The 70,779-nt window shown below is 48.6% G+C and overlaps 2 protein-coding genes and 1 long non-coding RNA gene across 3 annotated transcripts; 2 read left to right on the forward strand and 1 right to left on the reverse strand.

The window, feature by feature from the left end:
* Nucleotides 1-24,565: 24,565 nt before the first annotated feature.
* On the forward strand, nt 24,566-25,681 carry Foxe3 (forkhead box E3). The gene has a single exon (XM_085686439.2). The coding sequence runs from the start codon at nt 24,731-24,733 to the stop codon at nt 25,595-25,597; it is 867 nt and encodes a 288-aa protein (XP_085542565.2). The 5' UTR covers nt 24,566-24,730; the 3' UTR covers nt 25,598-25,681.
* A 3,160-nt stretch (nt 25,682-28,841) lies between these two features.
* Nucleotides 28,842-43,850, reverse strand: LOC148122722 (uncharacterized). The gene is made up of 2 exons (XR_015737526.1): nt 43,459-43,850; nt 28,842-33,279 (listed from the first exon to the last, which is right to left on the reverse strand). It is a non-coding gene; the product is annotated as an uncharacterized LOC148122722 (long non-coding RNA).
* A 14-nt stretch (nt 43,851-43,864) lies between these two features.
* On the forward strand, nt 43,865-46,799 carry Foxd2 (forkhead box D2). Its single transcript, XM_085686438.2, has one exon. The coding sequence runs from the start codon at nt 44,257-44,259 to the stop codon at nt 45,733-45,735; it is 1,479 nt and encodes a 492-aa protein (XP_085542564.1). The 5' UTR covers nt 43,865-44,256; the 3' UTR covers nt 45,736-46,799.
* The last annotated feature ends 23,980 nt before the right edge of the window (nt 46,800-70,779 follow it).

Genomic DNA, 70,779 nt, shown 5'->3' on the forward strand with positions numbered 1-70,779 from the left:
TAAGCTTTTGTGTAGTTGGAAGAGGAAAGTGTCCTCAAGGCTGTCCAGACGGTTGGAACCAGAGCTAGGCTGAGAACAGTGTTCTCCTGTCTGCTGGTTCTTCCTCCAGCGCCAGCACACTTTTTCCACCACCTTCCAGTGAAGGACTTGGAAAGGCGAAGCAGTCATCCCATGATGCTCCGGAACTGCTGTTACTGTGTAACGGGACTTCATGAACATTTATTGAATTTATGTATTTTAAATCATGTTTAAAACAAAGCCCAATGCCTCAGGCTCCACCTCCAGGAAATCTAATTTAATTTTAAAGGCTCCTTGGATGAGTCCAACCAGTGGTTCTCAAACAGGATATTTGTGAGGGCTGTTAAACCCAGAATATGTCCCACAATGTCTGAGTCAATCTAGTGTATGATCAAGAATCTCTCTCTCTCTGTCTCTGTCTCTGTCTCTCTCTCTCTCTCTCTCTCTCTCTCTGTGTGTGTGTGTGTGTGTGTGTGTGTGTGTGTGTGTGAAGGACAAAGGACAGGCATCATTCCTCAGGTGCTGTCTACCTTGGTTTTTAAGAGAGGTTGCTCATTGGCTAGGAATTCACCAAACAGGCTAGACTAGCTGCCAGTGAGCCCAGGGACCCACTAGTCTCCTTCTCCCCAGCACTGGGATTATTGGCACATTAGAATTGGTATTTCTTACAAACTTTTGGCTGAAGTTAGTACTCTGAGAATCTCTATCCTAAAGATAACCAGGACAGATGCAGCCCTGTGGGCAAGGGGCCAAGTCTACCCACAGTGCCCAGGGCAGAGGAGGTTCTCAGTGTGTGTGGGCTGACAATCAGTAGGCACTTAATGAAAGCTCACAAATGAAACAGTTGCCTAGTCTGCCATTCCAGAAGCTCCAGGACTTGGGAAAGGGCTGTGAGAGGGTCTCTGATGTTCTTCCACTAGGGGAGTTTCCCAAAGGATGTCAGATAAAGGCTGGAAGAGCACAAGGGACCCCAAAAACTCTGGAGGGAGGTGGAGTAGATGTATTCAGCATGGCTTGAGGACAGCGTGATGGTTCAGAAGCAGGGCAAGGAAGGCCTAAGGGTCCCAAGCAGTGAATTAGGCTTCTTGAGGATATGGGTCCTTCACCCTAAACACATACAAATAGTCTTCTATCCCTGAGGTTCCGTGGTTCAATGGCGATTACGTTTGAGTTGTAGCTGAGTCAGGTTCACCTGGAACCCCCCAGATATATTCTCAGGCCTTCTTGAGATCTAGGACACGGGGTTTCCCTAGCCATAGAAGTGGAGGAAAGAGTCAAGACAGCTTGGGGATGTGTGCCTTCTCATAGGAGCCTAAATGCTGAGATGTTCCTTTGGCTTCTCCTGTCTCCCAGGGGCACCTACTCAGCAAAGGCTCCTGGGAGGGCTGCTATTAGTGGTTGGGGGTAGGTAACTTTGTAATGGAGAAGAGGAACTGTGTGCTTCCGTAGAAAACTAGCACTGGAAAAAGACAGCAAGAAAGGCTATGGGAGAGCCTCCTGGTAAGCAAGAGCGAAGGTCCATGTGAAGAGGAGCCTGCAAAGATAAATGCACTGAAAAGTCTTTAGTAAAAGGTTAAGGCGTGCAGAAGGTGTCCTCTGGTTATGTGACTGAGCCCAGACTAGAAAGCTGGGGAACTCTTAGGCTTTATGAGTCAGTGCCACAAAGCACTTTGGATTTTGGAGGCTGCCCTCCTGTTTATCTCCTTCTCCCACTTCTCCCCTACCCCCTTCCACCACCTCCCCTCTCTTCCTTCTCCCTGTAAACTCCCTTGAATTCTATTCTGAAACCCTTAATGGGTTTTTCCATCTCACTTGGGACATTTTGAAAACCCTCTCTGGCTTGGCCTATGTTGGGGCTGGGCCCAAGGCAAGCTGGCTAGGAGGTGGGTCCCAGCAATAAGAAACCCACAGAATTGTGTCTGTTATTTAAGAAAAGTTTCTGGGTTTTTGGCTAATTGCAAAAATACATAATGGATGCTTTTTGCATCTGCTAGTTATTCTAGAACAGGCCGTCATCCAAGAGCAAACTTTAAACAAACAATAAGATTATGGAGCTTAACTGTTTCAATGTGTAACAGAAAAGAAAGCCAAGCCCTGAGAAGTTACATTAACACATGCGCTCAGACATAAGCACATGAACGATCATACCAACAGATAGAGCATACACACGCAGGGTTTGGCGCTAGTGCACCAGGCACAGAAACGATCATACTAACAGATAGAGCATACACACGCAGGGTTTGGCGCTAGCACACACAAATCCATGCTTGCGTACTAGCGCCTAGGGCATATTTGCACACAACTCTCACACAAGCTCCATTAAACACCTATACAGGCTCTCAAGGTACATAGCATAAATTGCACATGCATACATGTATTTGAAAACACCCACATATCTGGGCAGCAAAAGCACACAGATACACAACACCAAACCCACAGGCATTTACAAAAAATCTTTTTTTCTAGTCACATGAGTGATGTTCCTGAATAAATGAGTGGTCCTCACAATTGGAAATTGAGTGAAGCACTTTGTCACAGGCTCAGGCTGGGTCTAGGCTGGGTTAGGTGTAATTATCAATGTAGCCACCAAGGGGCGCCCAGGGTCCATTCTGTATCTACCTTGCGTTTCCAGAGCACTTTCCAGTTTCTGTACATACACAATCTGGCACCTTTCTGTTCTGATTGTCTGCGCAGAGCTTTGTGGGCCCAACCCTGACTTTTCCCAGTGTCCCCTGCACTCATTTTAATCTTCCTGTAACATACTACAGAAACAAAGTCCCCTCCAGTAGAACAATGCACCTTACATAAGTGGATTTGCCACATCTTGAAAGGCATATAACTCCTACCTAACCCTTCTCTGGAAGCAGTTGTCAAACTCACTAGGTTTCCAGACTCTTCCAGTGCAGAACTGCCAGAGTCACTAATACACACTCAAGTGATGGAGTAAACAAGCTTGTGCCCAGCCAAATCAAATACAGCCTACACACACACACACACACACACACACACACACACACACACACACACACAATCAGGATGAAGAGGACTCTGGCCTTCAACACTCACCTGGCCTTTTGTGTTTCAGGGTTCCAGGTGTCAGTTTCTAAGCACAAGGTAGGGGCTGAGGGGATGGCTCAGGAGGTCAAGCACTCACTGTGCAAGGCTGGAGGCCTGAGTCCCCTGAGGACCCAAACAGAGGCGCTGTGCAATAGAGTGCACACTTGTAATCCCAGCTCTCCTACTGGGAGAAAGGAGAGCAGAATAGAAGAATCTCCAGAAGCTCAAGGACATGGCATATGCAGCAGTGAATGAAGAGACCCTGTCTCAAACAAGATAGAAGGAAAGGACACACACATCATATACATATATGAACCCACACCCAAGGTAGGGACAGGAAGACTACAAGTCATGAAACCTTTGATTGTTTTTTAGATTCTCAGGCAGAAGCACTCTTGCCTCCTCACTAAGTAGCTCAGACTTCTCCTTCAACAGATACTCCCACAGGGGCTGCACAACTCCGGAAACACAAAACTGATGCCCTTTCAAAGATGGGGGTCCGCTGTGCGCATGTGAGCAGTACTGCACAGGACACGCAATGGCAGACCAAGTGTAGAGGTGGCTGCAAGAACTTTCAGGAGCAGTGGGGCTGGAGGAGGGAGAGCTGAGGAATGCGCATTGCATTCCTGTTTCATAGGTCCTCACAGAGGAAGCCCAGGTCTGCTCGTCTGTGGCCTCAAAGTTTAACCGCCAGTCCAGAATGACTCTTACGACATAAACCAAGGATCTGCTTGAGACTCACAGGTCAAAGGCGCACTGGGTTGTTTGGTTGCTATGGCTTCACAATAAGACACCACAACTAGGTGACTTAAAACACCCGCTTATTACCTCAAGTTCTACAGGTCAGAAGTTCAGGTAGAGCTAGCTGGCTTTCCAGCTCACAGTGTCATAAGCCTGAAATCAAGGTGTCAGCTGGTCCAGGCTCTCCTGGAGGTTATGGGCAATTTACCTGCAAGCTTCTTCCTTATGGGTGATGGGCAGAGGCCCTCATCCCCTTGCTGAGTGTTGATCATCAGGTGTTCTTGGCTTTGGTGGCTGCTCTCAGGTCTCTTCCACGTGCCCTTCCATCTTAAGCACAGCGAAGGAGGCAGAACCCTCCTTTTGTTTTGTGTCTGTTACCTCTATTGCCAACCGGACAAAATCCTCAGCTTTCAATTAAATGGCTCAGGTAACAGCATTGGGTTGGATTCAGTATCTCCACATCTCGAGTTATCTGGAAAGTTCTTCAGCTGCAGCTGTTAAGTCCCATTACCTGGTAGTTCTCAGAGGAGGGAGTTATCTAAAGGTGAAGGTCTATTCCTGACGGAACTCTGCCCGGGCCTTACCCTCACACGTCCTTTCCCCCTCTGAGTATGCACTGAGCGTGTGATTCTGCTTTATGGCAAAGGGTGGATTATTGTACTGTGCCCAATCAAGCCGTAAGAGCCCATTTATAAACCAGAAGTTTTTCTAGTTGGCAGTCAAAGAGGTTCAGGCACGAGGAACACTTGCTTGTTGCTTGCTTAGAAGATAGAGAGGGCTTTGTGCCAGGAAGGGAGAAGGTCTGGGAGCTGAGAGCGGCCTGCAGCTGACAGCAAAGACTCAGGGGGTAGCCAGCCATACCTTGAAGAAACTGATTCCTGCTAGTAGCTGTGTGAGCCTGCTGGTGGACTCTTCCGCAGAGCTTCCAGATAAAAGCCTGCCTTTGGGCTCTAGTGAGTGAACTTGCCCAAAGTCCGACAGGCAGAACTGTAAGAAATGAGCCAGTGCTGTTTGGAGCTGCTAGCTGCTGCTGGCTTGTTGTGCAGCCACAGAAAACAACTACACCAGGCAGGATATGGCAGTCTCTGATTACCCACACACAGCTTTTCCCTCCTTTGCTTTTGTATGTTTAAAAATAAGTTTCATGTGAAGGTTATTTGGTCTTAAAATATTGTGTTAAATTTTAAAATGTGTGCATTTTAAAGTTTTCTTGGCTATTTCTTCTCCTCTCTTCCATGCCGTACAGTTTTTATTTGATGGATCGTTTCTTACTGAGCCTCTGTGAGGGTATTAATAGCATTTTAAAACTCCACTTTTAGTTCTTTTCTGCATCTTGCATTGTTTCCTGAGGTCTTTTGTGTGTTTGTCTTCCTGTGGGTTGGAGGCATTCCTCTACTGCGTGGTCACCTTTGTCAGTCAATGCTCAAGTGTGAAGAGCCAAGGCTCCAGGAGCTGGTGATTGAACCTCCTGTCAGCTGCCAGCTGAGATCCTTCTCCTCTCCCCTCCCCAGGGAAGGTCTTCGGTGGACGTTCAAGTTCTTCAGAAGCCTGTAGCCTCCCCTTGAGAGCCAATACAGATCCTTTGGTGTTCTGTGCAGAGGAGAACGGACTGCCTGGACAGACTGTTAATTCAGGGGACAGCTGGGGACTTTCTGGCTCTTCTCAGGGAGGTCAGTTACCCTTTCTTAGCTGTATCTTTCTTTCTCTGCACCCACAGCAGACACAGACACCACTGGCCCTCCTGTGTGAAACCTAGTCTTCCACCCGCTGTTCTGGTCCTAAAATCTCTTACGACGACTTGTCAACTAAGGCCTCCTCACCCACTGGCTTTATTGTTGTGAGTTCGTACCCTTCTGTTCTAGCTTCCTTTCTGTGGCTGTCGTAAAATATTCTGACCAAAAGCAACTTGGAGAAAGAAGAAGTTTATTTGGTCTATACTTCTAGGTCATAGTCCACTATTGAGGGAAGTCAGCACAGGAACTCAAAAGCGGTAGCCTGGAGCCAGAGTCATGGAGGAATACTGCTTGCTGGTTAACTCTCCAGCTTGTTCATAAGCTCCTTCCTTCCTTCCTTCCTTCCTTCCTTCCTTCCTTCCTTCCTTCCTTCCTTCCTCCCTCTCTCCCTCCCTCCCTCCCTCCCTCCGTCCCTCCTTCCTTCCTTACTTTTTCTTTCTCCCTTCCTTCATTTCTAAATGTATATATTTATTTAATTATTTTTTCATACAATTTATTTTCATCGTGTTTCCTCTCCTCTGGCTACTTCCAGATCCTCCCTACCTCCCTACCCACCTGTCTTCATATTCTTTCCCTCTCTCTTTTACAAAACAAAAAGTCAGAAACAGAAACAAAACCCACAAAAGCACAAAAATGAAAATCAAAACAGGCAAAAGACCAATAAGACAAAAAAAAAAGAAAAAACAAAGCAAAATGAGAAAAAAGAACTCTACAAAATACCATTGAGTTTATTCTGTGTTGACTACTTTCGGGCATGCGGCTACCCTGAAGTATGGTTGATATATCCAGTTACATTGCACTGGAGAAAACTGACTTCCATTGCCAGTGAGCACCTGCTGCAGATAGCTTCTGGGTTAGGGCGGGGACTCTGTGTCCACTTTCCCTTCTCAGTGTTGGGACCCCATGTGCCTGGCACCTGTGCGCACCCTGTGCATGCTGACGCAGTTTCTGTGAGTTCATATGTGTGGGGGTCTTGTGTCCGGAGAACACAGTTTCCTTGGAGTCATCCATCACCCAGCTTTCTCATACAGTCCAGGACCATCTGGGGATGGTGCTGCCCACAGTATGGTCCTCCAGCATCAACCGATAAGGAAGACAACTCTTACCCCACCTACTGGCATGCCCACAGGCCAGTCTGCTCAGATGACACTAGATTATGTCAAGTTGGAAATTAAAACTAACCGGGACACCTCCTTATTCCTCAAATATTTTTGGAGGCTCTCAAGAAAAGGGTGATAAAGCAAGCAGTTGGTCTCCACAGCCAGTGCACGGGCCAAAGATCTTTCTTCGCTCTTCACTCCACTGGTGGCTCTCGAGGGACGACTCCAGGCTCCCAGGCTTCTTTCCTACCCATAACCCCAAGCATCACCCCTTCACTTTTAAAAACTTGTTCTCCAGAAAGAACTGCACCCCGAGACTGCTGTCGGCCAGATGCATCCCAACATGGTCTCAGGCATCAGAACGTTTTGTAAAATAGCATCCAGTTACTCCCTGGCAGCGATACCCCAAAGCTGGCTCTGCCAAAGGGCTGAGACCTGTGACTGAAAAGGACTGGTGCTTGGCTCTTGGTCCTTTGTCCTTATACTGGGCTACACAACCTACAACCACGGAGGGCTTCTTGCTATTCCCTGCCCATGGGATCATAAAGCCTGGTCACCCCGAGGTAGCTCTGTATCCCAGAGTTTCATGGACAGATCTGCTGGGCTGGGTGATACCCCAAGAGTGGGACACCAGGCTTCCATGTATTCTAGATGGCTGTGCCTAAAGGATCCTCTGAAGTCAGGGGATGGCCCATCAGCCTCATCTGCCTAAGTCTGAGGATTTCAGTGCTAAATCCAGAAAGATTTAGAAGTGTAAGTTTGTTACCCTAACTGCAGAGGACATGTCCCCTGTCTGTCTAACCCTAAGTTAGTTTCCACAGAGGAAGTTTTGGTTCCAGCTTCTAGTGCTAGCTTCTCTAAGCTAATTTTTTTAGGGTCCTGGTTGGCCTCGAACACCAGTGCACTCCTAGCTCTTCCTCATCTCTGAACTGTGATGGGCAGCACGGCTACTCCGGCAGTCTGCAAGCCTTCCTCACTGTCCCCCACCCCCAGCTCTGCTTGAATACCCACAGGATGGGAGCAGGGTGTATAGATGCATCTGAATCTCTCATAAAGTGTTTTCTTAACAGTTTCCTTCAGCATGACTCCAGGAACCACCCAGAGTAGGTTGGATTCCCCTCCCTCATCTCAGTTAACAGCAGGGTTGAGAAAGGACAATAGATTTACAGGTCACTTACCAGTTCCTCCTCATGATAAAGTCTGACTGTGGCTTGTCACGTCGTCTCCTGAGCCTCAGCGCGCAGCTGCAGGCCGCTGTCAGCATTCTACCTCACTCTGAGGAAAGTGGGGTTTTGCGGGGCTAACTTGCTTAGGGGATCACCCACGACAGTAGCAGCAGGAATGGGACGTGCACCGCATCAGGGACGGTACCTGATGTGGAAGTCTAAGCATTGCAGAGGGTCTTGCAAGGTCCACTTGAGGTCTCATCTCTTCTAATCCTGTTTGCTCCCTGTTCTGAACTTTCACAGAAAACCAAGTTCACATTGGCCTTGATCTTCAGGGACTTTATTCGTTTGCCTATCACCAAGTCCAGAGGGCATGTGTAGGTCTGGGGCAGTGGTGGCCAAGGGCTGTGGCCCTTTCCTCGAACCTCACTGTGTCAGTCGACTTTCTGTTGAGGGTCAAATACGTAGGAGGGACAGTTTAAAAGGAGGCAAGGTTTCGTTTTGGCTCAGAAGTGCTCTGAGGCAGAATCTGGCTCTACTTCCGTGTAATATGGGCAGTCAGTTTCCTCCTCCTTTGCCTAATGAAAGGCCATCTTCCAGCTCCTTGGGGCTGAGAGGCAAGGGCAATGGGGAAGTGCTGGATGCTCGACTGTGTGCAGGCTCCGAACTGCCCCAGCCAAGTCCAGCAGATTTTGCCTCCAGCCATTGGTGTTGGGATTTGCCAAACAAACCTAATCACTTAATGAGAAACGAAAATGGTGCCTGGTTCCTCCACTAAATTGCCCCTTTGAAAACAACACACAGGAGATTTATAGTAATCGCTATAATTACCTCATAAAACCCAGAGTTTGAAGACTGACACGCCTCATTTCTGGGAGGAATTTAGAGGCAACAAATTAAGGCAAAGAGTTCTTGGCCTGCTTTGTCCTTGGCTCCCTGGAACCCAGGACTCTTCCTGCAGAGTGCCTGACCCCAGCCAAATGCTGTTCTGAACGTTCTGCAGACAGTGGTGGTTTGGCCTGCCCCTCCCCTCTACGGCTGGTGTGCCTAGAGGAAGGTGAATCAAAAGCCCCAAGAAGGCTTGGATCAGGGTAGATGCCAACCTCTGAGGCTGCTTGCAGCATCTGAGCTAAAAGGGCATGAAGAGCAGATGGGGACATACATAAATGCTGTCCCTACCTGGACACAACAACAATTATCACTACCGGGCACTCGCTATGCTACAGACACTGAGCTAAATGTTTGAAACAACATGGGTGGAGTTGGGTTCACAAAAGTTCCTGTTCTCTAGAGCTCATCTCCTAGTGGAGGTGCACAGACAGGAGGCAGAAATAAATAAAGGGACTCTTACAATATGGTGTTAATGTACTGACTTTTCTTGTTCTGTAGTTAAATGCCGGACAAGAAGTCACTTAAAGAGGAGAGGCTTATCTTGGCTCCTGGTCCAGGGAATACAGTCTGTCAGGGAAGGCATGGTGCAAGTTTGTGGCATGAGGGATATACAGTACAGCTTCCCTGCATCTCAGTGGGCTGGGAAGCAGAGAGGAAATCCAGGCAGGCCATAACACAGACAGCTCCGATTCAGTGGCCACTTCATCCAGACAGGTCCACAGCCTCCCTAAACTTAGTCAACAGTTAGGGACCAAGTATGCAAACACAAGAGCTTGTAGGAGACCTTTAAGTACTGACCACAGCAGATATGTCTCAGAAGGGCACAAGCACTAGGAACAGAAATAAAGTAGGGAAGGGTCACAAAAGGAGGGGATTAATTTTGTTTTGGGAATTTACTAAGGGTACTGAAGCAGGTCAAGAAAGGCCCATGTGGAGTCTGGAGAGATGGCTCAGCAGTTAAGAGCACTGACTGCTCTTCCAGAGGACCTAAGGTTCAATTCCCAGCACCCACATGGTGGTTTACCCGACACCCTCACACAGATATACATGCAGACAAAATACCCCAATGCACATTCAAAAATAAAGAAATGTAAAAATAATATTAAGAAGTGCCCATGTGGATACACAAGGGAAAGTGTTCTAATTGGTGGGAGGAGCTACCTCGGAGGTGTGGAAATAGGAGCCATGATCCTTACTGTCCTCCAGGTGCAGCCCGAGCGAGGAGAGCTAAGCAGGGCACTGGGAGGGTTTGTTTTGTCCTGATCTGGGAAGACACTGGAGAAGTGACACAGGGTAACACCACACGATTTCAGTCCACAAGGATGTAGCCTCTTATTGTCACTGTTTCTGATCACTGTGTTGAGACTTGGTAGTTGGGAGGCGGGAGAGATGGCTCAGTGGTTGAGTGCATCCTGCTCCTGGGGACAGTCTGAGCTTGGTTCCCAGCACCCAGGTCGTGTGGCTCACAACCAGCTGTAACCACAGCTCTAGAGGATCCCATGCCCTCTCTTAGCCTCTATTGGGCATGGCACCAATATTCACAGAACTACACACACATATACATATAATTAAAAATAAAAACTTTTTTTAAAAGAAGAATTGATAGTTAGGCTGGGAATGTAATTCAGGGATGGCGAATTTTCCTAGTGTGCACAACCTCCTGGGTTCAATCCCCAACATCACAGAGAGAGAGAGAGAGAGAGAGAGAGAGAGAGGGAGGCAGACAGAAAGACAGACAGACACATGTATGTGCACTTGAATAGTTTATTATTATACATCAAGGATTTATGTATTTTTTGCTGGACTTTTTTTTTTTGGTTTTTTGAGACAGGGTTTCTCTGTGTAACAGTGCTGGTTGTCCTGGAACTCACTCTGTAGACCAAGCTGGCCTTGAACTCACTGAGCTCTTCCTGCCTCTGCCTCCCAAGTGCTAGAATTAAAGGTGTGTGCCACCGGGCCCAGTTGTATTTTGACACAGGGTCTCATGTAGTACAACCTAGCCTTCGACTAACTATGTATTTGTCATGAGATATGTGTTTGTGTGTGTGTGTGTGTGTGTGTGTAAGCCAGAACCCACAGGCCTCAGGAATAGACATAGATAGGGTCAGTCAATCTTTATGTCCCTTACTTCTCTTCACATTCTTTAGTTCAGAATTTGCAGCTTGCCTCAGAAGTTGGTGTCTCCTCTGAACATTAGGATGCCAGGACTTTAGGATGCTTTTGGTCTGCTTCCTTAGGGGGCACTAACAACAGAGGGGTTTATGGGAGCAGGCTACAAGGAAATACTGGCTGTAGAACAATGGGGGTACCAATAAGGATGGAACAGTTCATAGACAGAGCAAATACTGGATAATCACCCACAAGACTAGATAACTGCACCCGTGACCAACACTGAGTGGAGGAGGGAGCAGGCGCAGTGAGGGTGGTCTGACTGTGGCCAGGCACAGTGTGCAAGCTGCCCTGGAGTGCTGTGTGTGAGAGGCTAGGGCTTAGGACCGTGAGGCTTTGAGAGGAAATGTGTTGGAGAAGCTCAGGTTGCCTTTACAGCCTCTTTAGGAGCAGCAGGACTCAGTGCCAAGGGCGCATCAGCAAAATGGGTATGCTGCCCACTCTGCCACCTCCAGGACAAGAATCCTTGGAGCAAGCTACCTTGCCCAGAGCAATATTTTTTTTTTCCTGGAAAAGGAAACCAGGAAAGCTAGTGCCTCTGATTGCTGGGAGGAGCAAATGGAACAGTCCTTTGAAGCTGGCAACTGTTGGTACTCAGTAAACTAACTGATTTCCTTACTGTTCTCTGTGAGGCCTTTCAACATTCTGTCTCCCTTCACTGGGAGTATGGGAACGGTAGGGGGTGGGGCCTTTAACCACCCTACATGTAAATGCAAGATTGCGGAGGTTATCAGGGTCAACCGAGGATACTGTTTTACAGAAAATAAGACTGATTCTTGTCATGGCCCAGCCCTGCTGGCCTTGAAGCCTTTAGGTTTCTGATGGCCCATAGGGCCAGGGGACTAGACTGACTGATGGGGTAGGGGGTGGGCCAGCACATCGAGACTCTATGGTTCCCTGTGGTTTGGCTCTGGGAGGTTCTCTCTTGACTTACAGCTCGGACCTCTCTATATACTCTGCACGCACGTGCACACAGACACACAGACACACAGACACACACACACACAGAGTTTGTAGCAGTTGTTATTCCCGCAGCTGTGTGGACAGATGTGTGGGTGGCTTCAAGAGAAACCGAACTATCATGAGTAGGGTAGATGCTCTGAAGATGCCTGGTACATACCTGTTGTCAGGCGTCTCTAAATTCTCTTTCCAATCCTGGGTCATCTACTGAGCTACTCTGTGACTCCAGGCATGTCTCCACTCTCTTGAAACTGTAGTTTCTCCATTTATAAACAAAGGAGATGGGACTAAGTGTTTTGTTGGAGCCCATAATGCTCTGAAACCTTTGTGTAGCCTTTAAACTTCAGGCTTTCCCGTCTGTAGAATGGTAGAAACAAACCCGCACCCCAGAGTTATGAGAGGCAGTGTAGATGGAAGCAGCTCATGAGTACAGAATGCCACAAGAACTTTAGGGGCCTTGGTGGATTTCAGTTATGGAGGCTTCCCAGTCTCCTCGGGTCTCCCCAAAGGCTTGCCTCTATGCTGTTTCGATGTGTTCTGGAGAACCGGCTTCTGTGTGGGCTGGAAGCCGCCACCTCTTTGGTGCTGAGTCAGAGGAGTGTGTGGGTCTTTCTAGGAGCCCCTCATAGCCTTTCCCCCAGCTGCCACTCCTTCATCTCCTCTCTGCAGAAACAGGATGGGAACGGGGAGCGCCTCACAACCAGGGCCCCAGCTGGAAAAAGGCAGCTTGTGAGAGTAAAGGGGGCATGAAGAGGACACACAAGAGCTCCATCCCACACACCCTTGAGGTCACGTCCATCCTTGCTTGGTGGACGGCCAATCTGTGTCTCTGTCTCACTTTTCTCATTACTTGAGTTGACGTTCTATCACTTGCAAACTGTGATTCCTACAATACCTTCTCTGTTCTTTTCTAAGTCACAGTTTCCTTATCTGTGAAGCAATGTGGTCCTGCCCTGCTCCTTAAATTCCTGATAGTGTATTCATCATGTTCTTCATTCAGTCATTTAACCTGTGTTTATTGTACATCTTTCTGCCGCTGGTCCAATGTTGGACACTGGGAATCTTCCTAGGTGAATAATCACATCTTCAGTTGTCAGGATGCACTCGGAGAGGCGAGGATGTTGAGCAAGCACTCAGTACCTCAAGGAACAACAGCTACGACAGAGGGATGCACAGCTACTGGGGCAAAGTCAGGACTCTTATCCCTGTTTGGATAGCTTCCTGGAGAAGGTAGATTGGAAAGATTGAGCGAGAAAGATAAAGCTGCAAGTTTATCTCTACTCTTCTAGGATTTCTTTTCTTTTCTTCCTTCCTAGCATCTTGAACAGGGGTGAGGAAGAGAGAGAAAAATCCCTTGGCGGAGTCTTGGAGAGAGAAAAGGAAGCGGATTTTGCCACAGTAAAGCACTGGATCTCGGAGGGTTCTTACCCCAACTAGGCTAGTCCTTAGCCCATTCAAGGAATCCTTATCCACAGTGGCATGTAACAGCTGGTCCTAGGACTATGGGATAAGTCTAAAAATAGGGAAGCAGGCATCACTAATGCCAACCAGACAAGCAGGCGGCATCAGAGCAGTGCAGGCAGGCAGGAGGGCAGGGAGGAGCGTGAACATGCCCCTCCCCTGTAGGAAAGCTACTCATTACATCTTCAGCAGTGGCTGCTCACAGTGAGCCCTGGAGTCAACATGCAGTTATTGGCCCCCAAACATGTCAAAGCCCTGTTAATGACTGCATGCTTTCTCTGCAGGCACAGCTGTTCCACATACTGCCTACAGCCTCTGGCAGAGCCCTCTTCGCCACACAAGCTTCTGCACACTTCCTGGGGTTCTTGTCTTCTGTAAGATGTATAACCAACTGTATGCCTTGGAGCAGGCCATTGCCTTGTCTCCTCCTTATGGGGCAGCCTAGGCCATCCTTGCCTTAACATAGGTTGGTGGTAGGAGAGGTGCTTGAGTGGTAAGCCAGGGCCCTGGGTACCCAGGGGCCAGAAGATATGGGCTCAAAACTTAGGTGTTCTCTTTCATTCTTTTCCTTTCTTTCTTTCTTTCTTTCTTTCTTTCTTTCTTTCTTTCTTTCTTTCTTTCTTTCTTTCTTTCTCTCTCTCTCTCTCTCTCTCTCTCTCTCTCTCTCCCTCCCTCCCCCCTCCCTCCCTCCATCCCTCTCCCCCTCCCTCCCTCCATCCCTCCCCCCTCCCTCCCTCCCTCTCCCTCTCTCTCTCTCTCTCTCTCTCTCTCTCTCTCTCTCTCTCTCTCTCTGAGACAGGGTTTTGCTGTAGCTTTGGAACCTGTCCTGGAACTAGCTCTTGTAGACCAGGCTGGCCTCGAACTCACAGAGATCCGCCCACCTCTGCCTTCTGAGTGATGGAATTAAAGACATGCACCACTATTGCCCTGCCTGTTTCTTGATTGGTCAAGTGGGAAGTCTCTAGGGAAGCAGGATTTGCAGAGTCAAAGCTTTGTACTTAGTGGTGTTAGCAATGCCTAGGCCAGGGGTCAATTCCATTTTCTAGCTGAAGGTTCTGGGCACCTCCTTGCACCTCCATGAACCTCCACTCTCATCTGTAAATTGGAGATTGTTATAAAATAGACATTTTTTTCTAGTTAATTAATTTGTGTATACTTAATATTTATGTTTTGAAAATTGAAACAAACCACATAAAAAAGACTCTTTAAAAATGTATACATGTGTGCCTGTGTGTGGCTATGTACATGTATGAGAGCAGGTACTCACAGAGACCAGAAGACAGGGTCAGATCTCCTGGAGCTGGAGTTGCAGGCAACTGTGACCTGCCTGACGTGAGTGCTGGGGACTGAAGTCAGGTCCTCTCCAAGAGCAGTATGTGCTCCTAGGTAGGCCGTCTCTCCAGCTCTGAGTCGAGTCACTTTCAAACGGGTATACATTAAATGTGACCCCAGATTCAAGAGATGCAAATACTGCAGCACAGGGCTAAGGTCCCCCACTAACTACCGCTTCTTATTTTGTTTTGTCTTTGGCACAGGATCCCCTGCCCCAGTGGCTGGAGTAACTAGGACATCAGACTGTGTCACCATAGCCAGTGGACTGTGAAATAAGCACCCTGTGTTCTTTCCAGAAGGGGGCATTTTGTTGAGTATCTGCCATAGTGTGTGTGTGTGTGTGTGTGTGTGTGTGTGTGTGTAAGTTTTAGAAAGTTTTTGTGGCACTGTTCATGTATTTACAGTGAAATGTGTATGTTACAAGAGCACAGTTTGGTGAACTATGTTCACAGTTTGAGGGCAGATTTCCTTTCAATGCTGGGAATCAATCCATGACTGCCGTATTAGAGAGCTACTTACCTAGCCTCCTGTTTATAGCTTTAATTCCTTAGGCAAATTTAAAATTTAAATCATCCAGAGAAAAAATGCACAGTGATTTCAGCGTATTTTTCTCATTCTTTTTCCAACCATGTGTATAATTTTTATAGCTTTAATATATACTATTTTATCATGATACATTTCCACATATCATTAAACGTTCCTCAAAATTAATGTAATGATCCACAGCTAGCTAAGCTGCAGGGAAAAAGAGACTGCCGAGTGCTCATCCCCGAAGGGAGCATGTATACCACTCCTGCCTCTTCCAAGCCTGACGACCATTGCGGAACAGAGGGTGGAAAGCATCTGAGAGCCAGAGGCAATGGACGTTACTGAGTCTTCTGGACACAGCAGGACAACTGGACATATGAACTCACACTGCCTGTGGCATTATGCATGAGACCTTTGCAAGCCCAAGACAGACTAAATCCCAGCATGGAGAGGGGGTTTTGACATCCTACCCCACTCTGGGCCCTGGACTTATTGGCAGTGGTAACTTCTGGGAGAGGTTCAGACAGTTTTCTCTAAGGGCGTATCCCCTAATAAGTAGACCACTGTCCAATGGAAGACCACATATCTAAAAATATTTGGGCAGCCCAAATATTCTTGAAGTTTTTTTTTTTAAAGTGTGCAAAGTTGGGAGGGTAGGAAAGAGGGGTAGATCTTAGAAAATTTGGAGAAGAGGGCATGGATACAATCAAAACACATACGAAGCTCTCAAAGAACTAACAAAAATAGTTATTTTATTTTCTTGTTTGGGAAACATGATTCTCACTATGAAGCCTGGAACTTACTATATAGACCAGGCAGGCCTCAGCTTCATAGAGATCTGCTAGCCTCTGCCTCATGAATGCCGGGATTAAAGGAGGTGCTGCTCCACAGGCAAGCGCCGTTGTTTGTTTGATTTTTCTTTTTAATGTTTGCCTAATGTTCTCAGGACGAGATCCACCCTGACTACAGGATATTGGGCTTGACTTTCCTCCGTGATAAACAGCAGTAATGACTACTCTTGGACACATATTACTAACCATGTGCCCAGGATAAGTTTCTAGTATGGTGTAATTACGTAACCAGCGGAGTCAGATGTCTCCTGTAGAGCTTAGTATGAAAGAGTGGCAGGCCTGACTAGCAGAGTGGCGGAAAGCACTCAAGACATCACTTCAAGTTCCGACCTAAGCCTAGGCAGGACATAAGCTCCAACTGTGAACGTGAGCCTCAAGAGCTAAAGAAAAAGGACAGGCATCTACTGTCCCACGCCCCAAAGCCCTCCTTAGGCCTTTCCTCTGGAGCCCCACTGAGCTGGATGGGGGAAAGTCTCAGTATCATCTGATCTTGAGGCTTTTGATGGATATTTATTGTCAAGGGGTGAGCTGGTAACTATTTAACAGCTAGATCTTTGGTAGGGGCACCCTGATTTTTAGCATTTACCAATTTTTGTGGCGTGAATACCCCTATGTGGTTCATTTCAAACTACCAACACAAGATCACCAAAAGCAGAGCCCAGGGGAGATGTACACACTCTCAAAAGGTAGCTGGGACTGGCTCACTCACTGGTTCTTAGCTTTCTACTGCTCTTCTCCCTGTCCTAATCCCTCTGGCTCTTCAAGGTGATAGAGACTCCGTTATTTTGAGAGTAGTCAATGTTGCCAAGGAATAAGATTGTCCTCTCCTAATTCTCTACTGGAAGAACTGGGACTCATGATGGTCAGGGTGATTGCTCCAGTTGCTCTCAGACAATCTCCCGGGAATATTATCCCCGGTCCTTATTTAGAACTCATCTCAAATGGAAGGAGGTACTTTCTACTGAGGATATGTGCTGCCTTTTCCTCCTCAATGATTCATCCTAGGTTCACAATGACTGTCCTTGGCCCTGTCCCCAGGAGCTGAGAGCCAGGCAGATGATCCCGAGAAACACGACCTCATGTATGGCAGGTATGAGCATACCATGAAAGCCTAGGTGTGGCACAACTTCAGGGTGGCCTTTGGCTTCCTCACTTCTCCTGCAGTAGCAGGCACCACTGAGGGCTTCTTTTCCCCTTTCCCGGTTATATATTCCCTTGTCAAAATGACCCAGCCCCAGTTCCAGGTGTAAGAAGGCCCTAAGCTAACAAGTCATTCACTACTCCTTACTGGGACTTATCCAAGAGGGGGAGAGCGATACGTGCCTGACAATGGAAGTTGAGATATTTGGGGGTAGTGAATGGGAACTTTCCTCTCCTAAAAATAGTCATGGAAGTGAGAGCCTGGTTCTGGAACTCAGGAGCTGCAGATCTGGGTATTTCTGTCTTGTGTCAGCCTGAAGATGAGGTTCACTCATGAAGGATAGCCCATAGCGTCAAGGGGAAGTTGAGACAGAACCCTAATCCTATCTATCTTACCCCTGACCTCTTATTAGGGAGAAACTACATCCCCCTACAGCTTAATTGCTTTATGTTGTCTACTGAATGTGGCCAAGCCATCTTAAGTGGTAAGCACTTCCAGACGGTGCCCCACAGGGTAGCTGAGGGCTTGTTGTGCAATGGGAACCTTGTATTTCCCCAACAAGTTCTTCAATGGCTTCTTTTAGTGGTTAGGATAAATCTCTGCTCAGCTTTTTCTCTCCCATTCGTAGACAACCCCTGCTCCACTATCAGTCCCTGGAGGTAAGGCAGGACCTTTCTTTATCTTTGGCTATGATGCCCAGTCCAGCCCACACTAATCAGATGCTGTATAAGGACTGTTGAATGCATGCAAGAAGAAGGTTCTGAGTGTCAGAGGCCTCATTTTTGATTTTGCATTGACTTGCTTTTAGACTTCAGCCGAGTCTTTCCCCCTTTTGGACCTCAGTGTCCGAGACTATAAAGAAGCACATTACAGTCTAGCAGAGAATTAAGAATGAGAATTGCAAACAACCTCCTCGCTACCCCATATGATAGTAGTTGTGCTTTTAATATCCACTGATGGGTTTAAAATTATGACAAAAACAAAAACAACTGCAAAGCTTTTAAATGTGGTTATATTTATCCATCACCACAGCATCTACATGCATTTGAGAAACAACTGTACTGGTGTGGGGGGCACACTGTGTATCCAGCTTACAGGCAGCACTGGGTACCACATGGCTTCCAGATGCCTTTAGCTAAGGGGCTTGGAGGTTGGTAATCACTGGCCTAGATCATCTCAGGATCTGCCAGGTGACATTGGCTGTGCTGGTGGGTGACTTGCATGGAGCACAGAGTAGATGAGTGGGTAGGTGGGTGGGTGGGTGGGTAGCTCAAACTCACTTTTCTCCAATCCAGGCTCCAATTTATTTCTCTCATGGCTCAGCCAGCCCAGTAGACAGCACCACACCCCTCACTTCCCCAGAAATGAGAACCGGGGGAGGGGGGCTGAGATCACTCAGACTGTGAGGTTGCAGAGGCGAGGTAGATGTCAGAATGCTGACAGTCCCACATGACACAGAACATACTTCAGATGCTGTGTGTGTGTGGTTTAGGAGCAGCTGGAATTACACCCTCAGGGCTGAGCCAACTTTGTCTGAGCTTGAGCAGAGCATAGGCCCTTCGAAGACAGGACTGTGTGTGGGATCTCAGGCCCTGGGTACAGGTCTATGCGGAATGTCAGCAGGGACAGGGCTATTCCTGGCTGGAAATCAGGGGCCCTTCATTTTTTCAGCAGGGACATGGGTGGTCATTTCTTCCTCTTTCATTCAGCTCAACCAAATGCTTCCTGAGAAACTGTGCGGCCCTACCGTCAGAGAATGAATGACCTAGCCCCGCTCCAGACCCATACCTTTCCGCCCTGGGAGGTGGTCATGGAGCAAGTGCAGAAGACTCTTTGGATACTAGCAAGCCAGAGGTGTCAGTAGGAGAAATGACCTGGGAAACGGTTTCTAGAAGACAAAATGGCTATTTTCTAAGGGTAGCTCCCCGGGGACAAAAAAAAAGGAAGGTGCCAGCAGGTCAGGAAAGAAGGGCATCTCTTGGTCAGAGGGCCAGTGGCAAAGCTGATTCCCTTCTCCCCTGCCCCTGGGTGAGAAGTCCCTAGGGCTTCTCGTGCTTATTTGCTGGTGATCTGATGCCATGGAAGGGGAGGCTTTCGGAGGAAGAATGTAGGAAACTGTGGGCTCTCAGGAAGAACAGATGAGGCTGTGCTTGTATCTCAGCTGCCAAACTCGGCTGTTGTGATTTTTGCCTAGCAAAGGCTCAGAGTAGAGAAGGATCTGGCTCCAACACTGACAAGAGCTCCAGTTGACTCTGTGGCAGTGTGTGTGCTGTGAGGAAGCAGAAGCAGAGCAGGGCAAGGAACACAGGCCTATCCTGTGGAATCCCTACCTGATGGTACTCCGAGAGAGGAGGACCCATTGCAGATGTTTAAGCAACCACAGTTGAGGTATGGTTCTCCCTCCTTGAAAGAGAAGGAAGGCAGAGAACTAGCGAGGCAGTCCGGTGACCAGCAGAGGAAATGCTGAAATGGAGATGGAGACACTGAAGTGGAAGCGGACCCAGAAGAGTTTGAGAGAAAGCTCTGAGAAGTGACAGATCTCGGACAGTGGAAGAGGCTGTAGGAGGAGGGGGAAAGGAGCGAGGATGGTGGTGGCTTCTGGACTGTGTACCCACGCGTGTGTAGATGGACAGCTCCAGTCTTCCCTCTAGTGAGTCAACGGGAACAAAGTGTCTGCTGTTCCCCTCCTGCCGCTGCCTGGGTACACTGCTCAGCACAGGGCAACCCTCCATTCTCAAGCCCATCCCTTTAGATACTGTGGGATCCAAATAAGAGTCTTGGTGACTACTCGCTGGGACCTTTTTAAAAGTTCCCTTCACAGGACAAAAAGTCAGCTACAACTTGACCTGTCTGCCTCTTTTGTCTCAGTCCCATGACCCTGGACAGCAGTCATCGTGGGGAATAACAGTAACAGGCAATGGTCCCCCAGCCCTAGAGTATGTAGGCTGTGCTCTAAGAACATGCACATTCGGCAGTTCTAGTGACGCTAAGGAAAGCATCAAGTCTTTCATGTCCTGGGATGGGCCACATGTTCTCGCTTCCAGGCCCCGGTTCTCTGCCTGGGCCTGCCATCCAACAGACATCTATTGATCAAGTGCTAGGCACTTGGCTAATTACCAGGACCCAAATAGGAGCCTTGATATGTTTCCTCTGTGCACACAAAGCCCAGTGAAGGTAACAGATACAGACACAGCAAGTAAGTGTAGTGACAGAGGTATTATGGGGTGAGGGTGACCCCCTAATCCAGCCTCCATTCTTCCCTACCTGGCCACCTGGAGCTTCACCCCTTCTAGGAAGCCTGAATCGGCCAAGCTGAGGGAGGTACCTCTTTTGTATTCCTGCTGCCCCTACTCTGTTAGGTTCATACACTGACCACCGAGTACCCAGAACATCTGCCTGGCTACCTCTTCCTTGGCATAGTGAATCAGAGGAAAGTCTAACTCCTCACTGGAAGCCAGCATCCAGGTAGCTTGGTCATGCACCCTTGGGATACATGGAGTAACAGCCTGAGGAGTGAAGAACCCCAAAGACGGGCATCTCCTCACCCCTCCCTCTGTGCTCCTGCCAGGCGTGTCCGCACTGCTGCTCAGCCCTTTAGGAGCCAGGCCTTGAGGTTGATACCTGACATACTGCTCTCCTGGTGCAGGAGCATCCTGGTCAGAAAGGGTGACCCGCAGCTGCAGGCCCGAGGAATAAGCCACAACCTGTGTAGCTCTTAGGTGGAAACCTGGGGAGCCAGGAATGGCTTGAGGATGCTTTGGATTTGCTGCTGCCTCTGAGCTCTGGGATAGCTCCAGGCATGACAGAGAGCTTTGAAATAAATATTAGATGATTTCAAATCAGGGGTCTTTGGGGGAACATTCTGAGAAGACTTGGGGTGAAGGAGAGTCTGGAAATAGTGCAGATGGGCTTTGGGGATCTCTCTGGGCTGATATGGCTGTTTCCAGAGCTCTGGATGGGCAGTTATGGGGTGAGAATCGTGAGGAGGCACCTGAAATGACTTTCAGTCATAGCCCTCTCTCTTCAAGAGCACTTGGTAAGTTCTGGCCACACCTTCCATTCCTTGCCTCCAAGTCTATCTGAGCTAGTGATGCCAGTAAAGCCAGGGCTGAGGCAGAGGGCCTTAGAGGCTAGTGCAAACAGTTTTGGACAAGGGTGGGAATTTCCACTCCTATCTAGAGAGCCATCAACGTTGTGTGCCCTGACCTGGGCCTTTGGCCTCCAAAGGGCAGTGGGAAGGCCGGCCCCAGGGCCAATCCCTGGCCATTAATCCCTCCTGCCAGCCCGAATATCCACCCAGTGTGGTCAGACAAAGGACTGCCGGGCCCAGCTACTGTGTTCCTCCCGCCCCAGGGGCTCCACTCAGACTCTGGGCCGCCTGGAATCCAGGCCCATGAGAAAGGGGCCACCTTCACTGACCGTCTTATGCCCGGATGCTCAGCCGCATCACGTCCGGCCCAGGGCCTGTGAAAAGAGGGCCCAGCCACGCTGAAAACACGGATTAGCCCTTGGGCCGCCCCCTGACACCAGTTTGCTCCACTCTGGGAAGCAGGCCCAATGGAGAGGGGGTAGACCGGCACAAAGAACTGGCAAAGTCTGGGTTCTCACCCCTTTGGCCTAGCTCCTCATCCCCACTCTTCTCAGAGCTGGCAGAGCCAACCACACAATCAGGATCATTTATTGAACATATATTAACCAGACTATACTCATGACCTGGGGAATCTCAGGGCCCTCCAAAAAACCTTCAGTCGGTCATAGGATGCAATGGCAGCTAATTTCCTGCTTAGAAGTACAACACAGAGGGTATGGCAGGGGCTTTGTTGGAGAGCCTTCATCCCTAAGGGATGGTAGAAAGGGGAAGTCTCCATCAATACTAGTTCTGCGTTTGAGTCCAGCTGTACCTGGCTGGAAAGGTGGCTTGAAGCCTCTCTCCTGATCCCCAGGTTAACACAGGAAAAAAAACAACTAAACAAAACCAACCAGTCAAATAAACATCAAGATCCACAGCAGGCCAGGCCCTCTACACAGTTCCTTTCTATGGAGGTATCATTGCTTGCTCTTGGCCGTTGAAAAAAAACAGGCTTGAACAAGAGGTGGCCTTGTCCCCACGGCTGTGGAAGCCATGTTCTGCTGCCACAGTGACTTGTCTTACCCTCTTCTGTGGTGAGCTATGCTGTGTGGCTGCACTGTCTTGGGTTCTGTGCTGACAGAACAGAACAGGGTGGAGAGGGCAGAAAGAATAGGGTCTGTCCTGACACGACCGTTCTTGTTTTGCTTGGGACAGTCTCTAGATCTGCTTCCTTTTCCTTTCTGCTTCCTTGGTCCCCCCCATCCACTTCTCAGGGTGCAATTGTCCATCTCTCCACCAGACTGTCTCATTTCTTTCTTGTCCCGAGCATTGGCAAAAGGCCTGGCTCAGAAGCCCTTGATGAAGCAGGCTGAACCGAGCTCAGAACTGAAGGAGAAATTGAGTTAGGATCCATGTGGTCTTGCCAGGATGTGGCAGTGGCCTGCGTGTAGGGACTAACTCAGATGTCTACTTGCTGAGATCTAGGACGTTGATAAGGATGGCAGGCTGGGGCTGCGTGTATGGGGGGGTGGGTGCTCATTTAGAACATGGAATTGAGATGTCTTAGACATCCATGTGGCTCTGTCCAACGAACAGCTGGATCTGTTGACCAGGGGGTCAGGATAGAGAGCAGGAGGGAAGTAACGTTAGCAGTTAAAGTGGGGGCAAATTGTAATTTATTTCTGAAGTCCTTCTTTCCTCTTTTGTACGTGTACGTCACGTAAATGATGTGTATATGTGTAGGAGGAGTGTGTGTGTGTTTGGGGGCGCCCATGTGTGGAGGCAGAAACAATCTCACGTGTCAGTCCTTACCTTCTACAGAGTCTCTTGCTCACCACTGCCTACTATAAGCAAGCTGGCCCACAGTTTCTGAAGATTCTCATTTCTGCCTCCTATCTTGCCATTCAAGTGTTGGGACTACTGAGGCACTGCTGAGCCCAGTTTCAGGTGGGGACTGAGTTTCTGAGGGCTGGGCTTCACATTTGCATGTCAAGTGCTTCTGTCAGCAAGCTGTCCCCCAGCTGGTTACTTATTTTTGAGATGGAGTGTCAAGGCACAGCCTAGCCTAGCCTAACCTAGCCTTTACGTGGTGTTCGCCTCTCGGTGCTGGGATAACATGTGTGCTATCACAGTTGACTAAGCTTCCATTGTAAAGGGATGGGGTTCGAAGAGTGGTGATGGGCAGTGCTCTGAGCACTGGCTTTCACTCCCGCCCTGCCGCTATTAGCTGTGTGAGGCTAGGTATAATACTTAACCTCTCAGAGCTTCGGGTTTCTGCAGTCAAGAAATGGGATAAGAGTATCTGTCTCTCAAGGAAGCTCAGATGCCAGTGAAATAAAGTCTTCACCAAATACAAAATCCTAAGCCGTGGTGACGGTGATGTCACCAGCTGAGAATACAGCTAAGAGCGGAGCCCTTGAGCTCCATGTCTGAGTTCGGATTTCTACATTCTAGGCTGCGGATCACCTGAAGCTAGCATTGGTCATTTGGAAGGGGGTAAGGCATACTCCGTCAGAGATGGAGTCTGGAGACCCAAACTTTCTCAAGGGCTGACTGTACTCACAAGACCTTGACAATAAGAGCCTCTGGAACTTAGCCTAGCAACCCTTCACTTGCCTCTCTGGTCCCTGCTCCACCTCCACTTCGATTGACCTTGTTTGTCTGCCTGCTTTAAGAGAAGGCTTCTTCACTCTTTGGCTCCCTGTGTGTGGTGGTGGAGGATGGTATTTTAACAAAACTCTTCCATCTCTCCATCCCAGCGATAGTGTCTGCATCAGAAAGAAGTTCCTTCAGCCCTTCCCTCTGGAAGCATTTGGGGTATGTGCCTTTGGAGGGGCTCTTACTTTAAAACAGGTGGAGTATTTTTTTTTACCATTTTATATCTTCAAAGAAAGTTCACAAAGTCTGGCTGGAGTCAGGGATGGATAAGGACGAAAGGGGTGCATCAGGGAGAGTTAGACTGTCCAACTATTTTCCCGTGGAACAAAGGCAGCCTGCGCTATCCTCCATCACCCATGCTCTGGTTCTCTACTGCCCAAAAGCAGCTGGATACTTCCCTGATAGTCAGCCACATAGGGTGCTGAGGGTTAGCAAAGGTGGTTGGAGCAGGGAATGGAAGCACAGGGGAGGGTGAGGGGTATCTGGCCGCTAGAAGGCACAAAATAGGGAGAGAGCAAAAGAGTGTGCTGAATGGGTGGATTTGTGATTGGGATTGACCCAAAGGGGCGGGGGTAATAGGAGCAGTGCAACCAAATACCACAGAGTGGGGATGGGATCAAGACCGACTGAGGGATGAGGCAGGGTCTGAGAAAGTTGACCCAAAGGGACTAGACAAAGGGAGAGGGAGAAACAGAGGTGGGCTGCTAGCCCGGGAAGGGGGCTGGGAAAGCAAATTAGAGGGCAGGTCGGAGCCCTCTCCTCTGGAGTTGGGGGTGTGTGTCCATATAAGGCGAACTGCGACCCTTGCTCTCCCGGAGCTGGGGCAGGAGCTCCGCGTCCCTAGGACCCCCGCACATGGATGCGCACGTCGCTTTCTCGGGCTTCCCGGCTCTGCCCTCGGTCTCGCCGTCGGGGCCGCAGCCGTCGCCGCTAGCCGGAGTCGAGCCGGGGCGCGAACCCGAAGAGGTGACGAGCGGCGGGGACACGGAGGCCACGGGCGTGCCGGGCCCGGGGAGGAGGCGCCGGCGGCCGCTGCAGCGCGGGAAGCCGCCCTATTCGTACATCGCGCTCATCGCCATGGCCCTGGCGCACGCTCCGGGTCGCCGCCTCACACTGGCCGCCATCTACCGCTTCATCACCGAGCGCTTCGCCTTCTACCGCGACAGCCCGCGCAAATGGCAGAACAGCATCCGTCACAACCTCACTCTCAACGACTGCTTCGTCAAGGTGCCGCGCGAGCCGGGCAACCCGGGCAAAGGCAACTACTGGACGCTCGACCCCGCGGCCGCCGACATGTTCGACAACGGCAGCTTCCTGCGGCGCCGCAAGCGCTTCAAGCGCGCCGAGCTGCCCGCGCCGCCGCCGCCTCCGCAGCCCTTCCCCTACGCGCCCTTCCCACCCGCGCCCGCGTCCGCGCCGCCCGCGCGCCTCTTCCGCCTGGACAGCCTGCTGGGCCTGCAGCCCGAGCCGCCGGGGCCCGTGGCGTCCGAGCCGCCCTGTTGTGCAGCCCCCGACGCCGCCTTCCCGCCCTGTGCCGCCGCCTCCTCCTCCTCGCAGCCTCTCTACTCGGCTGTGCCCGAGCGCCTGGGGCTGCCCGCGCCGCTGCCCGCCGAGTCTCTCCTGACCTTGGCCGGACCGGCGGGCGCGCTTGGGCCGCTCAGCCCCGGGGACGCCTACCCGAGACAGCCGGCCTTCGCGCCGGACCTGGAGCGCTACCTGTGAGATGCTGTCCGCGGCGGCAGCACCTGGCCGCGCCTCTAGCCCCACCCGGAGCAGAGCGCGCTTGGCTCTGGGGGGCACACGCGCAGCGGGGCGTTCTCTGCTGAGTCCCTTGCTTTGCCTCGGGCTGAACCTTCCTTGCCTTCCTCCATCCCTGAGGGAGATTCTGACCATCTCACCACCGGACTGAAGCGTCCTCTCCAATCTGAGGCCTTCACTCCTCCCTCTTCTTGTACGCCCCACATATGCACCCCCACAGTGGCAAGTCTCATGCTCTGGAGCTGGACAGTCACCAGTGGGGCATTTAACCCCAAGAGTCCTGGTGAATTCCAGTCTGGAAGCTTTTGTCTCAGGCCACCTTCCCGACCTCTGATGTTTTGCCAACGTCAGAGGTCAGACTCCTGGGTTCATTACTTCCACACCATCTTCCACCATTTACCAACAAGTTTGACAAGCTTGTCCCCCTACCCTGCCCTTGGTTTCTTACTGAGCCTCTCTCACACAGACACACCTGGCTGCTCTGTTCCAGGTTCTGAGGACAGTTCTTCTGACTTTTCTAGGTTACAGCACCAGGGTCTCTTGACTAAATGGGGGGATTAATGGGCCTCTGTGACTGCCCCGCCCCCATGGAAAGCGCAGAACTGATCGGGTTATTGTTATTTTCCAATCAAAGCTAGTTTAATTAAAAAACAAAGAAACCTTTGGGTTTGTTGTGTTGGCTGGTAACTTGGGGAATGGCTGGGAAGGACGGTGGGTGAGGTTTTCCTCTTGGGATCTACATGATGTGAATCTCCTTCCGAGTCCTCAGTCTCCTGAAGTAGGCTCAAGGAGGATAACTGCATAGAGCCAGCCTGGACAGTCTGCCACCTGCATCTCGCAGATGGTAGAGATGAAATGGGGTGTGGGCGGATGAATGAATGAATTTAGAAAGCTGGTTGCCTGATCTTTGAGACCATTCCCAAAGCAAAAAAAAATAAGGGTGCACATTAATTAGCAGTAATCTAATCATTTCTCAGCAAAGTGAAGTGTCCCTTCCTCAAAATGGGGTCCATGGACCTTTATTAGTGGGAGAAATGCTAGAAACGCAGGGTTTCAGGCCCCAGTACAGATCTATTGAATCATAACATTCTGCATTTCAATAACATCCTCAAGTGATTCGGGCACACTATGCTGGAGGAGAGGCCCAAGCTTCTGCCTCAGCCTAAAGGTGAAAACTCTCTGCTCTGACGGGGAGGCTAAGTCACAGGCTCCTTCCATTTGTTTTCCCTACTGGATTGGGCAGCAGCTTTGACTGAATTGATTCATGATATGCCCAGCACCAAGGACAGGGCAGCAACATCGCTGCCTTTAAAGGTTGGAGGGTGAGGGAGAGACTTGGCTGGCAACCTTGTCCTGGTCTCTGGTGCTGACCAAAAGCTGCGCTTTTCCAAGATTTCCACTTCAGCTCTCAGCTTAGTAGATCTTGACTAGGGGTAGGGAAGGGCAAAGGAGAGGATAATGTGTCACAAAGCAAGGATTGTCTTATGGGATATGCCTGGTGTTCATCTCCTAGACACTAGTGTTTGAGGCTACAGGTGATGATGGGAGGTGACGGTGGCCAGTGAGCAGCTAGCTCATAGGAGAAAGGCGTGCGAAAATCTGAGAAGGCAAGAAGGCCCTTTTTAGAGCATGATTTATTTATTTATTTTAGAAAAGGGCCTTCTCCTAGCTGCTAACTGCTTTGAGCTAGGGTCAGATCCAATTTGCCTGGGCCTTGAGGCCCTGATTGTCTGCGGACTGACTGACTGGACAACTGAACCCCTTAGTGTCTAATGCTGTCTGCCTTAGTGAATATTGACTATTTTGGCACTTCCTTATCCATTCTTATTTGCCAAAGTGACTTGTGAGGTCATGAGAAGGAGACTGAGGTGGAAGTGGAGGCAATTTCTCTGTTCCTCACCCGAGAAAACTTGTCCACCCTGGGCCCAGCAGGCAGCAGGAAATCCAGCTTTGGTTCTCTGAGAAGGGTGCTCCACAAAGATCAAAATGCATGTTTTCTTCTGCTTCAAATGGTGTGGCTGCCCAGCTCTCTGCCCCCAAGCATCTGTTCACAAATGCCTTCTCCGTTCAGGACATCTCCAGGGAAGGGAAGACCCCACTTGCCATCCTGAAGCCAAAAAGTGCTCCCACGGCTCTGAATCCTGTTCTTTTCTTTTTGTAGACTGGGTTTCTCTGTGTAGCCCTGGCTGTCCTGGGATTCACTATGTAGACCAGGCTGGTCTTGAATGCAAAGATGCACCTGCCTCTGCCTCCCAGGTACTGGGATTTAAGGCATACAGGCACCACCATGCCTGGCTCTGAATCCCACTGTTATCACTGCAGACATCTCGGTGCCCAGGATTTGAGGGCAAGCAGGGAAATGCTAACAAGGTCAGTGTGGAACTGGAAACATAGAATGACTTATTTTCTGTTTCTTTTTCTTTTCTTTCCTTTTTCTTTTGGACAGGATTTTATTCAACAGCATCATGGATATGCTATGCCCAATAGAGACACAAAACTTGTGTATGTCTTCAGAGAGTTTACAGTTTGGAAAGTCATATGTCAAGTGTCTTAACTTTTTGGCATTTTGGCAGATATTTAAAAGCTAGAATGTAACCCAGATCTTCCATTAAGAAGCCCTGGAGATGGGCTGGGAGATGGCTCATCAGCCTATGCAAGCATGAGGACCTGAGCTGGGATCACCAGGGTCACTTTGCTGGCTCACACGCATCATCCCAGCTCTGTGAGGCAGACAGCTTAGTGATTAAGAGCACTGACTACTCTTCCAGAGGACTCCAGTTCTATTCCCAACACCTGCATGGTGGCTCACAATGTTTGTAACTCCAGACATTCCAGTTCCAGGGAATATGATGCCCTCTTCTGGCCTCCTTGGGCACTAGGCATGTACATGGTGCACAGACAAGTATGCAGGCAAAACATTCAAACACGTAAATTAAAACTTTTTTTTGAAAGAAAAACAATGTTGGAAGCTAGAGCTTGTAGAGATAGCTCAGGAATCAACAGCATTTTCTGGTCTTGGAGAGTACCTGGGTTCAGATCCCAGCACCCATATGGTGGCTCACAATTGTCTGTAACTCCAGTTCCAGGGGATCTGATATCTTATTTTAAGTTTTTTTGGGCACCAGACATGCAAGTGATATCCATACATACATATAGGCAAAAATACTCATACATAAAAAATAAAAATTAAAAAGAAAATCAGAAGTCATTTTAATCTGAAGGCATACTTTAATGTTTATTTTATTGGTACTGGGGATTGAACCTAGGGCCTGGTACACCCTGGTCAAGCACTGCACCACTGAACCACATCTCTAGTTCTTTAACTTAGGTTTTTGTTCAATTGAAATACACACATGATGTCACAAGTCAAATAGCAATCAAAAGCTCACAACTGGTGTCTCTCACTGCTCTTAAAAACTCTGCATCTGACCCTACAAGCAATAACTCCAGTGCACTTCTCCAAGTCCAGTCCTAATTTGTTTGTTTTGTAAGGTTTATGTTCCTCTCTTGAGACAGGAATGAATGCCTTTTCCCCATTTTTTCTTTTCATGGTGCTGGGAATCAACTCTAGGCCCTGAGCATGTCAATCAAGTGCTCTGTCACTAAAGTCCACCTCAGCTCTAGTGATTAACTTTCAATTACCTCTAAAATCTCTCTCCTATTGCCACCAAATCAGTAGCTTTGGGCTGAATTCGTCTTTATAATAACATTTATTCAATTACTTTGTATACTGTATACACTGTGTTATCTGATAAAACACGAGTGTACAATGTTCACTTTTGTGTGCTCCATGTTTTAATTTTTCCAGTCTCTATCTGTCTTTTTGTTTTCATTTACTCATTTTCTCTCTACTAAAGAGAGATTTCCCCTTCTCTTTCCAATATTACAGTTTTCACGAGACCAAATGTATGAGAAAATTCATCACCGTTTTTGCTGCACGTCTGCCCTCCTGGGGGGGGGCAACTCTCTCATATTTCTCTGTCCTCTGGCTTCTGTCTGGACTGGTGGTTCTCCATGTCTGCTGTACAGATGTTGCTCGGGAATTTCTTTTTGCCATTCCTTCATCTCTGTCCTGTGTTGCATCTTCTGTTTCCTGGATTCCGTATCTTCCTTTTTCTTTGTTTATTTCCTTGTTCCAGTAGAGGTAAACTGTTTTGGAAACCACATATCTGAAACTAAGATGATTATTTTAACATGAAAAGCTAAACATGCACTTTGACAGTGAAATAGTTGAGTAAGAGCTATGTTTCTGTAGACCTTCCCTGGGGGAGGGTGTAGGGAAGGAGAGAATTGGAGGTACTTCCTCAGTTTAGTATGTTTAGTATCAAAGAAGCTGGGAAGGTAGCTCAGCATGCTGGTGAATGTTTGGGCAGGAAGATGAACCACTGAAAATTCTTTATTTCTTTATTATTATTCTGTGTGTGAGAGATGTATATGAGTGAGTGCTATTGGGTGTGTGCCATGGTGTGTGCATATGTCTTAGTATGCATGTGCAGATCAGGGGACGAGTTTTGGAAGCCAGTTTTCTCCTTCCATCATAGGTTCTGGGGAATCAAACTCAGGTTATTGGGTTTTCGTGGCAAGCCCTTCACCTACTGAGCCATGTTGCTCATTGGAGAAGGAGCTGAGAGAAAAGACACTCAGACAGAGATGCCTCCTGATCTAGGAGAACTGGAAATGTGGGGAAGATGGTTTGGACTTAGGATGGTGTCAAATTAATTTGACGGCCTTTGGATTGAGCTCAAGAAAGAAGCCAACATTATTATCCTTGCACATGGAGAACTGAGTAAATAGGAAAGTGACACCCGTGGCCATGGCCTCACAGTTGTGTCAACAGAAGTTCCTCCAGGCTATTATCAGATCGCTGGATGTAATTCGGGTTTACCTAAAGAAGAATAATGAGCAAAATGGAGGGCCCTCCTTTGGTGTGGCTGGGTTATGGAAGCTCATGTGAAGTACCTTGCTGCTCTGGGAGATGCTAATATTATGGGACAGGGAGGATTTTGCAAGATACAGGGGTTCCTATAGTATACTTTTAAATGAAAGCAATGCCATGGCCTCCAAAACAATTGAAAACTTATTTAAATAACTAACTCTTAGGCTAGAAGAGAGTTAATATTACAGACTACTTATGAGTATATAAATTGAAAACCATGCATTTATAAAAAGCGGACTTTCAAATCCTTAAGCCAAACTTATGCTCAGAAAAACCCTTGTAACCACAAGCTATGTAAACAGTGTTAGAGGAGATCTGAGGCAAGACCGGAAGACACTTAAAAAGAAAGATGCTTGGGGCAGGGGGAGAAAAGCAAACGTACAAAGCCACAGAAAGAACTGACCACTGACTAAAGTCTGGCTTTATTAATGTATGGGGGCTGCTAGGCTTAGTAGCTCTAGGAGCACAACAAGTAAACCCTTCAGAGGCAGTTCCTCAAATGCCCCCAGAGAGCACCCCTAGACTGACTTACCTGCAAATGCTGCCAAACCACCAAGAAACCTATTTTTCTAGAGATATGCATTGTTCCAGAATGCAGAAGTAATCAAAGCTATCCCAATTCAATCTACTTTATGGGATTATGAAAGCCTAATAAAGTTGGGTGCGGTGGCATGTGTCTTTAATGCCAGCAGAGGTAGGTGGACCTCTATGAGTTCAAGGCTAGTTTGGTCTACTAAGTGAGTTCCAAGACAGCCAAGGCTACATAGAGAGATCCTGGAGTAAAAAAAAAAAGAAGTAAAAACAAAACCCCTAATAATTTTATTATGTAAACCTAAAGTTATTATTTAACCTCACTTATGAAAGATACAAAATCCCCACAACAAAATTATAGCAAATTCACTTAGAATTATTAGCTTCCTCTTGATATTTTATATTTATTATGTGTGTGTGTATGTGTGTGTGTGTGTGTGTGTGTGTGTGTGTGTGTATGTAGATGTGTATTGTGGTGTGTGCATGAGTGAAGACACCCCAAGAGTGGGGAGAGAGTCAGATCCCTTGGAGCCAAGGTTGTAAGGGGGCTGTAAGTCATCTGGTGAAGGTTTTGGAAATCAAACCCAGGTCCTCTGAAAGACTAGTATATGCTTTTACTCAGTGAGCCACTTCTCCAGCTTCCTTTTATAAGTGTGATAGATCATTCCTTTTATAAATTAGGAAACTGAAGTTTCTAAAAGTTAAGTCATTTACCTAGGTCAAGCCACAGAGTGACTAACTTGACTGATTCAGGACTTTCTGCAGGTCTGCTTAACTCCAAGGCCAATCTTCTTCCTCCGAGGAAGAACTGAGTGGAAGTGAAAATTTGGATGGAAAGCCCCAGCTACCAGTAACGTTCCTCAGCTCACCCCAAGAGTCCCCTCCCCAGAACCCACTCCTAGTTTGAATCTTGAAAGGCATCATTTCAAGCCAAGTGACAGGTTTTATATTTCTCTTTTCTTGACTCATTTTCAATTCCCATTTTCCTCCAGGTTGCTTCCTGTTTGTCTTTTCCCCCTGGACTCTTGTCTCCTTCCTATTTCCCACCAGGTTTATGGGGACAAAAGCGCCACCTGTTGGTCATGTTGTATGCACTTATCTGAAGTAGGAAATCGTTGGAATGAAGCCAGGATTCTCTTGGATGCCACACTAGCCTGATGGGGACCATGACCTTGCTCCAGTCTGAACCCCACTTTTTTGCTGTGGAATAGGAAACTGACTGTAGTTCCCATCCCAGCCAGATCTCCAACTTCCTCTCCACTTCCTCTTCCTCTTGGCAGTGCTTGGTAGCTACTTCACTGCTCTACTTGGGGTGAGGGCGGGCTGTGTAGTTCTAGGTGCAGAGAAATGCCCTACGCTGTAAGAGGGAGACTGAGGGAAAGGTGCTAGGCTAAGGCAGACAACAATTCAGATGCCCAGTCAAGTTTTTCACATCCTTTGTTTTCATAGGAATTCTTAATTCCCCCAGACTCCCAGATTGGGCCAGGCTCTGTCCTGCTCCACAGCTGAGACCTCAGGAACAAATCAGATACTGTCCCAGCTTACAGTCTGGCAGGCAGTCACACAGTGTGCCAAGTGCTTTGCATACCAGAGAGTTGGGAAGTAAGCTGGTCACTCACTCATCTTGAGGCTCTACCCTGACGTCCTCCTAAGCTTCCTATGAAAACAGGAAGAACGTACCCAGTTCTCTCTGCCAAGCTATGATGGCCTTTGTAACTGGCAGGTGAGGGTTTTCTATTCCATGTCAAATGAGGTGAGGACTGGTGATATGGCTCGGTGGGTGAAAACACTTGCCACCAAGTCTAATGACCTGAGCTCAACCCTTGGGAGCCATGCGGTGGAAAGAGAGAGCAGGCTCCTATAAGACATGGCTTTTCTGCTCTAATGTCTTCCTTATGAGGCAGCCTGGGGTGGACGTGTTGAGGCTTTGGCCTGCGTTGCCTGTCATCTTCAAGGGTTGAGGAGACTAGAGACAAGAATCCTGGGCCCTACTTGAGGAAAACAGCCCCTACCAGAGGCAGTCCCCAGATTTGAGATGGAAGGGGCTCAGGATGGACTCAGGCTTCCTGAAGGAGCTTGGCTCTGAGTTGAGATCTGAAGAAAGAGAGAGTAGGAACAGCTTCCCTGGTTCCTATGAAGCCTTCTCTTCCTCCGTCCACTGGATTCTTGGCCTAGAAAACTGGATGGGAAAAAATAGATTGTTTTCAAGGCATTCTAGACAAAGGGAAGGAAGTGCTAAAGACAGAAGGGAACAGAACAGGAGGAAAGCACAGGAGACTTTCAGTCCTAGTTACACCTGCCTGCTTTCCTACCTGATGCCCCCCTAGGCACAGTCACTGGCACCCCCTAGACCTAGCCATCCAATGTCCTGTCTTCAGGACACACAGCCACCAGTTGTCTCTTCAGGTTGGAGTGCCATAGGAAATATCCAGCACCCACTCATGGATTTATAACTCTTGTGTTCTGTGCACTAAGCCTTATTTATCACCATGATCCGATTGTCTCTTTAAAATTGTTTTACTTTGCAGTTGGATATGTAATACATCCACAGGGCTTTAAAAGCATCTCATGAAAAGTCTTCCTTGAGGCTGGGAGCTGCTCAGTTGGGTGAGTGCTTGCCAGGTATTTTGGCCGCATACACAAACCAACGCAGGCAGATATTATTCTAAAAAAAAAAAATCTACCACGACTAGGGTTGGTGGGGTATGCCTTTAATATCAGCACTCAGGGGGCAGAAGAAGGTAGATCTTTGTGAGGCTACCCTGATCTATATAGCAAGTTCTAGGGCCACATAATAAGACTCTGTCTCAAAAACGAAACAAAGTAACAAACAGAAAACTCAAAACAACAGCAGCAACAACAGAACCAAAAACCAAAACCCAAGCCAAACCAAACAACAACAACAACAACAAACTTTCTACCACTGGAAGCATAAATGTTTCTACTGTTCCATGATCCTTTTCACTCAACAATATATCCTGGAGCTCCTTCCAGGCTAATGCACGAGCTTCTTTATTCTGTGTTACACTGCATGCTCTTCTGTTCTAGGGGCTGCCATCATTTGCTTACCACCCACCCCTCCCTGTCTCTAGTCCTTTCAACCAGTGCCACAAGGAGACCTTGTACACACTTCCCACCCGTGTGCAGCACACAAGCAGTCCATAGACGTGAATTCCTACTCAGCCCTTGCCAGGGCACCCACTTGCCATGTGCTGGCTCTTCGGTTAACTGCCTCCCTTTATTTCTCAGAGGGACCCCTCTTGACCATGCACAGAATGCACTTCACACCTCTCCTGTCAGAGCCCTTCATCAGAGTTTATCACTAGCTCCCCTTGTCAGATATTTTGGCCTCTAAATCTGGTAAGCTGGGGTACTTGCCTCCCCAACGCTGGGTTGGTCTATGTGCTGACTGCCACTCTATGATGATGGGTCCTTCTCCCTTTCAGTCCACAGACCTGGATCGAGTGGAAGATTTTTTTTTTTACCCCCATCTTTCAAGCCCCTCAGCTTCCAGACACACTTGCTTGTCTTATGGCTCCAATTGTGACTACTCTCCTATGACCATAGGATCAGTCCACTTCACAGCCCTTTGAGGATATCCTAGCAGGAGGACGAGGCAGTCTCTTTTGGCAGAATCTGGGGAGCTTGGGAAGGGAAAAGTGATATAGTAATGTAGTTAGCATTGCTTTGAATGGTGGCTGCTGCATTCAGAATTGTAGATGAGGCACCGTCAACGAGTTCTGATCTAGAGCCCGACTGTCTGGGATATATGCTCTTTGAATTTGTCAGATGAAGAAACTGAGGCCCTAGAAGAGGTAGGGGCACAGCTAAGCTCACACAAGAAAGAACCAGTTTCAGATGTAGAGCCTGGGTCTCTTGTCCCAGGCTCCACTGCTTCCCATTAGCTACAGAGCAAACCAAAAGGAGAAGCATTGAATTCTCCTAAAAGGGTGAAGCTGACTGGCATTGTCCACCATGTCAAGCAAGGTTGGAGAGACTGGTAAAGAGCCTTGTTCAGACATCTTGACTTACAATAGGCTTTAGTTTCAGTACTGGGTCTCATAAGTCTCTGAAGTGACAACCTAAAATTTCTTTGGTCCTAGTCTAAAGTCCAGCTGCCTACTTTACAAGCAAGGAAAATGGGAGCCTTCAGAGATTATCATCTGAATGTTACAGGAAGAGCATACTGTGACGACCCGAACCCTTCCTGCTTTACTTGGAGGTCACTAATACATCTGCTCAGTGATTGACCAGCCCCTATGTCAGTAACAGGGAGCCCACACCCACCAAAGAGAATGCCAGGAACACTTTCCTTATAAGGGGTCACAGACTGTAAGTCTCATTCCAGCTTTCTGAGTCTCCTTTGCCAAATAAGTCTCTTGTCCAGATTAACCCTCTACATACTGGATAGGGTGGCTGTGTCTGCCCTTTATTCTTCAGGTTGACAACCCTGGGCCTTTCCTTTGTGTCTATAGGACATTTTGCCTTCCTTCCTATATTAATTAAGGTTGGGTTTTAGCTGAATAACAGCTTGCTTTCCAACGTTATCAGAGGCTGAAACACACTGACTTTCCTGCCCTTTAAACAAAAGTCTATGCAGGCAGTTCAGGGATCATCTTCCCTGTAACTTTGCTCTTGGTGAAACTGAACTCAGCTGACAAAAATTCAATACAACTTCACTTAGCATAAAAGATTGCCCACCCACCACGCTTCTGGAAAGTGGAAGGTACAACTGGTTGCACACCCCCAAGTTCTGTTATTTTATCAAGCGTCTATCACTCTCTGTGGACCACCTCTTTCTTGCTGTGGGTTTCAATATCTGATAGCATTTTCCACCTGGTAGCGAAGATGGTTTCTGGCAGCTCCAAGCCTGTGTACTTGTTTTCCAGTCCAAGATGAGAAGGATGCTTCCCAGAATCCCAGGAATCATATATCTTGGAGTCTCAGAGAACAGAGGTCCTCACATCTTAGTATTCACATAACTGCAGTAGAAGTGGGTGACTTAGCTTAGGTATACAGTAGGAGTGGCTGACTCAGCTTAGGTATACAATAGGAGTGGTCTGCTCATCTTAGGTATACAGTAGGAGTGACTGACTCAGATTAGGCATACAGTAGGAGTGACTGACTCAGATTAGGTATACAGTAGGAGTGGCTGACTCAGATTAGGTATACAGTAGGAGTGGCTGACTCAGATTAGGTATACAGTAGGAGTAACTGACTCAGATTAGGTATACAGTAGGAGTGACTGACTCAGCTTAGGTATACAGTAGGAGTGACTGACTCAGATTAGGTATACAGTAGGAGTGACTGACTCAGATTAGGTATACAGTAGGGGTGGCTGGCTCAGCTTAGGTCATCTACTGCTTGACTGGTCACTGGGCTTTGGACTGGTAATGCTGTGCTTGAACCTAGCTGGGCTGCTTATCTGCTCCTGGAGCTAAGTGGGAAGAGAACAGAGCTGGACACACCCACTAGACCACATAGATGGCGAATCAAACCAAAGCAAAACAAAACAGGGAGAGACTGAAGCAAAGCACACAAAGGAGAAGTCTGAAGGCTGGGGCCAGGAATCACGGCCAAGGATTTCAGTTTCAGGCAGAGTTGGGATGATGTGCCCAGACCTCTCCCTGTTTCCCTCTTTTCATTTCAGTTTAATTTCACAGATTGGGGAGTCAGAGAGAAGACTCTTGGTTTCTGAGATCACTGATCTTCCTGCACAGACCCTGTGCAAAGGGCATAAGGGCCAGTCTTGTTTCTGCCACTGACGAAAGGATTCTAGTTCTGAAACCAGAAATTTTGCTACAGAGTCTGTCCGGGGAAACGAGTTTCTCTTCCCTTCAATGATGGGTGATGAAGGGAACAACTTTATTCTCAAAGTACCCACAATTCTGCTTATACTTTAAACTTGCTGTCTGGGGAGACCAAGCAGAAGAGATCAGTCACAAAATTCATTCTACCTTTAATTCACTATGCACATACCCAACACCATTGAAATCTTAGTGTGTGTTGGGCTTTGTACCTGGAAGAGGACAAACTTATTAACAATAACAATGCATGATACTTATGGATCCCTTTCAAAGGGACCGGGCTAAGTACACATACACATTATCTTATTTGGTACACATAACATCTCACCGAGGTAGGCACAGTCATTGCCCTCATTTTATAGAGGAAAGATAAAGATGAAAATAACATAATTTTTCTTCTCAAGGAGCTTACAGTCCACAAGAATGACTGGATAGCACACCTGACAGCAGGGGAGCTATGGCTTTGAGTGGGAGCCCCTCAAAGTGTGGGAGGCCTAAGGTATTGTAGGGAAAGTGACTCCAAAAAAAAAGCAACTTTTAAAATAGATTAAGAAAGACCAGAAAGAATGAATGAGTCAGGCTGAAGATGAACAGGGAAGGGCAAATCAATCAGGTTAGGTAGAGAGCAGGGCTTGGAGGTGAGGCTGGATGAGAAGGCGGCCCCAGGCTCTGGTTTCCTGTGCTCGGGACACAAGCACACCTCCCTGAGAAGTAAGCATGGGAATGTTTCAGAAAGCTGGGCAGGGATCTCTGAGGGCTCAGGCAAATCAACTGTAAGTCAACACTTTCCTTTCTGCACCAGGAGGCCACCTTCAGTGGTTCTGGGTCCACCCAAGGATGGATCAGCAGAAAAGATCTCAGTCCCTTCCTTCCATGGGCAAAGAAGTCATGGTTGATGGAAGAGGGTGATGTTTATCTAGGTTAAAGCTGTTCCCAATCTCCAGCCCCGGCCACTTGCTCACATAAAACATTCAGTCAAATCCTGAATATTGGAGCCTTTCAGAACAACTCATTCTGGTCTTTAGCTGGGGGTGAGGGTAGGGGGATTCTGATGTCTCAACATGACTGCCCTGTCTGCATTCTTTATGGTCTTATTCTGGAGCAGTGAGCCCCCTCCCCAGTTCCCTCCTCATCTCCTCTTTCCTGTATCCCCAAATCCCCTCTAGGCTCCCCACCAGCAGAGCCCCATCCGCACAGTATGTGGTTCTCCTTCAGGCGATGGGGAGAACTCCGGCCTGGGAAATTCAGTACTAAGCTCCTAGTTTTCACCTCTACTGCCAATCTGCTGTGGGACTCTCAAGAAATGCATTTGTCTCTGCGTTTCCATTTCCTCATATGAAAACCAAGCTTTGAAAAATCTACAATCCACAGGGAATTCAGAACGTGACACATTCTGTGACAGACCACCAGGGCAGGACCCACCAAAAATTGCCCAGGATGCCAGATTTTATTATTAGCAAAACTCACAGACCCACAAGAGAATTGGTGCAAACGACCTGTCTCTGAATGTATTGTGGATACAGGTCCTTAGAAGCCAGCGAGATCATTGTCTTTAAAATCTCACCATGGGGTTTCCACCCACTGAGAAATAAACTCAGCTGCTCCCTTCACCTCTGAAACACCATATTACTTTAGGCATATGCAATTATTTTCTAGTATTATCTTTTTTCTTTAATAAGTATGTTACCTCACAATAACAAACACACTGACAATTAAAAAATTCACTGTCTAGTTTTAGACTTCAGCTTTCCTTTACCGAGATGGGCATGGGGTGCGGTGGGGTGGGGTGGGGGGGAGCACACTTCGCATGGCACTCTAGGGGTGGGTGTGGAGAGATTAACGGTCTCTTTGAAAATGGGTGGGGCAGGAAGCAGGTGGAGCAGGGCTGGAGTTGAGGGTCCAGGCAGTTAGGTTTTGAAGAGCTCAGAGCAGGAAGCGGGTAGGATGGGCTTCTCTCAGGAGGTTTCGGAGGGGTTTGAAGCATGCCGATAGGTTGGGAAAGGCCGCCAAGGTGAGTAAACGTAGAGTCCAGCCATTCCAAGTTTTTGGATGATTGCCAAAGAAGTGAATGGGGGTGGAATGGGAAGATGGCGATTTGGTATCAAACTGGAGAGCAGTTCCTGACTTTGCGTGGATGCAATGCTCCTCCAGAGGTCGCTGTTCCCCAGGAATCCATCATAGCGTCTGAGCAGCTAGGCCGGGGCTCTGCCTGGTCCCTCAGTCAGCTTCCTCTGGGTTAAAGAGGCTCCGCTAACACCTCCCAAGCCTGGAAGTTCGTTAGCATTTCCCTGTCCATGTGATGGCCTACCACTTCACCAATCATTCGCGAAGGGGAAATGTAACTGAGTTCCCAAGGCTAGGCACAGTTCCCTTCCGCTTTATCCCAATTCCTGACGCTAGAAGAGCGGTCCATTTCCGGAGTGCCGCTGTTCTAGCAACTGGTAAGAAGGAGGTCGCGCAGGTGCCCACCCGGCTCTGGGGCAGCGCTGTAGCTTTCCTCACTCTGCGTCTCCCAAATTCCCATCGCTCTTCTCTAGATCTGCAAGCTAACACACGGCCCTTTCCTCCTCCGAAGTCCCAGACCTAGTCTCTGCTCGTCAGATTGTAGAGAAACGCAGTAAGCTTGAATAGACAGTTTTCCAGGGAAGTCTCGGGTCACTCTGGCCCTGTGAACATCGTGTGAGGTCGGTAGTGGAAGTCTCCAAGGGGACCGGCGCCTGCCGTCTGGGGCATTATTGATCACACTGAGCAAATTCGACGAGGGAAAGAAAGGACACATACCCGGACAGATATACAGACCCTCAGACCTAGGGCCCATAGAATCCACCACCAGGGCATCCACTCCAGCACACCTGGAAGTTTCCCAATTTACTGACCCTACCGCAACCCTGTTCTCTCTATATAATCCAGTAGCCTTGAGCTCTTCAGTAAATTGAGCGGGCATCTCAGCGTAGCGGTTTGGGGGTGGCGCTGTTTTTACCCTCTCTCGAGCCTGCAACCCTCTTCCCACGAACCGGAATCTACAGGATCCATAGCTTGCCTTGGTCTCAACCACTGCAGCAGAGTAGGTCAAAGGAGCTTTAAGCAAGCCTCTCACTACTTTGTCTGAGAATCGATGGCTCAGAGGCGATCTTGGCCAGGAATAATGGAACCAGAGGAAGATGGTGACTTTGTTACCCTGAGCTGTGGGATAGAGCAGAGGCACCTGGGGTTGGGCTGCTGGACTGCTGAAATCATTGTGCACACACTGGAGACCAGACATCTGTCAGCTTTGTGTCTATGTCTCCTTAAGTCCGTCTCTGCAGTCACAGGATCTGGAGTCTCTGCCTCCAAATCCAGCTAAGGGAAATTTAGATTCCAAAGCAGGTTTAGAGCTGTGATTTCTAGCCGAACAATCCTCTCATTCTCAAAACAAGGCTATAGCTGTTGGAGATGGGGAGGAGGCTAGTATCGACTCTGCAACTTTCCCGAAGGTTGGTCAGCTGGTAAATAAGTGTGTAGAAGTGCGTGGACATGGTATGCTTTGTGCAGCTTCAGCCTCTTTCCACAGCCTAGCATTGGCGGGCAGGCCAGGGCACTCACTCTTGGAGCTCCAAATGTGAAAACTGCAGGCCTAGAGTGGGGACAAACTCCCCAACAGCTGCTCAGTATTTTAGCAGTTTCGTCATTGACTTAATTATATCCATACAATCTTGGGAGAGTGCTCCTGTCTGGGATCCACGGAGAATGGCTTCTCTGTAGGGACCTTGAGAGAGAGACTGAAGAGATAGACTGCTTAGAAGCCACTGGGAGCAATACATACTTCACAACGAACACAACTCCCGGCCGGTTTTAAAAGCATTTTGGAATGAAAGACTCTGCATAGATAGATACACCATCTCCTTAGGAGCTACTTCTCAATTGTTCCAGGCTGCTCAAGCTGGACCGATGGGCAGTGAGGCAGGTGGAGGCTTCTGGGGCTTAACTAGAAAGATGTAATCAAGACCCGCTCCCTCTCACGCTTCCTGCTCCTTTGGGGTTGTCTTAGGCATGGGAGTCCAGGCTTTACCGACCATGCACAGATATTTGGCCAGAGAACAACAAACTCCCATAGGGGGAAGGCACCACTGTGTGACAGGCTGAGTCTGAAGGTGAGAAAGGCAGGGGCCGCTGAATCCTAGGGTAGCGCTTCTCCCAGTCTCTGGTGGCTCATCTCTGGGCAGTGTTTGAAACAAACTGGTCTAGAACCTTAAAAGGGGGTAAAAGTGCCACAGACACATCTCGCTAGGTAAGGGGCAAGGTCTGAAAAGCAGCTGTCTGGATTAATAGATGAGTTCTGGGATAGGTGGGCTGTAAGAAAGAACACCTCAAAAACCTGCCAAGTCCCATCCCGCCCGGGCCATTTCTTTCCACTACTGTTAAAGTGTTGGTGAAGTTTGGGTGATTTAAGGTGGTGCCCCACTACTGCCCAGCAGAATAGAAGCCTGGAGGTTCTTGGCTGCTTTTCCCAGCTTGAGCTTCAATCTCAGTGAATGAGTGGAAGGGCAAGGATGCAGTGGCTGGCAGCAAGAGCTGGTGGTGTCTGCATGAAGTCTTTTAAAGGATATCCCGGTAACAAACGCTTTAGCCAGCACCACCCTGAGGCCAACCATGTAGCTGAAATATCAACCATGAGTCTGAAATATCAGAAAACCCTGGCAACACAGGAGGTTATTTATGGGTTTGCCATTTCTGAAGTGAAGGTGAAACTGACTAGTCAACAGGGGTTTTTCCTCTCTTTAGTGGACACTAGCTGGGTATCCCAGGGTAGAGATGAATATAGCTGGGTAGGAGTAAGGATGTGGTTAGTGGTGTAGAGTATCTGAGTGGGTTCCTGAGGGAAGGAGGGAGGAAGGAAGGGAGGGAGGGAGGGAGCAAACTTGAAGTATGTGTGTGGTTGCCAGAACATTCCAATTCCAGGGCCACAAGTCTCTGTTCAATTTACTGTCCCTGCTTTGAGGGCTGGACCTATTCTGTTTCCCAGAGACACTTTGTTTATGCAAATGCAGCACACTAAGTGGGTCCACTTGGTCAAAGGTCCCAGAGGGGCTTGGAGAATTTGCTCTCAAAAGTTAAGAAGCTATTCCTACCATCATCGATGCAGGTTGCTCTTAGCTAAAGGGATTCTTCCATTCTTATGTGTGTTTTCTTGCATTCAGCCTAGGAAGGCTGCAGATTTTCTCCTTATAGCTTCAGCTTATTCTCTCTCTCTCTCTCTCTCTCTCTCTCTCTCTCTCTCTCACACACACACACACACACACACACACACACACACGGGGGGGGGAGGGAGAGAGAGAGAGAGAGAGAGAGAGAGAGAGAGAGAGAGAGAGATAGGAGAAAGAGAGAGAGAGAGTTCAACACAATGTCTGGAGATGTTACTGTAGTATTAATAGTCCCCAGCTGGACCAGGACTTGAGAACCAGATGGGAGACCGCATTTTTCCTGACACCCTTCTCTCCCAGAGAATAGGGTACCTAGAACCTACATACATAACCAGTGACTTATAGTGACTGCTTTTATGTACTGCTTGCAAGGTAAATTCATCTTATTTTATTTATTTACTTAATTCTGGGACAGGGTCTCATTCTGTACCACTGGCCTGGAATGTGAAGCAAACCTCCTGCCTCAGCATTCTGAGCACTGGAGTTACCCATGGAGTGGGTTACCACCAGGTCAGGCTTGAAGTTAGTGTTCTAAATTTTATTTTCGAGTAAGAGACAGGCAAAAAAAGTTACTAAAATTAGCCAGGAGATACAAGGGTAACTGGCGAAACCAAAATTGGAATCCCAGCAGTTTAACTCCTGTGGCCCTGCTCTTAACTGCGCTGCAAACCAGGAAAGTTGGACTCCGAAGGGAAGTTACCTAACGAGGGTCACAGAGGCTTTGGACTAAGGGATGCAGTAGGGACGGAAGCCTCCGTTGCCTTGGCCACTGCGCGGCGCTGTTGGGAACAATCAGTATACTGTCCAGTTCTTAGCCTCACCTTAGCCAAACCCTTCCAGCCCCAGGAGGTTGAAATGGGCTCACTATAAACTGTAGCGACTTGTTTCTGGGTCCTAGAGGGAGAATAGGGAAGAGGGGCCTAACAAAATGGGCAGGAATCCGGCTGGTGAAAAGAGCACACTGGAGCAACTTTCTGTGCAAAAGGTCCACAGATAAAAAGGCAACACTGGCCCAGGGTTGAGGTTAAATTTCAACAGGGGGAGGTCTCTGTGGGAGCTTGTTGTAAGACCTAAATCCAGAAATTATGAGCGAGATTGTCAGAAACAAACATCTAGGCAAACACAGTTTCCGCAGGAAATGCAAACAGATTCACAGGGGTCAAGAGAGACGATTACAGAGATTTAGATGGTGGGACGGTAAAGAGCGCTAGGCAAACCCTAGCTAAGGACTACAGGCGTGCGGGGAATGCGGCGACCGCGAAGACCAGTCACTAAGGGGAGCCGGAGCAGGCGGTGCTCTCCTTGGGACTTCCCGGGAATAGTGGTAAGGCCTCGGAGGGGAAAGACAAGACCACAGCAGAAATTTCTCACCTCTCTGAGTCGGATCTTCCAGCGCCAAGTTTGCTCCTCCGGATCACTCTCCCATCCAGCCTGCTGGAAACCCCTGGAACTCTAGGAGGTCCTTCTCCGCCTTGGCTCAGTCGTGATCCGACGGCGCTTCTACCCGGGTGGCCTGGGTGACGCCTTGGGGAGATGAGGGGAGGAGGTCCGTAGCCACGGCCACTAGCTGCAGCTGTACCAGTGTAAGCCTTGACTCCCAGCAGCTGAGAGCACTGAAGGCTGTGGCTCCAGGGGACCATGGGTTTGCGGGAACAGCGAGGAGAAGGATGACCCGCCTCCAGCCACTCGAGCCTAGCTCCCGCCACCGCGGCAGTTTGTTCCCGCCGGGCCGGGGTGCGGAGGACTTCTGCCCGCCCCCTTCCTCCCCGCCCCACCCTGCCCAGGGAGCTCCGCCCCGGGCCCACGGTTCTTCCGCCTCAGGCGGCCACCAGGCGGGAGGGACTAATCTCCCGAAGTCCCACTTCTGTCTCTAGGGGCCCAGGGGCCAAGATTCGACCGGGTAACGGGTGGCATCATCTCTTTCCTCCTGTGCTCTGCTTACTGGTCCCGGGGCAGCACCGGTTGGGTGCGCCCTGCAGGGTGAGAGTCGTAAAGTCTCAACACCAGAGGGCGCTGAGGAGCTGCGGGGGGGCACCCCTCCCTGTCCGCCTCGGTCCTCCCCCCTCCCCGCCCGCGCGCAAAACACACTAGTCCGAGAGGCAGCGCGGCGGAGCGGGAGCCGCGGCCTGAGCGGAGCCGGAGAGCGGCGACGGCGGCGGCGGCGGCACCATGACCCTGGGCAGCTGCTGCTGCGAGATCATGTCCTCCGAGAGCTCCCCGGCCGCGCTGTCCGAGCCCGACGCAGACATAGACGTGGTGGGCGGCGGCAGCGGTGGGGGGGAGCTCACAGCCCGCTCCGGGCCCCGCGCCCCCCGGGACGTACTCCCGCACGGCCACGAGCCTCCCCCTGAGGAAGCCGAGGCGGACGTAGCCGAGGACGAAGAGGAGTCGGGAGGTTGTTCGGACTGCGAGCCCCGCGCTCTAGCGCCCCGGGGGGCGGCGGCCGCAGCGGGAAGCCCGGGGCCCGGTGTTCAGGCAGCTCGGGGCGCAGCGGGGCCAGGGCCGGGACCCGGGCCGCCGTCGGGGGGCGCGGCGTCGCGGAGCCCGTTAGTGAAACCACCGTATTCGTACATCGCGCTCATCACCATGGCCATTCTGCAGAGCCCCAAGAAACGCCTGACTCTGAGCGAGATCTGCGAGTTCATCAGCGGCCGCTTTCCCTACTACCGGGAGAAGTTCCCTGCTTGGCAGAACAGCATCCGCCACAACCTCTCCCTCAACGACTGCTTCGTTAAGATACCCCGCGAGCCAGGCAACCCGGGCAAGGGCAACTACTGGACGCTCGACCCGGAGTCAGCCGACATGTTCGACAACGGCAGCTTCCTGAGGCGCCGCAAGCGCTTCAAGCGGCAGCCGCTGCCGCCGCCGCATCCACACCCGCATCCTCACACGGAGCTGCTACTGCGTGGCGGGGCTGCCGCGGCCGGGGACCCTGGCGCCTTCCTCCCGGGTTTCGCCGCTTATGGCGCCTACGGCTATGGCTACGGGCTGGCACTCCCAGCCTACGGCGCACCGCCACCGGGGCCGGCCCCCCACCCGCATCCACACCCGCACGCCTTCGCCTTTGCTGCCACCGCGCCTTGCCAGCTGTCAGTTCCCCCGGGCCGCGCCGCTGCGCCTCCACCCGGACCTCCGACGGCCTCGGTGTTCGCCGGCGCGGCCTCGGCGCCGGCCCCTGCTCCTGCCCCGGGATCTGGCCCAGGCCACGCAGGGCTGCCAGCCTTCCTAGGCGCAGAGCTGGGCTGCGCCAAGGCTTTCTACCCCGCGTCCCTGAGTCCTCCCGCAGCTGGTACAGCAGCCAGCCTGTCCACTGCACTGCTGCGCCAGGGCCTCAAGACGGACGCCAGCGGTGGTGCGGGTGGCGGGGGTTCAGGGACAGGCCAGAGGCCTTCCTTCTCTATAGACCACATCATGGGCCACGGTGGTGGCGGTGCCGCACCACCGGGCAGCGGCGACGGTTCCCCGGGATCGCCATTCGCGGCAGCCGCGGGTCCTGGGGGTCAAGCCCAAGTCTTGGCCATGCTGACTGCCCCGGCCCTGGCTCCGGTGGCGGGCCATATCCGCCTCTCGCACCCGGGGGACGCGCTCCTGTCTTCAGGGCCCTCTTTTGCCAGCAAAGTCGCCGGCCTCAGTGGCTGCCACTTTTGACCGCAGCGGGCTCGGGGTCAGTTAGGCCCTCACTCCTTAACCTCTCTGGGGAGCTCGGCGGGTCCCAGCGGAATTCAGGGAGTCTATTTATGAAGAGTCTCCAGACCTAGACCGGCGCGCGTGATCGGGCACTTAAAGCTCCACGCTCACAATGTCACGGACAGTTGGGACGAAGCGGGCTCCTCGGCTCTGGGTGAGGTCCGGCTCTACGAAATAGGCTGAAAGCGGAGATCTCTTTTCTGTTGGAGCAGCAGAAAAGGGAGCAGGAACCTTCGCTTTTTCTCGCCTTTGCGTCTCTCACAGTCGGAGAAGAATGCTTTGGCAGAGATACGCCAGTCGGTCGGTGGATCCAGCCAGAAACACCTATGGCTTGAAAAGTCCCCTGCCCCTCATTCCTTCCTCAACTTTGAGACCCCGCTTATCATCCGATATTATAATTTAAAGACTTCTGTTATCTGCTTTGTGCTTCAGAGAAAAATTCAATTTTTTTGTTCCTTTTGCTGTTCTTCAAGGAAGTAGGTTTTCTCCAAGCATAAGGCAGTATCTACACAGTCGGGAAGCTAAGAGGAAAAGTGAAACGGAACGGGGGGTGGGGTCTCCACAATCCCCGAGTAAGCAGAGTCCATTCCCCTGCCCCAAAGAAAATGTTTTCCCCCCACTCTGGTGTTTGGTTGCTTTTTAAGGAGCTCCCTCTGGTCTCTCCCATGGTCCATAGGTCCAGCCAACGAGGGTTAGCAGCCCTCTGGGCCTTCTGCTCTGCCCCAGACCCTGTGATATTTATTGTAGTTAAAGGCAATGAATTTAGGTGGGAGAAGAGGGTCTGGAGAGGTGGGAATTGGGTGGGCAAGGGCACAGAGCTATGTCAGGGGGGCCTAGAGTTATGTGTAAATATCTGTACAGTGGGCTACCCCCTGCATTCTCTGTCCACTGGTGTGCATTGATTTAGACTTCTCCACTTAGTGGAGAGACTCTGTGAAATCGTCTGATGGTCTGTGTGGAAGAAACGAAAACTGTCTCCTTCTCCCTTTTCCTTGGTGTCAATTGAATAAATGTATGTGAACTTAGCAGTCTCCAGCTCACCCTGCTTGCCTGCACTCCCTTGTTCTTGTCTGGGCTCTCGCAGAAGACCTCAGTCTCCCCAGCAGAGGGAGAGGGAGTTAGACCAGCAAAGGAAGCTTTGGGCTAGTCAGATGGCGGAGGGAGGCTCTGCACTGTACACTGCTGTGGCCTTCTGCTTCTAAAGGGGCCAGGTCTCTGGAAGCCGGTAACCACTCCAGCACTTTCGTTTTCACTCTGGCACAAGGAAGGGCAAAAGCCCGAGGCTGGGCAGAGGGATTCCGTTTCTACCACCAGAGAAATCCTAACGTTCTTCTAGTTTAGATTTGAGTGTGGCCTGGTCAGGTTGGAGTGCTAAGTACTGAAGCACTATGGCCACTGAGTACAAGGTTGTGTCTCCTGAAGCATATTTTATATGCATCTGTGCTTCTGTGTGTGCAGGGACCTTTTATGGAGCTCTTGGTGGTTTGTTTTTGTGTTTGCCTTGGTTGTCTGTGTATTTCAGGGATGTCTGAGCTTTTATTTCTCTGTGCGTCTATGATATGTGGTACGACTATCAGTCACTGTCTGTCTTTAATAGGACAGCATTTCTTTTTGCCCCCTAGAGGGCCTTTCGAACCCCCACTCCCACACACTTTTGACAGTGGAAGGCTTTAGGGACTTTCCAAATTGAGTTAAAAACCTCACCCTCACCCAGCTTGAGTGGGCTAGAAGATCTGATCAACTAAAGAGTGAGTGGGGGTTCACTCTGCTAGGGCAAAGGCCTTGGTTCCTGGAGCCATATTCATAGCCAGAAGCTATTGCCTGAGCACAAATCTTCTGGTTAAGACCCTCCACAGCACAGTGGAACTGCAGCCCTCTGCCTTGTGCCTTGTGCTTGGGATTCCCAATAGCCAGATTTGCAAAAGCAGGGGGTGAGGACCATGCTTTGGGTGGAGCAAAGGTGGTTACTCCTTTTTCTGTAATCCTCTGAGATCATAGAAGAGGTACGTGCATGGAAGTGCAGGAAGAGGAAGTTCATTCAGCCTCAGACAACGGACACAAGTTGGGACAGGGGCTGGAAGGAAGACAGTGTTAAAGACCCATTTGCAAAGAGCTTGAGGGTGTGGACAAGAGAAATTACCCCAAACTGGTTAGCATCCCATAGCTGGCAGTGTCTGGCAAAGAAGGTGTCAGACAGAGGCCCTGCATCATGCACGGTGGGAGGAGGGAGAATATCAACGGGGAGCTGCGGAACGACTGTTGAGGCGTCCATCAAAGGTGGAGAGACTGGGCTCAGGTGTGTGTGGTCAATATAGTTTTTCGGCACAGAGGCCAAGGGTGCTTCTCCCTCATCTCTGAAAGACTAAGGGATCAGGGGAGATAAAATGCAGTGGTCTACCTTTCCTCCACCGTTATACCAAATAGTCCAGAAGTCAGTTTAGGTTCAGTCGTCTGGAGTGAGAAATACTTGCCAGCACTGGGATAATGGTCTCTGGCTGGTTGCTTCACTGACTTCCATTGCTCCAGATTTGATGAGTATGGTTTTGTTTCTTTTTACTTGAGGAGGGGTGTGTGTGTGACTGACACAAATCAGTGATCATGTTTGTGTGTGCACACATGCTGGAGTCTGTTTGCTCAAAAATGAGCACCTTTCAACTTCATGATCGCTTTTGCTGTGAATATTAAATACTGATATTAGTTTGGCATAGTAGATTTCACATATTATTTTAAATTTTCAAGTAAAAGACTTATCAGTTGGATTTTTCTGTCTTGAAGAGGTCATCAGACAGAATTCATATTGGATGGTAGATAGGTAGGTGAGCTTTGGCCATAACTTGCTGCCACTTACAGGGGAAGTGGAAGATTCTTCTGAATGAGTTGTCATCTGCCCTGGCATGTGTGTACATGTGTGTGTATGTGTGTGTGTGTTTCTTATTTAGTTTCTGTGAGTACCAATGGTAGAAATATCAGTTTGCAGAAAAAGATGAGATGTATAAGAGTTTTCTAGGTCTCTTGGGACCCTAAGGATGCCTTCTACTCAGACTCTAATTTCCCAATGAATCAACAAAGCCAAGCCTGGTCCAGAGAAACCACCCACGCTCAGCTGGCAGTCCTGGAGAAGGTTCCAGATGCTAAAAGCTAGGGAGATGGGGAGGTATTTGAAATTTTGGCTCCCTTAGGTTGTGTTCAGAGCTAAGCTGTAGGAGTTGGGAACTGGAATGCAAAAAGGGTGTAGCTGCGGGATTTGTATGATAGCATCCTCCTGGCTTGCCCTTGCAATCTGGATGTGCTCAACCAGTGACTCTTTCTGTGGGTTCCTCGGACTGGTGTGGACTCAATTAGGGGCCCAATGTCCTGGGAGGTGAAACAGGTCTTCCCATCTGAACGGCTCACCAGGCTTCCCATCCTGCTTGGGTGGAGGCAGCTGAGGTCTGTCGCCCTATAGGTACCAACAATTGGTGACAATAATAAGAAAATATCCAGGGCACACCTTGATCTCTCCAAGGTGAGAAAAAAAAAGGTAAAAAATCAGTCTGAGGTTCAGAGAGTGCTGTTGCGAGCGGGCAGTTTAAAGGGGAAGAAAATTGGCGAATTTCACTGGTCAATTTCACTTCATTTCGTTCAATTTCGTTCAATTTCATTCCTTTTCATCCGGCGCCGGGAGGCCCGAGGCCATAAGGAGGGGGAGGGGGGTCTTTCCGGGCAGAATTTCTCCCTCTTGCAGATTTACTTTCTACAGCTGTGAAGAACAGCCTTGGTTCTCCAACTCTGTCAGACGTTTTTTCAGTGGCGACTAAGGGCAGACATTTTATTTTATCGACCAGTATTTGGTTTGAGTGATCGAGGCCCATCGGCGAGCTTGCCGGTCAGTCTGCTGCAACCCAATTAAAGCGGTTAATTCTTTTCACTGCGTATTCCTCCCCATCTTTCTTTCTTTCTTTCTTTCTCTAGGGGCTCCCCCAGACCACCCCGGAGACAGAGTTGGAGGGGGACATTTCCCCTCCCTATCCAATTTGTTCTCGCCACAGCAGGCGCGTCTTCGTGGTTACAAAGCGCCTTTCCCTCCCCGATGACTTTTTTCCTCTTTTCAAAAACACTTCTACCTCTACCCTCCCCTTTAGCTACCAACCCTCTGCGACCCCCGCCTTCTCCCTCCGCACTCGCTCGGGTTTATTTAAACTTCGCCTCCTCCAGTGGCGCTCACTCAATGAAGTTGAAGGCTCGGTGAGCCGGGGTGAAGAGGGTTTGGAATCTGTTGAAAGGGGCGTTTTGTGACACTGATTGGGGCGGGGGTGGGGGCAGTCCAGAAAGGACAATGACAGACCAGGCTGGTTTCCCCGCGCCCAGGGTCAGGCGAATAAAGGCGCCGACGCAGTTTAAACGACGGTCCCTGCAAGAGAAAGAGAGAAAGGATTTGGAGTGCGGAGCGTGCCTCCTAAGCTTGAGGCTTAGGCAGCAGTGGGAGGAGGCTGTGCGCCTAGGTCTTCAGTGGCGGGATTGGAGTTTACTCCCAACCCTGCGCTTTCCATGGAAGAGAGGCGAGGAGAGTTTGGGTTTGTGTCTAAATTATTTCCATACATAGTTCAAAGGTTGTTTAGGCTGGGCCTGGGACGGGGAGGCGTCCAAGAGGGTCAACAAGGACGGTGAGACCCAGCCCACACTTATCCGTAGGACTGGCACCGTGAGGTTTCTGGAGAGATAGACACTTAAAGGTGAGCAAGGGTGGGTGGGAGAATTTAGTCCTTTCAAATATCAGAGTGTTTGAGAACAAATGATTGAATTTTGGGAGCGAGCACTTTTGATTTTTTTTAAAGGTTGACAAAGATGCGCACCGACGGAGAGTTCTATAGGGAAGGCAGAGATTTCGGGCTCTGGTTTTGAGAACGAATATTTCCGCGGGCTGGAAGGCGCGTCGCGCCGTGGGGCGGAGCGGGCACCGCCTCCTTCGGCGCAGCCGAGCTAGACCTGAGAGGCTCGGGTCGGAGAGGGAAGAAAGTCTTCCGCCCTGCGCTCTGCTGCTGGTGTCGACGCAATATCCTCAGGGTTGTTTCCCACCCTCGATGGACTCTGAACTCGGTGTCCTGGGTCTCTGCCGAGCGAGATCTTTTCGCTCCACGCGGACTCAAGTAGAAATGGCTCTCAATTGCTGCTCGACTTTTCTTCTTCGACTGAATTTTCCTCCGGGTGAACCTTCCTCCGTGCTCACTACCCTTCTCGTCGATCTAAAATTCGAGGTCTTGGAGAAACTCCGTAGGTCGGAATCTTCACTTTCCCGCTATCCCCGTCAAAATTTTTCAGGCGCTAGGGATCGAGAAACCTGCATCAGACTTGGCACGCATGTGTGTACCACTAGGGAGGATGCTCTCAGTCTTGGCTGCTGGAGTCCTGTAAGCTTCAGCATCCGAAGCCAGCGTCTTGGAGGTCTGTGCTCAGTTTCTCCGGAAACTGGAAATTGCCTCAGGGTTGGTTCACCCTGAGTGATTTTTGTCTACACAGGCAGAAAATATCTTTGGAATTGGGGTTCCATGAATCTGAATCTTGGGACTGGAGAGAGCGAATTCTTCAGTGGGGCAGCAAAATATTTAAACCCATTCCTTCGATTCCTAAAACGAATTGCCGATTTGAGAAGTATATTTTCTTTTACAGGTGTAGACACTGCTTCTGTGTGTGTGCGCGTGCGTGTGTGTGTGTGTGTGTGTGCGTGTGTTGTGTGTTTGGGGGTAGGGTGGGTACAATGCGTTCGGAGTGTTGAGGACACTGGAGTGGACTTTATTGTTCAAATTAATTAGCCAACGGTAACCGAAGACCCTTACTTTGAGGTCCCCTCCTCCAGCAGGTGTCGACGCCTGGCGGACTGCAGAGCTTCCCATTCAGATGTAGATGTGCTGGGCGCCTTTGGGAGTAGGGAACCTCACCTCTTTGCCTTCATCCAAGACCGGCTTCCCGCCTGTCAGCCTCTTCTGAGCTCTTTGGGTTTATGCGGCATCTGCAGGTTTCTCTCATATGCTTCAGTCTTTTGGGAATTGATTCCACTTCTTAAGGTTAAAGAAAGCCGCTGGAGAGACGGGGCTTAAATTAGCCTCGGACGCAGACTGTCAGAGCGAGAAGACTCCGTGATCGGAGCTAAAAGGACCAGCCTGAAGTCACCCAGCGAGTTTAGTCGTGGACTTGGGAAGAGAAGCCAAGGAACCGGAAACCCAGAACTGGTGCTTAACGCTAATGGGCCGACTTTGTGTTGATTCATCAATCCCAGGCCTCATCAGCCAGCCCTACTCTTTGCAAGAGAGGGTCTAGAATCATTTACAGGGTGTGTTTACAAACCTACTGTTCTTCAACATGGCCCTGACAAAACCGAATAGATTAGGTTTGCTGGAGTGGTGGTCTACGCCTTTGATCACAGTGCTCCAGAGGCAGAGGCAGATGGGTTTCTGAGATGAGGGGAGCCTGGTAAAGAGAGAGTTCCTGGTCAGTAGGGGCTACACAGTGAGACCCTGTCCAAAAACAAAAAACCCAAACAAATCAATAAGCATATAGGTTTAGAAACCATATCCAGCTGGGATCTGATGTGCCTCTGATCTAAGCACTGGCACCTACTTTGCCTGCGAACATCTGCAGAGTCTGAGGCCAGAATCAGAAGCAGTTTTCCAGTCTGATAAAGATTAAACACAGGTGACTTAATTCAACCTAGTCTGGGTTACTTGCTTCCTCCTTCCCTCTCTCACCCAGTATTTACTGAGCATCTGCTATGTGCTGGGCATTTTATATACTCCTGATGTTGCCATACTGATTGATCACCTGCTTGGCCTCATTATAAACTGCCTAACTTGGTAGTTGAGAACTGGAGAGCCAGAATAAGTGACTTATATCTGTAGGGTGTATGTGTGTATGTGTGCATGTGTGTGCAAGTAGGATTAAAGATGCACTGCATGATGATGTTTCTAGATAACACATCCTACTATAGGTATGCACCATTTGGGAGGTATGTGATAATTTCTCTTAATACGTGTGTAGGGTTAGATATGCATATATGTAGGGTTAGATTCTGCTCCTGTTTCTGTGCTTATGAGTATTTGTGGATTTGCATTTGCTAATGAAGCTATTTGGGACTCTGCTGGTGTGAGTCGGCTGAGTGCAGTGAATGTGACTGGGGCGGAATGGTGGATTCTTGGCCTTGCCCTTTATGCCCTATCAGCAACTGAGACCTGTCTGTCTTCTCTCACCTTCCTCCCCAAATGCAGGCAAAGCTGGGGATCTGGAGATGGTGGATCTCCTCCTCAGACTTGTCCACTCTGGCCAGTTACTGTATCCTATGTGGGCATCCATGTTGTTCCAGATTAGCTAACAGGTACCATTGTACAGACTCCGCCTGGCTCCCATGCAGGCCTGCTGGATGCTTCCTTTATTCCAGCATGCATTGAGAGACTTGGCTAGCAGTCATAAGTGGCTTTGGAGTCCCTGCTTCCATTCCAGGAAATCCCCAGTGTCAAAGGTGCAGGTGCAGACAAATACAGTCACTAGAGCTTTCAAAGTGGCCAAAGCTGACTCTTGGCTCTGGAAACAGGTCTAGACAGGGAAGGGAGGATGAGGGTCAGAGTTTGCTTATATTTCTTGATGCATCCTGGGTCTGCAGGTGAACTCTACACCCTTTATAAACTGGCTTAGACAAAGCACTCATCTGATTATTATGAAGAAATTCAAACCCCATCAGCTGCTTTCAAACTCTTGGGAAATCCCAAGACACTGGATTGTTGATGCCTTTAAATTCCCCTTTGCTCCCTCAAGCAGGGTCAAAGCAAAGTAGAGCAGTCAACGGTCCTGGTAAGTCAAGGTGAAATAGCTTGCCTTTAGGTGAGCCAGGCACTGATGGTAGGGGGAGAATAGAGGTGAGGAAGGTGCTGCTTCGTCTTAAGGTCGGAGTTGGCAGCCAAACCCTTCCTCGACCTCAGAGGCTTTCAACCTGTGGGTCTCAGCCCCACTCTGGAGATCATGTATCAGATACACGACATATCAGATATTTGCATTGTGATTCATAACAGGAGCAAAATTACAGTTATGAAGTAGCAGCAAAATAATTTTATGGTTGGAAGTCGATGCAACATGAGGAACTATATGAAAGGGTTACAGCATTAGGAAGGTTGAGAACCACTGCTCTACCTCCTTAGAGGGGAGAAAGGGTAGAAGATAAGACCAGAATTTGCCAGTCCATTGTCTCTTTCCTGCTGACTGTTGGAGGCATTGCCTTCCTCTCCCCCTGTCTTCCAGTTAGATAAATCCTATTGATCCTAACTTCAGCTGGACCACCTGGATGCTCCAAGCTTCTTTGCCTCACCCTCTGTTCAGCCTCTCAAAAAGTGGGGGATAAAGATGGCTCTGGCTGTAACCATTGTTTCTTGGGTTGGATGTACTGTTCTCTCTCTCTCTCTCTCTCTCTCTCTCTCTCTCTCTCTCTCTCTCTCTCTGTATGTAAATGTGTTTGTGTACACTCATGTGGTAACAGGGATTCTGACTTATACTTAGTCTTTGAAAAAAAAAACCTGGTAGGCTTTCTCTGTCTTCTGGGGCTTCATCTCAGCATCTACTAAAATGAAGATTATCTATACTAAGAGCAGAGAGGGAGGAGACCCAAATCTATCAAGGATGCTGATTCCCTGTGACCTTGGACTAGGACTTCTCACAAGTCCTCAGTTTCTCTGTTTCAGAGATGGAGCAGGAAGAAACCTGACCCTGCTTTCTGCTCTGTGGTCAGTGGCTATGTCTTACCTCTTCCTCCTGGTAGGCTTAAGAGTCTTTCTCCAAACCCAATTCTCTTAGAGCAGTGAGGATGCTGGATTTGACTGTGCAGGACCCTGCAGAAAGCCCAGGGTAACACAGGTCAGCAAGAAGTGGCTCACTTCCTTCTTTGGTGGTGGTAGGGTTATTATGTGGGACCTTGGGCTTTCATCTCCCTCTGCAGGGCCCTAAAGGGTAGAGCAGGACCGAGTAGAAGCCATGGTCACCAGAGAGGACTGAATCTACTGCCAGTGTGAAGGAGTGGCCACCTGGCAGCCCTTGGGCTCAGCACCTACTATTATTTCTACAGTAGAAGGTGTGTGGGGTGCGCACGCTGGGGGAGGGTGCAGCTCAAAGCAGGAAGGGGAGCCTCTGCCTGTGCTGGGTTTTCTTCTACACTTCCCAAGTTTCCTTTCCTTTCCCAAAGCCCAGTTAGGACATGGATGAGGAGGGTTGCTGAGAGGCAGAAATCCTCCCAGGAGCACCTGGGTATTCCACAACCTAGGGAGGGAAGTGGCTGTGAATCCTTCATCCACAAAGTCTTTGCTGAGACCAAACTTGAGGATTGGAGGGCTCCCTCCACTTTTAGAGGAGGGATAGAGTTCTCAGAGGCTAGTTGGTAGGGTGGGTCTGTGTGTCCAGATCCAGGGGAATGGTGTGTGTGTTTGCGTGCGTGTGTGTGCGTATGTGTGCATGTGTGTGTGTGTGTGTGTGTGTGTGTGTGTGTGTGTGTGGTCTGATCAAGTGCCTTTACCTGTGGCCTGTTTCCTCTTCACTTACATCACACATTCACTGTGATGATTCTGGGTCTTGGATATGCTCCAGCATCTAGATTGTGCTTTGTGAGCAGGAATCCCAAAGATGCTCGCAAGCATATTTTGTAGCAGTGTAATTCTTGAGGGGTCCAGGATCTGACTGAACTCTCCCTCCCCCAATTGTGGGAGACACTGAAAAAGTGGAAGACAAGACCAGCCACCTGGGGGCGGCACTGGTCCCAAAGTCCAGGAGCATACCCTGTGGAGCCCAGGACTTGCCCAGAGCTAACAGAGATGGCCTAAGGGGTGACCCTGCTTCACACTAGAGTGACCCTCCTTGGAAGCTGATTCTGTAAGCCAGGAGGACCTTCTTCTAAAGCCAGTGACCTAGTGCTAAAAAGGGATGACCCTAAGCCAACAAAGGTGACCCTGCTGCAAATGGGTCTGACCTTCTGCTCACAGAGATGACCCCAACGTGACCCTAAGCAGATCCTTGCTAACAGGGATGTGCTTGGGCTGTCCTGTTGTCTCTGCGCTCTCCTTCTCAAAGTGTGCTCTGCTCAGAATCGGGGCTAAGACTGCCCTAAGGGCTTCCTCTCAATATGATTGCTGCTCCACTCCCCTCCCCTTCTGCCCTCTCCGCAGTTCCAGGGGCACCTGGTTGAGAGTAGAGGCATGGCTAGATGCCTCCTACAGTTCTGGGACAGTTTTCACCCATAAAAGGTGGGATGGGGGAGAAGACAGCCCTCAAGGGGACCAGTCTTTCCAGGACGAAGACCTCAGAGACCAGGACTATGAGTCTCTTTGTGGCACTGGTCCTTGTGTGTCTTTCCACAATTCACCTTCTCTACAGACAGATCTCTCGTTTTTCTTCTTTCCTTTATCCTTCTTTGCTACCCTTCCCTTCCCTTACCTTCAGGGGTCTCGTGCATAAGCAGGTACCCTATCAATGAAGTGTCACCACGGTTCCTGTTTTGTTCTGTCTCGGGCCCCCTTTTTGTAAGATGAAAGTAGCTCATGGCCAGACTGCTTTCATCTGCTGGGCTGTGCTTCCCTTGGATGCAAGACTTCAATTCTGACAGTCTTCCAGGACTCACTTTATGCCTGGTTCTCTGCTTCACACAGAAGCTGCAATGGCAAGCAAAGCAAATGTGGTTCCTGTCCTCAGGACGATGGCAGTTCAGTGCCGTAGAGACACAGATGCAGATCTGGCTGAAGCTATGATGTGGGCTCTGAGCACAAATGCCTTGGAGTTGAAGGATAGCATTCAGGGCGGGATTCGCTCCCAACTCTGGTGGGCTGGAGTGATGGCGAGGGTGACACTACTACCACCGTTTCCTGTTTGAGTCTGACTTCTACAGCAGTTCCGGTTCCTGGGCTGCTCAGCTCCTACAGCCCCAGAGAACCAGGATCCTTTCCAGAGTTCTACTGCCCAACACAGCTGCCAACTGCACAGCCTTCCTGAACACAGCGAGGAGGCACTCAGTCTTCATCCTGACACCCAGAGCTTCTTCAGACCCATTTCCTTTCCCTAGCTCCTCAGAGTCGAAAGGGGCAGCCTGTCCTTCATGGATGGAGTATGGAAACCAGCTTAGGTCTAGACTAGGAGAGCCTTTCAGTGGTGAGAGTTCCTTATCATGGTATTTGTCAAAAACAAATAACCATTAGTTAGAAGAGCAATTCTAGAAGTCTAATGTGCCCAATAGCTAGTGACTCTGTAGTTTATGGATCTAACTCTTCCTTCTCTTCTTCCTGGCTCGACTCTGATCACCTGTTTCCCCCACCCCAGCTTTCTTTCCCATTCTCTGTGGGTAGATTCTGTCCCCAGGGCTGCTTTGATTCTAATGTGTTATTTTTGACCGTGGATAGCACCAGGGCCTTGCACATGCTAGGTCGGTGCTCTACCATTGAGCTACACCCTCAGCCCTTCCAGTGCTTTAATGAACTAACTCTGTCATCTTACCTTCTGCTCACCACTCCTTCGTGTTGGGAGCACCCGAGATCAGTAGCTGAGTCTTTGCATCTCTCTGTTCCTAACATACATGGCAAGGCTTCCAAAAGCATGCTGCATTGTGAGTTTGTTTTATTCAGTAACGTAGCCATTTAGTGAGAAGTGAGGACCTTTGGTCCTTGACCTGGGGAGGAGAGGAAGTGGGAAGAGCATTAGCAGTGAGAGAGTCACAGAAGAACCTTTGTTCAAGGTTAGTGCCTCTCCATCCTCTAGACAAAAAGAGTTTGGGCTGGCCCCTTACATTCCAAAGGAGGGACCCAGAGCTGCTTTCCTGATCCTGGACACCTTTATGCACTTCAAGGGTTGGGGCTCCAAGAGCTGGGTGTGTGTGGGGTAGGTGGGAAGAGAAGAACGAAATGAGTTGAGAGTGTGGCTTTCAAGGGTGGAATACGGGAGAAAGGGGCTGCCCCAGATTCTGGCCTTACGAGCTGAAGGATCACTCACGCGGGTTGGAGAACAAAGATCCACCATGTTTCTAATCCCTACCTGACTCCTAGTATGGCTCAAAACAACTGTAGTCCCCCTTACCCACAGCAGGAGATACATTTCCAAGATACATTCCTCTTTTCCCCAAAGCTTGTTGCATTGCCCAAAGTCTTATGAATTTGTGTTGTCCAGAAATGTGGACACCTGAACCTTAGATAGTACCAGGGTTTATGTGTTTTTTAACCTATATTCACATAAATCTGTGTTGTAGTTTAACATATATTAAACATAATAGGAGTCTAACAATAGCTAACAATAAAATATAATAGTATATTAGAAAAGAGTTATTTAGAATGTATGGAGCATTTGTTTCTGGAATTTTCCATCTAATATTTTTAGACTGTGATTGAGCATAGGTAACAACCTGTGGAAAGGAAAAGTGAGGATAAGGGGAGACTCCCACACAGAGACCCAGAGGTCTGTGTACACTGACTGGAAAGCCATACTGGGCGGAAATAACTTCAGAGAAAGGAAATCAAGTTCCCACTGTGACCATCACTAATAGATTTTATTCTGGGTGGATCATACATTTATTCTGTGGACTTGGGGTAGGCTGCTGGGGAATGGAGCTTAGTCACACAGCTCCTCACCTAGCCCTACCTGACGTGCAGGAAAGCCTTGTTGATCTTCCTGCGACTAGGCATCCCAGATACAGGTTCTTAGTAGAGGTGTGGGCTTGGTCAAAGGAAGGAAATTCATCTACCTTCACCCAATGAGCTTGTAGTCTGATGGTGGTAGCTTTGTGGTCCCGGTCTGGGACAATAATTTCTGTGAAAGGAGTCCCAGGAGACTCTCGAGAAGAAGCAGCATTTGAATTAGGCCTTGGAGGCTGGGGGTTCGAACAGTAGAAGCCTGAGTTTAAGACAGAAGCAATCAGGGGCTGGAGAGATGGCTCAGTGGTTAAGAGCACTGACTGTTCTTTCAGAGGACCTAGGTTCAATTCCCAGCACCCACATGGCAGCTCACAACTGTCTGAAAATGCAGTTCCACAAGATCTGACACCTTCACACCAGTGCACATAAAATAAAGTTAAATAAATCATTTTTTTAAAAAAAGACAGAAGCAATCAAGACATTTTATCCTGATGAGTGGGGGCATTCAGGAGAGGGGAGAGTGAGCCCAGGGCAAAGCTGAGAGGCCCACCCTGCCTGTTCTCTGTGGTCACTCAGGCTTTCTCTGCACTGTAAGAGGTCCTCAAGTTCTCGCTCATTGGTCCATAGTCCAGTACTGGATCACTTACGATGGTGGTAAGGGGAACACCGCCATTCAGGGGTCCAGAGGCCCTCAGTCAAGGTTCTCTATCTTTTTCTAGAGGGTTATTTTTAAAATACCATGGAGCCTCTTTGGGCAGACTAGTGAAGTCCATAAACCCCTAATAATAAAGATTTTTAAATACTGCAAGAAATCAGATTTATAAAAGTAATGAAATCTACTGAGATTCAAATATCAAAATGTTAAAAAATTGTTATATAGTATGATAGTTTGGGATGTATAATGATAATGCTGGTTATGGTGCTATATGCCTGTAGTTCTTGGAAGACTGAGAGCTTAAATCCTCTATTTTTAGACCAGCTCATACAACACAGCAAGACTCAGTCTTAAAAGAGAAAAGCAAGAAATAAATGTAATACATTAAATATAGCATAGTAGTGATATTATAGTATAATTTTAAAGTGATCAGCAGAAGAATTTTGACATTTCTACAAGAACGTGTTTAAATTTTCTGTGGGTTGCACAACTGTAGGTACAGGAAATATTGATGGGATCTATCGCATCCATTATTAAATAAAATGTTGTATTTTAGTTTAGAAGTTTCTGGAAATAAACTTAATTTGTTTTTTCAGCCAGACTTACAGAACTGTGATCCAACAGATTTTATCCATGGGCCTCTTGGGGATTGTGGACCTCAGCTCCAGGTTCTTTTCGTTGTCTACTCAGTCAGGAGAGAGACAGAGAAAATAGAGGATTCTGGAAAGCATGTTTGTTAAAGGGCTATGCCTGTAGCCTGGAGGTCACAAATATCACTTGTGACCATGTTCCTCAGCTAAAATCTCAGTCGTATGCCCCCATCTGACCGTATGGGATCTAATATATATATATATATGTATATATATATATATATGTATATATACATATATATATATGGGTGAGGGTGGGAATGGGGCTTAGTGACCACGCAACCTTAACTGCCATAGTCTCTTGAGTCTTTCGTTCCATTCAGTGTCTCAATATCCTTTAGGAGGTTGTGTCTGGCTCGATGGCAACCTAGAGAGCATGTGCTCATATCCTGGAGAATGCACAGAGAGACAGCTGTCCTGGAACTAGCTCTTGTCGACCAGGCTGGCCTCGAACTCACAGAGATCCACCTGCCTCTGTCTCCCGAGTGCTGGGATTAAAGGCGTGCACCACCACCGCCCGGCATCTTTTGCCCTCTTATTTAACTGTGTCTCATTCTCTCCACATTCATCTGCAGGCTAATAATCCTGCCCTGCAAGCCAACCGCTCCTGTGTGGAAAGGGGAGGACACAGAGTGCACACTAAGAGTGACAGTGGTAAAATTTCACAGAATCATCTCCTCACTGTGCTGTGATGTCTCCTCCTGGTGGTCTTGGTCAAGAAGGAGGCTCATACACCTTGCTAGGGAGCTCTTTTCAGTCCTTGTCGCATTGTGCTCATAATGCTGTGAGATGGGGTTGAGCCATGGTTTTCCTGATGAGACCTCGTGAAAAACCCATGACTGTTGTAAGGTTGCACCGTCCACAGAAGCAGTGTTGTGTTTAAACAAGGATGTACATTCTAGTTTAACTGGTGCTCCCTCCCCAGGTCTATCCATCTGTTTTCTACTAACATCTTCCTGCTGTCCCAAAGCTATCACCGGGCCCTTTGGCAGGGTCTGGTGATTTGGTATGCCCACACTTTCCCTGCTCTGCTTGTCCTTGCTCTAGGAGAGTTTTCTAGAGGACTTGCAACCATTGAAAAGCTGAGTTCAAACAAACAACAAAGTCTGATTCCGAGCCCTTTCTTCAGCAGTTCAAGAGACAGCTGTCTTTTCAGTTTTTCCCGTTTAGGGAGGATCTCACAATGTAACTCAGGTTGGCCTTACATCGCTCCAACTGGTTCCTGTTCTTCATTTCTGTTGCAGCTCTGATCTCCTGGAGTCTTGGTGTTGTCACCCATCCAACTCAGAACTTCTCTCATCCTTCCTTTGTTACCCAGATTTTCTTTCTAGGCCTAGAGGAATAGACTGTCCAGGCCTCCAAAGGAGGGCAGTTGTATGGAGTGGTGTGCTGTCTCTGCTCTGGATCACTGTGTTATCTAATGTTGGGAGCTGCAGACCCTCAGACCCTGAATTTCCCGTGTCCTCTTGCCTGCTGGTGTAAACAAATTGTTTTCCTGTGCTTGCAGCTGCTCTGAGCATGAGACCCTCATGAGTTCCTGATGGCAGGGGAGTGGTTTCTGGTGGGCTTGCAGCTGTAAAATCCCGAGAGCTAGGGTGTGGCTATTAGTCAAGGAGAGCCCTATATAGGCTGCCCTGGAACACAATAAAATTGGCATTCTTGTTTCAAGGGGAATTCTTGTTTCAAGGATGACCCATGTCTCTCTGTCTGTGTTTCAATCTCCATCCCCTTGACCTGTAGTCCGCGCAGTACAGCTGCTCTAATCTAAACCCGCAGAACTTCCTGAGTGCTGCTCCAGCCCTCTGAAAGGGGCTGAAGGCTGGTCCTGGCCTTCATGGTGCAGGGAGGCTGCATCATCCTCTGACCCTCAATGGATTAGCCTCCAGTGTCTGGACCACTTCCGTGTTGGTGAAGCATCCCTGTCTCCACAGTTTTCTGGATACAGGGCCTGCATATTCTTTTTTCACTCCATGATCCTTGCTCACTTCATTCCCTTCTCCTCTGCCTTTCTGCCATCTTTTCCATCGCTCCACTAATGAAAATGGCCTGGGGATGGGTTTCTGGGCTGTGGGGATGTGTTTGCTCTCGGGTTATCATGTGGAAGGAAGCTTTATTCTGCAGACTTCCTGAGGAGATGGCCCACAACAGAGCTAAATGCTGGCTCTGCTGTTGCCGTGTTCAGCCACATAAAGGCGGATATGTACACACACTCTCCGCCATCCAGGAGTTTAGGTAGACACACCAACTTGGAAGCAAACAGATGCAAGCCCACGCGAGTGACAGCTGCGTTTAACACAAGCCCGTGGAAAAGCATGTTGAATATTTACACGCTTTCCCTAGTAAAGTGTTGTACAAGTAATGCATGTGCAAATAATGTTCTGATGAGTTATTACATGGAGAATGTATTTCCTACGGTTACATCTGGGGTGGGCATTACCAGCCGTCATCACCTTGGAAGGCTGCTTCACAGAATATCCCCGGTCATTCTCTGTGGTGTCGTGGGTGGGTAGGTGTCACAAACTGTGCGAATAGGGCGAGGTTGGTAATTTGTGGTACACATGGTGTGTATTGGCGGGTATGTCACACAGAGGACTGTGATGGTTTTGTGCTGGAGTCTGTGCTTGTGCTTGTGTGTGTGCATGTGATGTGTGTGTGTGTGAGAGCGTGTGTGCGCTTCTGTTGAGTGATGATGCCTTTGGCAAGTGTACGTATGTCTGTACACACCCGGGACCAGCAGGAGAGGTATGTAGGCATGGGGAACAGCGGAGAGACAGGCAGCCTGGCTCTTGGGGGAGACACTCATGGATGAAGAGCCTGCTGCTGGAAAAGCTGCTGCCTAACAACTTGAGCATCAAATTAGAGCCCACGTGGACAGAGGTGTCAGGGTCGCGGGTTGCTGTAAATACTTCAGCGCAATTGACAACAGCTTGTGGAGGGCTAAGTGAGATGGGGAGGGGCAGAGGGAGGGCCAGTGCCTCCCATAGGGACCCTCCCCAGCCGTCCTGGCTCTGCTGGATTCGCTGCTGGTGGGGAGAGAACGTGGCTGGAGAGTAGTGGTTTATAACAGGGCGGGCTTCAGAGCTAGACTTGTTCAAAATAACTCATTAATTAAAGATGGGCCATTTTGGGCAAATCACTTACCTACTCTCTGCCTCTTTCCCCTACCTGAGAAACAACAACAAAGGTAAAAAGCCTGTAAGATTTTTCTTTGTGAGAAATTATAGGAACTTTTATTTTTTAATTTTTTTAATATTTTAAATTGATTTTTATTGAGCTCTACATTTTTCTCTGCTCCCCTTCCTGCCTCTCCCCTCCCCTTCAACCCTCTCCTATTTACTCAGGAGATCTTGTCTTTTTCTACTTCCCATGTAGATTAGGTCCATGTATGTCTCTCTTCTGTTGTCTAGGAAACTTTTTTTTAATATACAAGCACATGTTGCAATTCTACAGATATTAGCCTCTCTCACCTTGTGTGGGATAATGCATGGGAATTAGCACAGTGCCTCTCTCATAGGAAAGCCTCTATAAATGTTAGCTAATGTCCTTAGCCTATTGCTTTTGTCCTCTTAAGCTTGGACCCATAGCTGGAAACACCACAAGCCTTCCAAATATGCATGGAAAAAAGACTTCCCAGAGGGCAACCAGTTGGGTCTTTGTGGGTTTTTTTCAGAGGAGATGTTTTTAGTCTCCAGTCTTTCAGAGAATCCTGCTGGACAGGATCGGAGGTTGAGAGAGTGTGCCCCGGGAGCTCCATCCGCCTGCCTTCATTAGAGCCTTGGCTGTGTTTTTGAAAAGTCATGTGTAAATGGATTTCTGCAAACAATTCCATTTAAAATGCTCTCACAAGGCTGAGGGCTTAAAGGGACCCCATGCTGAATTCTTTTGTAAAGAAAGGAATTTCCTTGGCCTATCTATTTTGAAAGGTACAGATATTTATAAAGTACACCAGATTTCTTGAGCATCTACTACGTGCCAAGTACTCATTCATTAGTTAATGATAGCCCACAGCAAGCCTATGGGGGCAACCTTCGAATTCTAGAAGAAGAAACAGAGACACAGAGAGTGGTACACACCCCTGCACCCACAGCTGGCACAGCTCCCACGCAGGCTCCCACTCCTCCTGCTGGGTCCGCTCTGCTTCCCCTCCTCCTCTCACCCCACTGCCTTCTCCACACACAGCGATTTTTATTTTGCATATACGCCAAAGAGCTCCAAATCCACCTTTGCTTAGTTCATGATCATCTAAACCTCAGAGGTTTTAAAAGCAGGAGCTGCAGTCCTGAACTCATTAAAAACTATTGTTTTTCGGTGCTGGGCAGCAAGTCTAGGGCTTTGAGGATGCTAGGCTAGTGTTCTGACACTGGATGGCATCCCTAGTCCTTGGGGTTTTGTCTTTTTTTTAAAAAACCTTTTAAGACGAGCATCTTAATTGTTCTTATTTGTGTGTGTATGTGTGTGTGTTCCTGAGTATAGTGTCAGCAGGGGCCAGACGAAGGAATCAGATTCCCTGGAATTGGAGTTACAAATGGTTGTCAGCTATCAGAGTAGGTGCTGGGAGCCAAACCCCAATTCCCCGTAAGAGTGCTCTAAAGTGCTTAGCCAACTCTCTAGTCACTTGATTTTTAAGAAAAGTTATCACAAGGCTGGCCTTGGACTTACAGGCTCCCTCTGCCTCGTGAGTGCTGGAGGTTATAGATTGTGTTGTCTGGAAAAATTAACTTTATGGAAACAGTTTCAAAGAGTACAGTGAATTCTCTACTCATTGCTTAGATTCAGAAGCTGTTTTGTTACCTTATGCTCCATTTTTTTGAGAAACATTTAATTTTGCAAGGCAGGGTTAGATATTCTGTGGCCCTGGGATCCTGATGACCTCTGGATTGTACCAGTTAAGGGTTTGTTCTATTCAGAAAGGTTGGACCTGTGGTTGAGTATTGGACAGGTGCCCCCTTTTAAACATAGACAGAGAATTACTGCCCAAACCAACAAACACAGTCAATGGACCATGGATGGAGACTTCTGGTTCTACAAGCCAAAAGAAGTTGTTTTCTTTGTAAGTTAATCATCTCAGGTATTTGTTAGAGTAACGAAAAGCTTTCTAATACACTGCTTTTATTGCAGCTCTGCGTTCAGTGTTTCCCTCTCAGACTTGAGGAAGGAAGTCACTAGAATGTTTAAAGAGATGTTTTCTGTCGCCCTATTCCTCAGGTTGAGTCAGTCAATGGCCATCACAGTATATACTTCCTTTTGTAAGGAGGCGGTGAATTTCTCTATTCCTTCTCCTCACAACAATAATTAAGAAGAAGAAGTAATGACATTTGTGATCCTCTGCAGCTTTCCATCTTTCACAAGGACTTCTTTCTTGACGCTCTTGGAATAGGTCCTGCTTCTTTCCAATGCTTACTCTTTGGGTTTTGAGTTTACCCATGTAAAGTTTTTTCCTGGAGCCATGGCCTTTATAGGTATTTGGTGGGGAGCAACAGATATTCCTCCATTCCTGAGAAAGCCTTAGTGTGGCCTCAGCTCAGTTAGATGAGTCTTGAGCCTTCCCTGCTTTTAAGTCCCAGGGGAGATGGTTTCCAGCACGAGTCTACAAAGGATGGTGAATCCATGAGCCAAGACACCTGCCTTTCTGATGTGGAGCCAGGTGAAGCTTTGCACCCACCCTATGTGGCTTTGACAGTAACTGGCTGAGTAGACAAGGACACAAGGACACACCACTCTGCCGCATCCTTGAGGTCTACTTGTGGGAGTTTATAGGACACAGCCTTGGTGAGCTGGAGCCAAATCACACTCCACCTCATAAATGATGTCAATGCTCTACAACAGCGAAAGCCCTTGCTTCCTCCCCTGCACAGATCACCCTTTTGGAGGCAGGAGGAAGATTAACCCCCTTTGGGGAGTAACACTCTAGCGAAGTCAAGTTATTAGTTCAAGAATATGAGACGGATTAAGTCTCACCCTTGACTGTCATCATCTTTTCACAATGCTGTCCTCTTTTCGGCACTGGTCAGAATTAGAGAGCTTCATTTAGCTTTCACCTCCTCAATGTTCCCCATAAAGAACACCACCTTCCACTGATTTGACCCTTTCTCCACTGCAATATTAATATTATGTTTTAAGATAAGGCCTTCATTGGTCTGGAGCTCACCAGTTTGGCTAACTTGGTTGGGCAGTAGTCTCAGGGTCCTCCTACCTGCATCTTCCCAGGGATGGGATTACAGGGCTGTTCTTGTGTCTGGCTTTTTACATAGGTCGTAGGATCTGAACCCAGATATACATGCTGGTGTGGCAAGCATATTTATGACTGAGCCATCTTCCCACTCCACGAATTACTGCTGCTACTACCACTAGCAGTAGTGCTCCCCTGTGGAGACCTGAGGAGGGTTGTGGGTACCCTGCTTTACCATTCTCTGTCTTAGTCCTCTGGCACAGAGCCTTTCATTGAAACTGGAACTTACCGTTTTTATGTCCCCAAGATCTAGTGATCCTTCCGTCTTTGTCCCTTAGCTGCCGCCTTCTTCTCCTTCTCATCATCATCATCATTATTATTATTTTGGTTTTCAAGATAGGTCTTCTCTGTAGCTTTGAAGCCTGTCCTGGAACTAGCGCTTGCAGACCAGGCTGGCCTCAAACTCACAGAGATCCTTTGCCTCCCGAGTGCTAGGATTAAAACCGTGAGCCACCACCACCCAGCTTTTTCTTTTTGGCCTTCAAATTATTTTACATCTAGAGTAAGTAATGAAAAATACCCATTACCTTAATTTCTGGACAGTAAGTGGAGAGACAATTTTAATTAATTAATTAATTAATTAATTATTTTTGGTGGTGCCTGCGATGGCACCCAGGGCCCTGCCCTTGCTAAGCAAGGACTGTGCCACTGGGTTGCACCCCAGTCCAAGTGAGGATGTTTGCTGGTTGAAGCTGCATCTGCCTGCTGCACTGTCTGTCTCTCAAGTAGCCCACACTCAAAGTACTGAAAAGACATTTGAAAGCTACCCAAGAGAATGCTTTGGGGCCAAGTAGGAAAGTGAAAAACCATCTTCCCCTTACCATCGGAATGCTCAGCACAATGCGTGCGGTGAGCACTGAGGCCTTTCTGGCTCGACTGGGACATGCTGCGGCTTCCACTGCCCGACACACACCTCACAGCACTCAGGTGCTGCTGCAGCTTGCTGCAGCGTGTCACACTGGGACGGGAGGAAGATCAGGTTACAGATCAAAGACCCCTTAGGTTGCAAGGCCAGTGGAGTAAGTCGATGAGATTTGACAAATGGATGCTGAGGGAGAGGCCCACTGACCTAGGGTTTAGTAGACTAGGGTTTTGGAGCCTCCTTGGAGGAGGAGGTAGGCATGGCTTAATGCCTTGACGCCGTGGCAACGTTACCTTCTCTAAGTGAGGATGGCAACAGAAGAGAGAGACAAGTACTTGTTCTGAACAAGCGTCACTGCCGGCGACTATGGTGGTGCCCATAGTCGCCCCATACGGGAGGAGGGGGCTGGAGGGCTTGCATCTGAGCAGAAGGATATGGCTGTGTCGCCATCATTTACAGCTTATCCGTAAATTTACAGCTCTTTCCGTCTTTGCGGCTGGTCGCTCTGTCCCAGCATCGAGTTCTCGGGCAGGTGCTTGTCTCCAGCAAGGCCTTTGTAGGGTGATAGGTCTGGATCCATCGAGAGGAGGGGAGGATGCCTCTGGAAGACAGAAGTAGGAAAGCTTGAACCATGTGCTGAGATCAATGAGGAGCCTGGTTTGTCTGGAAAAAGGGGCTTCTGCCAGGGCACTGTGGGTGATGAGGCTGGAAGGTGGGCAGGAATGCTACATTTTCCAGGTTGGCTGGGAGGCCACAACAGTCATTTCTTGCAGAAGGGAAGGGGAAGGGATCCGGCTACAGAGGGCTTTGCTGTGTGGCCTGTGGTGGGATGGGGGAGGGTGGCAGGAGACTGCGGCCACCTCTTTCTGTTCTCTCCAGCTCCTTGTCTCCTCCGGTGTTATACAACTGGGAATTAGGGAAAGAGCCAAGTATGTCATTTTATTTCTATGGCTAAGAAAACACACACACACACACACACACACACACACACACACACACACACACACTATTTCTAAGAATGATACTTTTTCCACTTGTCAAGAGCCAAAAAAAGAAAGAAGAAAAGGAAAAAGAAACAAAAATCTAGCTGAAAGTACGAAGTTCGGAGCTGGCATGGGTGGAGGGCAGGCAGGGCTGGGATTTTCAGTTTTGTGGCCACAGTTAGAAACTGGGAACAACAAAAGCAGGTCTTAGAGGCACCATCCATGGCCGGGGGCAGGCCCCAAGAAGTTGTAGGACAGAGTATGTTTCTGGAGCTGGGAGGTATTCAAGGCTGACTGTGAGTGTCTGGAAGTATCTGGTCCTAGAGCCAGCGTCTGGCTGCCTGGGACCAGAGCCTCCCTCCATGGCCTGCCAGCTCTGTAACTCTGAGTGCATCACCATTCAACCTCTAGGTGGGTGTCTTCTCTCTTTGTCTAGCAAAGAAGAATGAGAATATGCACCCGCCAGGAGCTGGGGGAATGATGCGAGGCATGCTTGTTCGGAAGGACACATATGGTAATGTACAATACGTGGGACTTTTTGTTGTCATTATTATTGAGAAAACTGGAGATAGGAGAAAGGCGTGATGGGTGTGGGGAGGTAGATTTACACAGGTTGGGCTGGGAGGAGAACTGGCTCTCCTGAGCACTAAATGCTTAAACTTCTTTTTTTAAAAAAATAATTTGTTTTTATTTTGTGTGCATTTGGTGTTTTGCCTGCATGTTTGTCTGTGTTAGGGTGTCAGATCTTGGAGTTACAGACAGTTGTGAGCTACCATGTGGGTTCTGGAAATTGAACTCAGAACCTCTGGAAGAGCAGTCAGTGCTCTTAACTGCTGAGTCATCTCTCCAGCTCCTTAAACTACTTTTATATGTCTTGATTAAGAGGCTAGGAAGAATCTCATTTAAAAAAGATTTATTTCTATATTTAATTATGCAGATGCTCTCTCTCTCTCTCTCTCTCTCTCTCTCTCTCTCTCTCTCTGTCTCTCCCCCCGCCCCATGTGTGTGTTTATTTGAGTTTGTGCAGATATAAGTGCAGGTATCTGCAGAAGCCAGAGCCTTGGAACTCCCATGGTCCCCTACCTCCAGAGCTGGAGTTACAGGCTGTTGTGAGCTGTCCAACATGAATAGTAGGAACTGAACTAAGGCTCTCTACAGGAGCAGTATGTGCTCTTAACTTCTGAGTCATCTCTCTACCCACTAAGAGTTTCACATTTATATTTACTTATTTTATTTTATGCTTATGAGTGTTTGGTCTGCATAAGTATCTGTGCACTATGTAGGTTGCTGGTGCCCATGGAGGTCTAAAGAATCTCTGAATCCCCTGGAACTGGCGTTCTGGATGGTTTATGAGTTGCCTTGTGGGTGCTGGGAATCGAACCTAGGTCTTCTGCAAGAACAGCAAATATTCTGTTCCCTCCCCTTCAACTCTCTCCCAGGGTCCTCATGCTCCCAATTTACTCAGGAGATCTTGTCTTTTTCTACTTCCCATGTAGATTAGATCCATGTATGTCTCTCTAAGAGTCCTCATTGTTATCTAAGTTCTCTGGAATTTTGATTTGTAGGCTGGTTTTCTTTGCTTTATGTTTAAAAACCACTTACGAATGAGTACATTTGATAATTGTCTTTCTGGGTCTGGATTACCTCACTCAAAATGATGTTTTCTAGCTCCATCCATTTGCCTGCAAATTTCAAGGTGTCGTCGTTTTATTTTCTGCTGTGTAGTACTCCATTGTGTAAATGTACTACATTTTCCTTATCCATTCTTCAGTCGAGGGGCATTTAGGTTGTTTCCATGTTCTGGCTATGACAAATAATGCTGCTATGAACATAGTTGAGCACATGTCCTTGTGGCATGATTGAGTATTCTTTGGATATGTATCCAAAAGTGAATTTGCTGTGTCTTGAGGAAGGTTGTTTCCTAATTTTCTGAGAAATCGCCACACTGATATCCAAAGGGGCTGTACCAGCTTGCACCCCCACCAGCAATGCAGAAGTGTTCCCTTTCCCCCACAACCTCTCCAGCATAAGTTGTCATCAGTGTTTTTGATCTTGGCCATTTTTCCTGGTGTAAGATGGAATCTCAGAGTTGTTTTGATTTGCATTTCTCTGATGACTAAGGATGTTGAGCATTTCCTTAAGTGTCTTTCAGCCATTTTAGATTCCTCTGTTGAGAGTTTTCTGTTTAGGTCTGTACTCCATTTTTAAAAATTGGATTATTTGTTCTTATTTATTTATTTATTTATTTATTTATTTATTTATTTATTGTTTTTTTCGAGACAGGGTTTCTCTGTAGCTTTGGAGCCTGGCCTGGCACTAGCTCTTGTAGATCAGGCTGGCCTCGAACTCACAGAGATCCACCTGCCTCTGCTTCCCGAGTGCTGGGATTAAAGGCGTGAGCCAACACTGCCCAGCTGGATTATTTGTTCTTTTGATGACAAATTTCTTGAGTTCTTTGTATATTTTGGAGATCAGACCTCTGTCTGATGTGGGGTTAGCAAAGATCTATTCTCATTCTGTAGGCTGTCATTTTGTCTTATTGACTGTGTCCTTTGTTTTACAGAAGCTTTTCAGTTTCAGGAGGTCCCATTTATTAATTGTTTCCCTCAGTGTCTGTGCTATTGGAATTATATTTAGAAAATGGTTCCCTGTGCCAATGCACTCAAGTCTACTTCCTACTCTTCTATGAGGTTCAGTGTGGCTGATTTTTTTTGAGGTCTTTGATCCATTTGGACTTGAGTTTTTTGCATGGTGATAGATATGGATCTATTTTCATTCTTTTATATGTTGATATCCACTTATGCCAGCACCATTTGTTAAATGTGCTTTTTTTTTAATTCGATATTTTTTTGCTTCTTTGTTAAAAATCAGGTGTTCATAGGTGTGTGGATTAATGTATGGGTCTTTGATTCAGTTCCATTGGTCCTCCTGTCTGTTTTTATGCCAATACCAGGCTATTTTCAGTACTGTAACTCTGTAGTAGAGTTTGAAGTCAGGGAGTGTGATGCCTCC

This window comes from Myodes glareolus, chromosome 3 (assembly GCF_982192425.1).
Source record: "Myodes glareolus chromosome 3, mMyoGla1.1, whole genome shotgun sequence".
Lineage (NCBI taxonomy): Eukaryota > Metazoa > Chordata > Mammalia > Rodentia > Cricetidae > Myodes > Myodes glareolus.

Excerpts from the sequence above, each read along its gene's own strand:
- Foxe3 (XM_085686439.2), top strand. The coding sequence starts at position 24,731 with ATGGATGCGCACGTCGCTTTCTCGGGCTTCCCGGCTCTGCCCTCGGTC.
- Foxd2 (XM_085686438.2), top strand. The coding sequence starts at position 44,257 with ATGACCCTGGGCAGCTGCTGCTGCGAGATCATGTCCTCCGAGAGCTCC.